Below are 72,089 nucleotides of genomic sequence, written 5' to 3' on the forward strand. Positions count from 1 at the left end.
GAACTAAGCAAAGCCCCTCTTCTTTATGCCAGTTCGGTGGCTCTCACCTGGCCCATATCCTAGAAACACCTGTGCAACTTTTAAAAAGTAGAGATTCCTGAGCCCATCCCTTGGAACGTAGGACTCCGTGGGCCTGGGGCGTGGACCAGAGAGCTGGGTAAGTTCCATGGGGGACTCTGACAATCAGCTCATGTTGAGCGTGCCTCCACTAGGCACTTGCCCTGCTCTCCTTATGCAGCCCAGGCATCCTAAAACCGTCCTCTCAGGAAGAAGTTCTGAGATACTCTTTCAGCACCATCCCCAGACTCCAAAGAAACACAAAGCAGCTTCCGTATGCAGCTGAGACCAGACACACCTAAACCGGGTAAAAGAGACAGAGGTATTAGATGGTTCAGTGACCCTTCCATGTTTCCACTCAAAGGGCTTGTTCTGTATCTTCTTTCCTACTTCCTGAGCATTGGTGACTGAGTCAGTTGGCAAATAAATAGTACCCGAGAAGCAGTGTTAGCACCTTATGCAATAAAGGTACAAGGAAATGAGACAACTTCCTGACCTGCCTCTGACACCCTCACATACACCCAGCCTTGAGATCCAGGCTTCTCGTGAGCAAGAAAATCAGCTTTTCCTTCATGTCCTCAAAAAACATGCACTGGCTGCCTGCTACATGCAAGCTCTATTCTAGGTACTGGGGACACAAGAGGGAGTTACGGACAAGCTTCTTGCTCTTCTTGGCTACAGTCCTAATCAAAGAGACCAGTACAAAACAACAAAACAAAACAAAACAAAGATAGCATCAGATTTTGACCCCTGTAATGCAAGAAATTAAAAATATGTGGTGATAAAGAGTGAAGGACAAGAGGCAGGCCACGGGGGTGGGCAGTGAGATGGGGAGGCAGTCAGGGAAGGTCTCCCTGAGGCAGTGACATCTGAGCAGAGACTCAAGAAACCAGCATGCGGAGAGCCCAGAAGAGTGTGACAGCTGAGGCCTGGCAGGAAGCAGCTGACACCCAAAAGGGGACTCTGGACAAAAGCACAGAGTTTAATGAAACTAGAGAGAGAGTGGGATCTCCCAAAGGTGGGGGGAACCAGGGCACTCCCGGGACACAGCCAATCCCCGGTGACCTAGCCGGAAAGAAGCGGGGAGAATAAATATCCTGAATAAGTATCTTTTCCCTCCGTCTGATACCCTGCTAGTGCTTCCCGTTGGCCAATTCCAATAGGAAGCCAGAACACTAGCATGTCCACTGATGTAATTCATAGGTCAGCCTAGGGGGTCACAGAACAAAGTGAGAAAGGATAGACATTGGGTCTGAAAGGGCAAAGGGAAGGCATCAGCATAAACAGCAAATATGAAGGCTTGAGATGGGAAAGAGCAGAGCTTGTTCATGGAACAGAAGGGCCACTGAGCTGGAGCTCAGAGGACAAGGTTTAGGATGAGGACAGAGAGGAGACAGGCCCTGATCATATGGGGTTCTGTATGCTGAGGTGAGGTACTTCATTCTGTGCCCAACGGGAAGACTTTGGAAGATGTAGAAAGGTGTTATGATCCTGCTCTGCTTCCTGTGTGGAGTAGGCACTGTAGGGGCGGTAAGAGTGATGTAGAAGCAACTGGTGCAGCAGGGTTACAAAGAACTCAGCCCAGAACCCAAATATGTGGAGAAATTAGACTTCCACTTGGTCTACAGTTGATCTGTTTTTGCTCACTAGCTCCTATCAACTATAGGAAAATAAAAGGAGCAGGGACACAACCCTTAGGCCAACACAGTGATTTAAGTAGTCTTTTTAGGTAAAAGTCAGCCTCTTTGGTTAGATATGTTAAGTCTCTAGATTTTGGCACCACCCCTGCCCTCCAGGATGGTATATGGAGGGAGAGAAGCATGCATGACCTTATGGATTTGGTGGGAAAAGAGTCCTCAAAACCATGCAGGGTCCTCTGGCTCCCCAGCAATGTCCCTTGTCCCCTGTGTCATTAGCCTACAATGGTGTCAGTAGGGGCTGCAGCCGAGGCTGAGCTGGTCTACATCTTGGTCTGTACAAACTCTCAGCCAGGTGGGACTAGTAGTCACCTCTGTTCTCACTGGCATTACAGGCCCCTCTGAACACCTCAAAGCCCCCACCTCAATAGGCCCATGCCAGCCCTGGTGGCTCGAAATTCCACGTTCATGCCTTGGAAGAACAAAGGCTTGGGGACACAAATGAGATCCTCACTCTCTCTGACCACATCTCTGAACGTACTTACATGTGGTCACCCTCCGGGTTGGCCAGGAAGGCCCCTCACAGGGCCTTCAGGTGACTTCTCCCAGTGTCCCAGACTAGAAGCCAAGGAGGAGCCCCTCTGCCCTCTGTATTCCTCCAGGTATTTAGTTCACTTCTCTTTCCCTCTGGGCTGCAGCCCCAAGGGAAGATTAGAATCCTCAACTGACCATTATCTCCTGTCTTCTTTCCCTCTGTCTTCTTCCTCCAAAAATCAACGAGGGCAGGTATGCAGGCTTCATTACCATAGCCCCATCATCTGAATAGCCTTCTCACTCACTCAGCATGAACGGTGAATAGTACAGACCGTCTATGTATTATGGAAGAAATTTATAATCTAGTCTTTTAGTCCTGATCTCTGCTATGTAAATGGGCACTAAAAACATTCATAAAATCCTTTCTCTCCCTACAAAAACTAGCTTTCAAGTCTATTGTCTTTCTGTACGACCCTATTTTTTAATGTCAGAAGCCAAATCTTAGCTTTTTCAGTTTGTTTTTTTTTTTTTTAGAGATTTATTTGTTTGAGAGAGTGAGCGCAAGTGGTAGGAGGGGCAGAGGAGAGGGAGAAGCAGGTTCCCCACTGAGCAGGAAGCCTGATGTGGGGCTCCATCCCAGGACCCTGAGATCATGACCTGAGCCAAAGGCAGATGCTTAATCAACTGAACCACCCAGGTGCCCCTCGGTTTGTATTCTTTTATCCCCTCTCTGAGCAGGTATATTTGCGAAAAAGAGAAAAGCACATTAAATTTTTCCAAGTCACTGCCATCATTACACCTGTTAGGAATCTATCTTAATGGTCTGGATGACAGAGAAACGTAGCAAGCTCAAGTGAAGTAGAGAGCATGAGAGAGAGAGAGCAAAGTAGGCAGATGTAGGAAATATTTTGGAATTAAAAATAGAATTAGCTGAAGGATGAGATCGTAGGGGGTGAAGAAAACGGGGAACCAAGAATGACTCCTAAGTGAGTAATAGACAGATGGTTCATTTGGGAATACTAGAGAAGAAACAGGTTTGGGGCAAGAAAAGTCAAGGATTCTGTTTTACACCCAGTAAATCTGAAATTTCAATTAAACGTCTAAGTGATCGTGTCAAACAGGCCCCTTAGAAGGGGGCCCACAGATGATAAAAACTTTGGAGTCAGTAGCATACAGATGGTGCCTAAAACCTTATGAAGAAAGGTAGGTCCATGCACAGACTATACCAGAGGTGGAAGCTTCTGTAGGTCAAGCTACGTTAGGACAAGGGGGACAAAAAGAACAATCCTGACCCAATCCAAATCTACCTCAAGGCAAGCTCTCAAGATTCAGTGTAACATTTAAGGTCCAGACTCAGTCATCACAAACCCATCTAGATTTTAGCTACAACCACAGAGGAGAGAGAAAATATGTATGTGGGAACTAGGTAATCATTTTTGTACAGAATTTTATCTGAGAGAAAATAAACACCTGGGATCCTTCATCGCGGAGATCACGGAGAAACAAAGCACTCCCTAATAACTGACCTTTCTATCAACAAAGGACCTTGGGATGGACCAGTTTTTCAGCCCAGAAGCCACCTAGAGGGTGGGCTCTCTGACTACCCAAAATGGACCTATGGTTTAGAGTTTCACCATACACTCTAACATTTCTGTTGTTGGGTAGGAATAGGGAAAAAAGAATGTGTAGGCCCCTCTGAGTAGGGGGAGGGGCAGAGTGCAGGGATAGGGGTGAAAGGACCAATACTATTTCCAAAGAAATATCCCCAATTGCTGAAACAAATTTCTATCTGAGTTCCTTGAGAATCACTGTTGAAACAGCAAGGTACCCCCTCCACCACAGGGGAATGGAAGGCTAACAACTAGAAAACAGATACGCTTAATAAGGGTTTAGGGAAACCTATGTGGATGTTACACAAAAGAAGCGGGAAAATAGAAAATGATAAAGAAGACATGATTCTTCAAAATCAACATGTTTATGTAGGTAGGGTAAAGGAGAAAGGGAAGACAAGGGAGTGGAGGGGAGAGAACAGGAGAGTAGAAAGTTCTTTTTCAGGAACAATTCCTATTTAACTATAACCCTCTTGCTCCCTCTGGAGGTCAAGGGTGTGAATAACATGTCTGTAAAAAAAAAATCACTAAGCGACACCTCGGCTTCATTTGGACGGCATCTTTCTTCACCTTAAAATAAGTCAGAAAAAAATATTAATAAAATAAAATCGTATTAAAATAAAAGGACAAAATAAGGGCAAGAAATAAAAGTTCCTCTGGCTTTTGGGCACTTTCCATATATTCTCAAATTTGAAGCCCACAAATTTGAGGTGCTTTGTAAGCAAAGCCACAGTACAGCACTAATCAAATACTTAAGACAGGCCTTATAGGATGGGGAAAAGGTACAGTACTGCATTAGCCTACATTAATCTATTTCCCCAAACAGCTCATTGTTTCTTTTGTAAACAGGAAGATTTTTTAGGATGGTGGGGTTTTTTTTAAGGTTTTATTTTTTTTTTTAAGATTTTATTTATTTATCTGACAGAGAGAGACACAGTGAGAGAGGGAACACAAGCAGGGGGAGTGGTAGAGGGAGAAGCAGGCTTCCCGCCGAGCAGGGAGCCCGATGCGAGGCTCGATCCAGGACCCTGGGATCATGACCTGAGCCGAAGGCAGACGCTTAACGACTGAGCCACCCAGACACCCCAGGTTTTATTTTTAAGTAATCTCTACACCCAATATGGGGCTTGAACTCACAACCCCAAGATCAAGAGTCACATGCTCCATGGACTGAGCCAGCCAGGCACCCCTAGGATAGTGTTTCTCCTCACATCAACGTAAAGTCATCTTGGAAGGACAATGTCTGGACTTTGTTTCAGATTTTTTGTATTTTAACAAGGATGTCATTGTTGCCAGGCAACTCTGTACTCTAGATGTAGGTGTAATGCAAAAGTTAAATTACCTCATATTTCTAATGACTAGTCTGGCAGTAATCACAGTATTAAAATTTGTCTCCCAAGATCTAGCAGCTGAATTAAGAAAACAAGTCAAGGAGCCAAAGCCAATGAACCTTCAAAAAAGCTAGTGCTCATGAGGCCATTCTTCAAGGTCTCAATACAGTAGTTCCAAACCAGCAGCCCTGAGATTCATTTTAGGAAGCTTCACTTCAGCCTAACGATTTTACAATACAACAGAAACTGACTCAGATAACATTCGGGCAGAAGGAGCAATGCAATGCCTCATAGCAGTGGGTTCAATTTAGGTAACAGTGTTTAATAAGTACATAGCCAGAAGGTAAATTTCTCTGGCTTAATTAACTATTCTTTCAGAAGAACAAACACCAATCTGGAGCATTATCTGTGGCCACAGGCAATGAACAGATAACACCAACCACACCATGGCAAAGTGCAAAAAGAGCAAAATCGAATTTTTAAAGGTGATTTGATACAATTTAGTATATGCTAAAAGTGACATCTCAAATCACTTTTGAATGGTGTCAGGACAAGAAGAGAGCCATTTGGAGCAAAAGGTAAAATTAGATCTGTATTGCATTCCATACAAAAGAATGAACTCTAAATGTATTAGATATCTGACAGACAAAACTATCCAGGTACTAGAAGAAAATAGAGTAAATTCCTCTTCAATTTTGGTGTAGAGACAAAGATTTAAAGAGGCAATAAAAGAAAAGACTAATAATCTGACCACATAAAAATAAATACAATACATAATAACAACAGCAAAAAAAAACCCACCCACAATAAACAAAGATAAAAGACAACTGACAGACTGGGAGAAAATCAAGGCATATCTGTAATATGTAAAGAGTTCTTGAAATCAGGGCGCCTGGGTGGTTCAGTTGGTTAAGCGACTGCCTTCGGATCCTGGAGTCCCTGGATCGAGTCCCGCATCGGGCTCGCTGCTCGGCAGGGAGCCTGCTTCTGCCTCTGACCCTCCCCCCTCTCATGTGCTCTCTTTCTCTCATTCTGTCTCAAATAAATAAATAAAAATTAAAAAAAAAAAAAGAGTTCTTGAAATCAATAAAGGACCAAAAACCCAGTAGAAAAAAGGGGAAAAAGATACAGAGACAATTCACCCCTGAAATATAAAATAGTCCTTAAAAATGTGAAAAAAATCTTAGAGAAATTAAAAAAAAAAAAAACCCACTGAGATACCATTTTTATCTATCAGACTGGCAAAAATTAGAAAGTATGATAATACATGGCAAAACTGTGGGGAAATATTCTTGTAAATTGCCAGTGGGAATGAAGATTGATACAACGCTTTCTGGAATGAAATTTGACAACACTTAACAAAAACTATAGATGCATGTAACTTCTGCCCTAACAATCCCACTTTTAGGAGTCTACTCTGAAGATAAACCTCCAGCAATACAAAATAAATAAGCACAAGGTGATTCACTGCAGCACTGTTTGTAACTACAAAATATTAGAAGCAACCTAGATGCTCAATGCCATCAGCAGGGGAGTCGTTGAATAAACTGAGCCATCCACACAGTGAAATACTATGCAGCTATAAAAAAAAAAAAAATGAAGATATGGAGTGATTTCCAGAACATAATTAAATTTAAAAAGCAAAATGAAGAGTATCTATAGTATGCTACCTTTTGTGTAAGACAGAGGGGATACAACACTGTATGTATTCATTATATATATATATATTCATTCATTTGTTCAAAAGAAATGCCAAAAGGATAAACCATAAATTAATGAGTTTTGCCTATAGAAAGTGATTGGAGGGGTGGGGTGCCTGGGTGGCTCAGTCGATTAAGCATCTGCCTCTGGCTCAGGTCATGATCCCAGGGTCCTGGGATCAAGCCCCACATCAGGCTCCCTGCTCAGCGGGGAGCCTGCTTCTCCCTCTCCCTCTGCCTGCTGCTGCCCGTTTGTGCTCTCTCTCTGTCAAATAAATAAATAAAATTTTTTAAAAACTTAGCATTCCAATTAATAAATGTGGAAGGAATGAAGGAAACAAAGTCACCATTAGGCAAATACCATACGTAATAACTATTGCATAGAAGATCCATCAATGGATGATAAAATCAGGAGGCAAAAGTATTATGAGAAAAAGGATATTTACATAGTCTCAAAGTATCTCCCTACAAGATACTAATTACAGAGGCAAAAATAGTTACCTTACAGGGCAGAAACCTGGCATACATCTTAAGTAATCAAAGTGAACACCAGTAATAAGGCATAGCAAGATCATGTGCCCCTGACAGGATACACTGAGAAGGGTACAACACAACTTCTGTGGTGTTCTTGTAAAAAAAAAAAAAAAATACATCATCTCACATCCAATCATCAGAAAACATCAGACAAACCCCAATTGGGGGATATTCTAGAAAATAACTGACCAGTATTCTCCAGAAGTGTCAAGGTCAAAGTCATGAAAGACAAAGGAGACAGAAACGTGACAAATACATGCAATGTGTGTGTGATCCTGGATTAGATCTGGGAGCAGAGGATTACTCCAACATTAGTGGGAAAATTGTTGAAATTCGAATAAGGTTTACAGTTTAGTAAATAGTCGAGTGTCGATGTTAATTTCCCTATTAATTCTGTTGAATAAGTATCAACATGAGAGAAAGTTGAGTAAAGGTTATATGGGAACTCTCTATATTATTTTTGCCAGTCTCTTCTGTAAGTCTACACTTATTTCAAAATAAGGAAATTTTTAAAGGATTTTTTTTTTTTAAAGTGGTTCTGTTAAGTGAACACATGTCCACATAGCACATTTCTGAAGGGTATTACATGAGCAATGCCTTATTATGACTGCTGGAGGTAAGCTCTGCAGATATTGATTTGTAAATTCTATAGGAAGAATGTTGGACCCCAGAAAAAACATCAGCAGAATAATATCTTGTTTAAAACACTGTAAAATGGGGTGCCTGGGTGGCTCAGTTGGTTAAGCGACTGCCTTCGGCTCAGGTCATGATCCGGGAGTCCCGGGATCGAGTCCCACGTTGGGCTCCCTGCTCATCAGGGAGTCTGCCTCTCTCTCTGACCCTCCCCCCTCTCATGCTCTCTCTCTCTATCTCATTCTCTCTCTCAAATAAATAAATAAAATCTTAAAAAAAAAACACTGTAAAATGAAATACAGCTTACTTGTTTGTATTTGGGGAAATAGGAATACAAATGTGCTACTTGTGCTATTTCTGTTGGCAGAGATAGAACCCTAACTTTCAAGTCAGTAAGTAGTCACTAGATGCGCAGTTTGTGCTCAGAATTAAGTTCACAACATTTTACTGGACACCTCATTCACACCACTGTAAATCCAGCCTTACCAAACAGGAAGCAGAAACCAATGGATAAAAGCTTCCCCTTCTTGTCCCCCAAGCAAACAGTTCTGAGACACATTTAAAAGAACGCCCTAGCAAGACTGCATGAGTCACCTATAGGGATGGACCACTCCATAATGTATCACCGGATTAGTTTCCCCTCTCTCCCTATTCAATTCTCCTGACCCCTCATTCTTGCTCAGTGGGATCACTCCCAAAGGGACTTCTTATTTACCAGTCTTTGCCATGGGCTCTGCTTTGAGGGAGTGTAGGGGAAGGGATGGTGGAGACCCAAGCTAAGGGAAAGATACATGCTTGCCCTGAAGTATGAGTTGCTGACACAAACATGAAATAGATACCAATCAGTGGGAGTCTATTACTAAGTGCATAAAATAGCCTTAAAGATGTTCACAAATGAGAATTTTACCCCTTAAATGATCTGTTCCAAATGTAGGTAGGCTGTGAGGTGATCCCTGATGAGTATTAATTCTTTGAGAGAGTCATTGAATAAGCAAAGAGAGTATCCCACATCCATGGACAGACAACACAGGACTCAAATCAAGCTGGGTTTTTTTTTTTTAGCCAACATGGAAAAAAGACTGTCATAAACTGCAGTCAGCACTGCTCAAGAACTTATTTACACGAGCTCTTAAAGAAGTCTATCACTAGCCAGCAAAAAGATGAAAAACGAAAGCATTTTACCTGGGAAAAGAGAAAGGTGTATTTCAAGCTTGTTGATAGGAAATATTAAGTCCTACATTTTTTAAGGGAGAATGGAAATATTTGATTTATACAAAGAACAAAAAAGCAGAGGAGCCTAAAAGAAATATAATTTAGCAAAATTTCCATTTAATTTGTTAATAAAAATGAATTTGGCCCTATTGATACTTGAAATAATTTTTAACAAACCAGCTGCCTAACAATTTATGCCAATCATATCATTTTATATTTGGCACACAAAACTTTTGTTGCTCTTTTCCCCATGTTTCCTTTCTTTTGGTAATGTTTGTTGTCTTTAAAAGATCTATTAGCTACTTCCCTTAAAAAGAAAAAATAGAATTGTGAACTAAAACTATGGTGGAAAAAACAGTGAGCCACTAAGCATGGGACATTTGAAGTCCAGTCTTCAAGAAATCCAGCAAGTTTTTATTTATTTTTTAAAGATTTTATTTGTCGGAGAGAGAGAGGCACAAGCAGGGGAGAGGCACAGGGAGAGGGAGAAGCAGGCTCCCTGCTGAGCAAGGACTCAGTGACCTAAGCCAAAGGCAGACACTTAATGACTGAGCCACCCAGGCATCCCCCCCAGCAAGTTTTTTTAAAGATCTGCAAGACAGCCACTTCTCCAGGGATGAATAGCCCCTCCCAGGTGTGGTAAACACATACAAAAGGATGTTAGAATAAACAAAAAAGAAATGTTAACATCTGACTGAGAGACCTCACTCTTATCACCTCCACACTTAATACACCTGATAAAGATGACTTTTAAGTTTTTAAATCCCAACCCCATAAGACAAGTTTTCCTCAGTAAGTGAAATCATGCTGCTTTCATTTATCTTTTTCAGTTTCTCAAACTATGGGATGCAAGCTTTTGGGAAATCTAACTGCCATATACAGTTACACAGTTTGTACACTGCACAAATGTACCTTATGCCAAAAAGGATGTGAAGGCCAAGGAGGGTTGGGCCCAGGAAAATGCATGAATATAAATACATATGTAAAACTGTACATAATTTCAGGGGATCCCAAACCCCCAGATCACAAGTTCAGACCCTTCTGTTCTATTCGTTTCTACCCAAATAAATCAGGTTTGCATTTTACCATTTTGAGAATTTGTTGCTGAGTCAATCCTACCTCAGGCATAAAACTAATTACAAATGTGCCCTTTCCAAGGTAAAAGAAAATTTATCTTTACCAAGTTAATTAACTATTTTGTCCTTTGTTACAAAACATAGTAACTGAGTAAGTTACTATAAGATCTGAGTAAGATCTGAATAAGATCTTAAGACAGTAACTCTCAAGAATTTTCATTTCTCTTCTGACCCATGAAAAGGTCACTCTCTGGCCTTTAAAATTTAATAAAGAGCTAACATTACGGACAGCATATCTAGGAGTAAAAGTCTCAACATTTATAACTTTATGATATCTATATCATTTTAAAGTTTCATGAAAATGAGCAGAATTTATCAATTGAATATATCAGGTTTTTTTTTTTTAAGATTTTATTTATTTATTTGAGAGAGAGAATGAGAGAGAGCAAGAGAGCACATGAGAGGGGGAGGGTCAGAGGGAGAAGCAGACTCCCTGCTGAGCAGGGAGCCTGATGCCAGACTGGATCCCTGGACTCCAGGATCATGACCTGAGCCGAAGGCAGTCGCTTAACCAACTGAGCCACCCAGGCGCCCGAATATATCAGTTTTAATAGCTTAACTGAATGAAATGACACAAGAACTTACCTTTAGATACACACATTCATCTGCCAAACCCAACTGATTTAATAAAAATATTTGACAATAAAAGGAACAAAAGCATCACAATTAATTTCAGGATGCAGCTATAAATTTAAATTCAATTCTGTGTCTGTGACATCACCACCACATGCTTCAGTATAAAAAAGTCCCCAATGTAATAGCTAAAAGACCTTCCACAATAAAAAGCTTTCGTTAATCTCTGATTTTCTCAAAACTCTACTAAAGTAATGGTAAAGAGATTTTTTTTTTTTTTAAGTGTAAACCCACAATACCAAAAAGAACAGGAGAGTACTTCTGTTTCAAGCAAAATGATTTGGTGGAATGGGTAACTTAAAAACTCCTGGGACAGACAACTAAAAGTTCTGGATAAAATTTTTTTTTTAAATCTCTTTATATTCATGGCTGGGCATTATGAAGAAATACTCCATTGGCCAAAAATGAAGCAAGAACTTAAAGCAAGTGAGACAGCTAAGTGTAAGAGCTAACAGCAGTGATGCTTCTGCTGATCAATGCTAGTGGATTCCAGCTTTTTGGTCTTTATACAAACAAGGGCACTAGAGAAAAAACCTAGGACCTAGGGTGACAGGTCAGATGAGATGAGACCCACCAACAACTCCCTCAGAAATAAGATAAACACAGAAGGAAGGAAGGAAATGTGCCTATTTTACCTTAGCTCTGGGAGCAGGGAAGATTCCTCTGGGAGTTTCTCCACAATCTGGCCCTGCACACACAAACAAAATCTATAGTCCCTTTGGGGGTGAAAAACTCCAAGGTGCGAATTTAATTTAAAACACTCCCAAGTGACTGGCAGAAATAAATACAAATCCTAGTGGAACGTACCTTAAAGCCAGGCCCCCAAAAATCTACAGATAAAGTAAATTATGAAATTAAGATTAAAAAATCCTAAAGCATAAGAGAAAACAAATCAACATACACGACTGACACTCAAACAGAACACAACCGTATCAGACTCACAAAGACTAGAAATAATTACACTGACTATATTTAAATATAAAAAGATAGTACTTAAGAGTATGAACAGGCATATTTCGTAAGAAGTGTCTAGAAATTTAAAACACATAATTGGATTTAGAAACTCAATAGAGATGAAACAAAGATTAGACATTGTTTTAGAATTACTATTAAAGATAATTTTGAAGAAATTATTCAGAATGAAGGAAACAATAATAAGAGATAAAAAAAAGGAATTTAATAGATATTGAGAACAGAGGGAGAACGTTTAACACACCTCTAATAAGACTATCAGAAGGAGCTAATAAATAATATAAGGATGAGGCAATATTCAAAACATAACCACTGAAAATTTTCCAAAACTGGTAAAAGGAACAAATCCTCAGATTCATGAATCTCGATGAATCCTAAAATGCTTAAATAGATTCACAACTAGACATTACAGAAGAACAAAGGGTAGATCTTAATGCAGGTAGAGGAAAAGATTACATCAAAGAAATCAGTCTAATAACTGGCTCCTAAAAATCAGAAGACCTACTCCAGAAAGAAGTAAAATGGACCCTCCCCAAAATGGTCTGTGATGCAAAAACCAATGGTGAGCAAGGTAAGTCGAAAATGCATAAGAAAGTCTAAACTACTACTGTATGGGGCAGTGACAATCATACCAAAATTGTGGGGTTAAATACAGAGAAGTAAAATAAAAAATAATAGTATATAACTTGGGCAATGGGGCAAAAATAGCAATTAAATTTTGAATCTGTTAAGTTAAACATGCTTTTTAGAATTTCTGGGAGCACAAAAAAATTAAAATAGCATCACTTTCAATGGAGAAGAAAGATGGAATTTAAAACAAAATTTTAAAAAATCTGTATCCAAAAGAAAGGGAAAAATATGTATATAAGAATACTTATAAAGCAGTATAATAAGATGGTGGAAAGAACTCCAAATTTATTAGTAACCACAATAAATAGTAAAGACTAAATTCTTCAGTAAAAGAAAATGTCCATATCCGGTCACCTGTTTTATAAATAAAGGATTATTGGAACACACCAACACTCATTCATTTACAGATTACACTAGGCTGTCTGTACTACAACAGCAAAGTTGAGCTCTTCAACAATGTCTCACTATGGGTTTTCCTAATTATCATAACCCTTCTATTTGTACAAGAGGAATCTGAACAAGCTTTTAATGTTCTGATTCAATTTCATGGGAATCACTAGAGGCCAAGTGCTTACTACAGTCTTCGTCTTAACCTAGTAGCAAACCCTATGGACCTGGTAAGGACAGCAGCTACAGCAGCTAACCTAGTGGAGGCTTCTGCAGACTTGGTTTTAGGGTCTCCTTTAAACTTGAGGGTGTCTCATGCTGTACAATCTTTGTTGCCTGCTAGAAATATACATTTCTCAGCAGGTGATCCTATTTTCTATGAATTCCTATTATTTTCTCTTGGACGCATTTACACCCGCTGTTGCAATACTTTGAATACTGCTGTCCTTCTATTACCTGAAAAAGACACTCATAACTGTTTACTGTGCAGGAACGACCTATGCTCCAAATTGATTTATTAGAAAATACAGACTTAAACGTCTTTGTTGATGGACCTACATAGAAAAATATTAGGGGAGACACACTATATAACAAGTCTCACACTTCACCTCTAGGATGTGACACCCTGCAAGAGGTAAAATTTGCCTCATTATACTCACCAGAGCTTGTTGGCTAGTTACACATAAGAGAATCAATATATAAACTGATTAACAGGTATAAGTCTTGATCTCAACAGAAAATCTAATTAAGATCAGTTAGCAGATTAAAGAACTTTTAAGTACTCTAATACTTCCTAAAGTACTGGTTATTATAATGGTTGGAACTCATCTCAAAAGGGATAACACAACACTAAACAAAATACCCTGGCTGATCACAATGCGAGACAGGCATCCTTATTAAAATCCTAGCATCCATGAAATCCCAAAAGACCAAACTTTTAAAGAGGTGAGGCTATTTTACAAGATGCCAGCAATTAGATACAGAGGTAGAAGAAAGTTACTGGAAGAAATCTGGATGGAAATTGCACATGGATAATCTCTTAATCTCTCTTAACCACTTCCTGTCAGAAGTTTACATGAAACTACTCACTACAATAAGGAAAAATTGGCCACTGTACTGAAACAACATTGGTGTATTAGGGTTATCCAAAGCAACAGAAGCAAATAAATAAATACACAAACACACACACACACACACACAAAGAGAGACAGAAATTGGATCATGTGGTTATGAAGGCCAAGAAGTCCTGTGATCTGTTACTGCCCCCAAAGGAACTTCGATGTCCAAGGGGAAAGGGAGAGAAAATCACCCTCCTTTAGCCTTTTTGTTCTATTTGGGCCCTGAACTGACTTGATGTTGCCCACCCACATTGATAGGGCAGATCTTTTTTTACTCAGTCCAATGATTCAAATGCTAATCTCTTCCAGAAACAACCTGACACACCTAGAAATAATGTTTTACCAGCTATGTGGGCATTGGGCATCCCTTAGCTCAGTCAAGTGACATAAATTTAACCATCAGTGGGGAAACTTTACTAAAACTGCTGGTGGTACCTCTGACGTATGTTCCATGTCACCAACATAATCTTGGTAAAACTGTAAAGGTTGACCTTGGACAAGAGCCCCAAAGTCAGGTCCTCTTTGAACATCTCCAAATGGATTTCACACAACTATACCCTAGTATGAGTATTAAATATGCTCTGGCCATTGTTCTAGCCTTATTCACATATATATACTGAAATCCTTTTGTGCCAGACCTCTAGCTCTACAGTATAAAAAATATTACCTGATTCATGCCCTAACCTGAGGAATCCCAATCTCTCTCTATAGTGAACAGGGTACCAATTTTTCTGGGACTATTATTAAAGAGTTATTACCACTTACTCAGACAGTCTGCTATGCATTGTCCCCACTTCCAGGAAAAGTAGAAAGAACAAATGGAATTCTGAAATTCAGTTTAGCAAAGCTCTCAGAGACTCTCCAAAGTTCTACGGTTTGAAGATACTCTCATTGGCTTTAATGACTCCTCTGGGGTTCATCAACTCTTGCCTCATGAGTAATAGGCCTGTCCAAGCATCTAGGAATATTACATCTGATTCTAGACTAGATCTACATGCTACTAGCAAGGAGACAACCAAATATTTCAAGGGGCTCATGCAATACACCCAATCTTACCATCAACAGGTATGAGGAGACTTGCCTCAGAATCCTCCTAAACTGTGCACAATCTAAGACCCAAAGATTTGGCCTTCTGGAAGAGATAAATTACTCTTGAACTGGTAAACCATACAACCAAACTGACTGTTGGAATTATACATTTTCCTTTGGGAGGAACTATCCCACTTCCCTTGATTCCATTTCCTTGAATGAAATCTGGTAACTTTCTGGGTAACTAAACTCAATCCTTTCATTAGGCAACTTTTTAGATGGCAAACAACACATGGATAACCATAAATCTAAAATCCTCTGTGATATTATATGTAGAAAAAAAGGTTCTGGTATCCACCAAAACTAATATTTGGGACCTTTTGTAGGAGCTAGCTTTGGTATCTGAACTTTCAGATATAGACCCTGGCAGAGAACTAGGGAACATATGGTAGAGAATTGGAAGCTGTCTCACTTTATCTAGTTTTACAGGTAAAACACACAATTTTTTTTACTTTAGATACGCCTAACTGATGATCTTGACACTATAAATTGCAACACCTGGAGCCAGATGGCCCCAAATCATAAAAAACCATTTGACAACCCCATAAGCGTATTCTAACCAAAAACAGATGACTGTGGGGCCACCAATAACTCCATTTGTAACATAAAATTGAATTTGTAGTACAATTAGATCTGTAACACGGAAGTCTATTGGCTACTAACTGCAAACTGGACAAGGGGTTGTTACCATGGTAAATGGACACCTGCCCTCAGAATAGTCTGGTATCAGCCACTGTGACTCATCAATTTGCCTCTTAGAAAAAGTAATTAGGTAAATTAGTGAAAGGAGAAAAATTGGGCCTTGTTTTGAAAACTGAAACCTTAGCCACTCACAGCGGATTCTAGATTGCTTTCTTTTCTTTGCTAGACTCTTTATTTCACTTTGCAAGAGGCCTAGAAATAGGAAGACATCTTACATGCTATGGTTCAGAGAAAAAAGCAGGAGAGCTAGACAAAGCTGCTAAGGCTATAAAGTTCCACCAAGGTAATCCTCATCCAAGAGATTCAGGAAATTGAACTGAGTTAGAGCCCATTAGATACAATACTGGTGTCTTGAGAGGAAGCCTGTGCTGTTTTAGGGGAAAATGGTGTGATTATATCCCTGCAGACCTCTCTGGCATCTTTAATACTTCTAAAAGAGATCTGATAAGCTAACATAGAAATCAAAAAATTAGGTAATTTGGCTAATAATCTCATGTCCAGTACTGCAGACTCATCACAATGGAAATGAAAACTGTTCTTCCATCTTAATTTGGGTACTCCTGGCTCAGGGTTTAAAAGGGACTCCACAAACTGATCATAGCCCTTCTCCTAGAAGTTGTCTGCTATACAGGGTCTCAGATGGGTGATGGCAAGTTTTAAATGCTGCTCAGCACCTGGTGTCCCATCACATAAGTAAACAAATGATCAATGAAAACAAAAAAAAAAACCCCTAACACTATGTTGAAACCACCATCTGGGAACCGTGATACATGATCATGATACCACAAACAGCAGTGAAGATCTGTAGTAAAGATTGTGGGACCACATTCCATTACGAATCTTTCAGCTCAGACCAAAGAATGGCAATAAGGGGGTGATACTGAGAACTGAAACTATTTGCAATCACACAGTTGACGGTCAACATTAACAACTTTACTGTTCTACTGTCTTCATTCACATGGCATTAATATTCTAGGAAACTAGCCCAGAAAGCTAAAGTTGCAAATAACTTTATTGTTCATTTCAAGAACTTCCTCAAAGTCCTTTATCTGAACACTGTTCAACTTCCCCTCAACAAAGTATATACTCCCTTCTCAGAACAGGTAGCACTGAATGACTATTTACTTTTCAAGATTTACTTTAAAATCCTAGTCCCAAATTTGTCCAATCATAAAGAAGACCTCAAATCAAGAAACCCACCTTAAACCAAACCCCAAAAGAACTCAAATAATCTGCCTTTGCTCTCCCTCTCTCCAGAACACAGTATACTAAGACTCTGTCAATGAAGTGATTGTCCTAATCATAGTAAAGAATAAACTCAGCTTTGCTTAATCAATAGGATTATTTTGGTATATTTTCAGGAAGCCAGCATTCAACAATTGAGTAAGAAGCTTAAATTATGAGGTACCATAAAGAAAAGCCCCATATAAGATGAGGGTAGCATGGTATCGAAGTTCCTATACTAACACTCCCCCAAAGTGTACTTTAAGGAAACTAAGGAAAACTAATACCTTGAGATGTTTAAAGAATGTTAATTTAAAAAGAGGTTCTATAGGGAAGCATCAGGTTAAACAAAGGTAAACTGGTCTTACTGGTACAGGGATTTAGTCTGTACTACGAACATCCAGAAGGAACAGCATATACAAACCTTCCCTAACTCATTTTACCATGAGACTCTTTATGAAACATCTTGTGGGACTAGTGAGCTAAAGATAATCTGAGAAACACTGAACTCTACTAAAGTTAAGTGAACCTAGGTTCAAGTCTTAAATCCACCCCCTTAATGGTTGTGTAACCTCAAGCAGGTCTTTTGGCCTGAGTTTCAATTTCCTTATCAGTAAAATAATAATAATAGTTGCCCTGTCCACTCGTTAAGGATGTAGTAAGTCAAATGAGACAAAGCTTGTGAAAGCACTTTGTAAACTCTACAGCAGTACACACAAGTAAAGTGTGCTTTTTTTTCTTAAAGATTTTATTTATTTGAGAGAGAGAGCAAGAGAGAGCATGAGCAGGGGAAATGTCAGAGGGAGAGGGACAAGCGGACTCCCCGCTCTGGGGACGGAGGGCTCATACCAGGACCCTGGGATCGTGACCTGAGCCAAAGGCAGATGCTCAACCAACTGAGCCACCGAGGCACCCCATGAGTAAAGTGTTCTTAACAATACCTCACAGGAGAGATAAGGTAAATTCATGGGGATCATAGGACAGAGTATTATCAGTGAAATAAAATGGAAAATATTCTAATAAAAACTGTTTTGTGCAAAGTCAGAGCTTTCTTTGTCTACCTCAAGATCAGTGGTAACCAGCTAAGTAAATATACTGAGCAAACATTTCTTGAGCTCTTGTACAAGGTGCCAGGACAGAATGTGACTGACATGAACTTAACTTGGGTACTTCTCGTTACTATATATAATAATGATGCTTCAACCAGAAAAAAATATGTTACAGACCCTCAGTGTACCCAACTGGTGCACTTTCTATTCCTTAGCACCAATATCAGATTTAATTTGATCTCCCTATATGAACAGGTGGAGATGTTACTGATGAAGCTAAAATTCAATTATTCTCCTTGATGATTCCAACATAACACAGAGACACAGAAAAATGAGGTTACTACAGGCTTACATGGCACAGTAAATACAAACTGTGACTGGATAGATCTCCTATAAGCCAACAGCCCTGCTTGATCAGACTTGGGTTCTATTTAACAATGTGAACAGAACATTTAAGCTTACCGTTGTATAACATGGCATAGCTTCCAATAACTCCACTCAGAGAAAATTTTATGAAGAAAGAAGAAATCAACTGTGAGAAGATTGGAATTCTTACTATTTGCCCTTCATGAGCTGTCTAGGGAAGAAACTTCAGTTTACTCATCTTGGAAAAGATGAGTGGTTCCCAGACTTCAAAATTTTATGGTCCAGTAAAATTCTCCAAATTTAAGGTACTCACAAGAGACTGTCAATTCTTAACTTTACTAAAGTAAGGTCATTTTTAAAAATCTGGCATTTTTCATTTTAAAACATTAAGAAGGCTATAATCACAGAATAAAAGATAGCCCTTTAATGAAAAACTCATCAGTGTCTTGTCTTTGTATACTATAATCTCCCTGGAAGTTCATATCCAAGGGTGAGAATAAGTAACACATCATTTTACACAATTTGCATATCCTCAGATTAAAAATCAGCCTGAAGGCTGGAGCCATTTAACAACTTGGATTCATACCTGAACAGTGAACATAACTAAAAATTTTTATATACAGCATAGAACTCAAAGTTAGCAAGGAGTCCGGCTCCCCCCAACAATGAGGCATCCAGGCATGCATTGACAAGGAGCTCGCACTTCAAAAAAAGTGCATTCTTGACAGGTTTTTCAAACTACAATGCAAGTTACAGTCTATTAAGCAGTACGGTTATTTGCTGGAATCCCCTTTCATAAACATCAGATTAGAAATACTCCATATCAAGCTGTTTGCACGTGCTAAGTTATGATTGACATTTTCACATTTTCATTTAATTTTGGTAATAAACAAACAATAAACTTAGAAAAGAAACATTCCAGAAGACATAAACAAACTTCACCCTTTACTACCTCATCCTTTATTTGCTCCTCCTCAAATGAGACAGAATGGCAAAATAATTCCTTCTTTACCATCTTCAAACTTATATTGTTCTCATCCTCAGTGGAAAACTCAAGTTACTGTCAAAAATGAAAATAGAAATTTGCTCACTAAACACAAAATCCAAATAAAAGAGTATTTTACAAGCCAAACAAGGCTATTTTAGGCTCAAAGCCTGAGTTAACACTAAATAGCTAGCTATAACTTACACTCAACACACTATTTTTAGCTTCCAGGATTTCACCTCTAATGCTTACAGATCCTAACACTAATGTAATAAAATGTGAGCAAAATTAAAGAAAAAAATATAGCTCCCCAAAATGAAAACTATACTCACTTAACCTTTCACTACCAAGTCTGTTTAGAGTACAACTGACTTATCCCATTAGTTTCAACCACATATATAAAGATAACTCTTTTTCCTGACCTTGGAATGTCACAGGAAGAAAAGTAAACCATAGCTTGAGGTGAGCAATCTGAAAATTACATGGAATTGAGCAGAGTTAGGCCAAATCAAGACACCATTGTTCACAAAGTCCAGAAAGGTGAGAACCATAGTGATAATTTAGTTACAAGTAACTGAAAAGCCTTATTCAACACGGTTAGGTAATAAGAAAAATTCTCTCTAATATAACAAGATGTCTGGAGGTAGGATGTGCTCTTGGCAAAGCTCTAGCTTTGCTTTTCTGATTCCCTTGGCTCTGCCCTCCTGTCTGTTCATTTCATCCTCAGGCTCCGAGATGGTCACAAAATTATAAGAAAACGGCCAACTCCAAAAGAAAAAGACATCTCCTTTGAGTCCTTCTTTTTAAGCAGAGACCTTATGAGAAGAAGCCCCTACCTCCTCACTGGCTCAAGCTGGACCACATGTGTCTTAATAATCCAAACTCAACCCTAGTAGGTGAGGAGGGAGTCAGCTTATCTTGAAGCACATGGCTGAAGAGAAAAAGATGGAGAATGGAAAATCTGGGTTCTGATGTGAAGGACATGAATGTTAGAGAGTAGAGTAGGCATCAGTGTTTGCAATGATAGTGAAGGCAGAATAGCCTTTTTCTTTTCCTGTTCCCCCATCTCAGTAGATGGGAGGACCCAAGTTGGTGCCTAGTGACACCCACAGTTTACTGTCAACAAGAACAACTTGACTATTCAACTGTCTTCATTCCCATGGCATTAATATTCTAGGAAACCTGCCCAGGAAACTAAAGTTGCAAATAACTTCATTGTTCATTTCAAGAACTTCCTCAAAGTAATTTATCCAACAACTATACTACTCAACTTACACTGATTTCACAAAAATGAAAAATCAGTGGAGAGAGGTAGTAGTCACATTCCTAGTCAGGGGCGGAGAAAAGACTTGAAGCCAGGTCTCCTGACTTCTGCCAAGTCTCCGCACAACAGTATGCTTTGTTTCAAACTATTTCCAGGGCTCAAGGTGATGACAATCAGGCTTTAGAGACAATTTATGAATACAGTGACTATCTTGTTAAAGGCAGAGAACCCCAGAAATCACTTAACTCATAAATTGAGGCCACGGGATGTACTGTGATTTGCTCTGTGTCACTCAGTTAATTGGTATAATAAATGTGAGAAGAAATATTACAAGACAGAATGTGATTTAACTGCCAGGGAATGATGAAAACCTACATTTTAGTTTAGTTTAAAAAAAAAAAAAAAACCACAATTGTGGGCCAGAAAGGACGTAAGGGATTTGAGCTGACTCTTAAATCAACAGATGGAATGTGAAACATGTTCACAGAACAACAGAGGATTTGTTAAAATTGTTTCAGGAGTATTAGTTACATTGGGGCGGGGAGATAAAGTTGATTACATTTAAATTTTCCAACCAAGTATACAGTATGTATGCTTCTGTGGAAGCAGAAACATCTGAAGTTTAGAGAAATTTTCTTCAGAATGCCCAGGTAGCAATAAGCTGAATCTTCCTAAGTACTGAACTTAATATATTCCAATCCACTGGCAACCTTATTTCTGTGACTTGCTGTATTAAAAACACTGAACCTAGGAAAGTTTTTTAAAAGTACTTAATACTTAAGTTATTCTTCAAAATTAAGTATATTTTCACTCAGTTCAAAACTGACTCTTAATTTAGATTTGAAAGAAATTTCAGAGAATCTAACCTCTATTTGGTTAATTGACTTCTTATATTTTCATTTTTCATATTTTCATTTTCAGGATACAACCAGTCTTTCAAAACACAACAAAAATAGGTGTAAAAATAATATCACACACAGCCAGATAGGTGGAGAGATAGCTGATTTCATTAATGGCCACAATACTGATATTACCACCATTTGTAATTAATGACTCAAAAGAAACAATCATTAAAAGAAAGGATATATGGGCCGCTGGGGTCGGTGAAGGATCTCAAGATGGCTGTGCGAAAACTTGCTCTAAAAACCATTGACTGGGTAGCTTTTGGGGAGATCATACCCTGAAACCAGAAGGCCATTGCTAACTCCCTGAAATCCTGGAATGAGACACTTACCTCCAGGTTGGCTGCTCTCCCTGAGAAACCACCTGCTATCGACTGGGCTTACTACAAGGCCAATGTGGCGAAGGCTGGTTTGGTAGATGACTTTGAGAAGTTTAATGCCCTGAAGTTTCCTGTGCCAGAGGATAAATATACTGTTCAGGTGGATGCTGAAGAAAAAGATGTGAAAAGTTGTGCCGAGTTTATGTCTCTCTCAAAGGCCAGGATTGAGGAATATGAAAAAGAGCTGGAGAAGATGAGGAACATAATTCCATTTGATCAGATGACCATTGAGGACCTGAATGAAGTCTTCCCAGAAACCAAATTAGACAAGTATCCCTATTGGCCTCACAAGCCAATTGAGAATTTATAAACTTGAATTGGGGAGAAAGCTCTGGCCCTCGTATTGTAAATGCTGGACATTAAAAATAATGATACGGGAAAAAAAAAAGGATATTTTTTAGATCTGTTCAAGTATTGAATCTGACCTTACTACTTATATATTATCAAAGTTCCAATTTAAATTTGTTGTTCTTGTTTTAATGGTTTTTAAAACAAATGCAAAAGTTGCTAGATATACAATACAAATCTAAATCTGCAAGTAAGATACTTAAAATTTTACTTTGACAATTGTAAATTTACTGTTAGGACCACTCATTTAAATTCCACCCCAGGTCAATTATTTTATTAATAAAAGAGCCCTAACAAAAGTAATTTGTTTGGTCAATCATACCTCAATAAAATGGAAAAAATAACTTATTGAAAGACTTCTACCTTTAACTGTTGTGATGGATCAGAATATCCTGGGTAACCCTAAAATGAGTCAAAATGTTTATTTTAATGTTAATCTCATAATGTAATTGCATCCAGAACAATGCCTTTGATGCACTGGGCTGAATAAGGACACACTTGACAGAAAACTGCTTTCAAAAGCATCATTTACAAATGAAATTGGACCACTTTCTCATACCATACATAAACTCAAAATGGATTAAAGACCGGGGCGCCTGGGTGGCTCAGTTGGTTAAGCGACTGCCTTCGGCTCAGGTCATGATCCTGGAGTCCCTGGATCGAGTCCCACATCAGCAGGCTCCCTGCCGAGCAGGGAGCCTGCTTCTCCCTCTGACCTTCCCCCCTCTCATGTGCTCTCTGTCTCTCTCATTCTCTCTGTCTCAGATAAATAAATAAAATCTTAAAAAAAAAAAAAATGGATTAAAGACCTAAATGTAAGACCTGAAAACATAAAACTTCTAGAAGAAAACATAGGCAGTAATTTCTCTGACATTGGCATTAGCAACACTTTCTAGATACGTTTCCTCAAACAAAAGCAAAATAAACTGTTGGGACTACATCAAAATAAAAAGCTTTTGCACAGTGAAGGAAACCACCGACAAAATGAAAAGGCAACCTATTGAATGGGAGAAGATATCTGCAAATGATCTATCCAGTAATGGGCTAATATCCAAAACATATTAAAGAATTTATACAAGTTGACACCAAAAACACCCAAATAATCCGATTAAAATGGGCAGAGGACCTGACTGACAATTTTCCCAAGACAACATCCAAATGGCCAACAGACACATGAAAAGATGCTCAATGTCACTCATCCTCAGGGAAATGCAAATCAAAACCACAATGAGGTATCACCTTACACCTGTCAGAATGACTAGACTCAGAGATGAGATAAATGTTGGCCAATATGTGGAGAAAAAAGAACCCTCGTGAATGGAAGCTACTATTATATACACAGGATTCTTCATTACAACTCCTGTCATTCTTGTTCATTAAGTATCTATTCAGTATGTGGTAGAACTGCATTTTCCATTGGAGTGATCAGATTTTACACCTCCATGGAAGCACTGAATAATTACTGGGAGTGGGGGGGGTGGGGAGCAGTGATGAGCAAGTTCTCTAGGACGCTGATATTGCACCTTAATCTCTCTGCCATATAGAGTACCCTTAACCCAATAATGGAAACAAAAGGGGTCTGTTAAAGGTAAAACGATCCCTACAGTTTCTGTGCGCCGCTGATGTGACAGAAAACTGTTTATTCAGATGTCTAGAGTGATTGAAGAGTCACTGGAGAGATGCAAGAGTCCTTATGAAATGCAAGATTATCTTTTCTGAAATATCAAGTCTCTACCTGTTCGGGCTACTTTTAATTTTCTACATATATACTATTTCCTAATCACTTAGAAACTTAAAATCTATGCCGTGTATACCAGAACACTAGAAAACAGCATGCCTGATTAATAAGTACTATTTTCCTCTATCATCTCAAGTAACAGAAAAATATGTGTATGACTCTAGCCTTTTGACTGTGCAGATCAAGAACACACACAGTGACATAACTATTCATCTGAACATCATTAAATACAAAGTAATTAAGCTTTTCTTAATATGCAACAAGAAATCACACTTGTCTCCAGCTTGAGTGAAGTGCTTAGAAAAGTTTATTTTGTGCTTAGACTATTTTTCTAAAGCATCACAGAATTATTATACATCCAAAACTCTTCAATGGTAGAATATTTAATATTCTAAAGGCAAGGCCTTTCAAGAAAACTGTTGTACATTATGATACTGCATAAGTCTAATGGATTCACACAGCAACAGAATCTAGACAAAAGGGGACATTACAGAAATTGTCTATTACATAAATGGACAAGGGATTCACTCTGAGTTATGGTTTTTTCCCTTCTTGTAGGTAATACACCAGCACCCAGCACCCCTCCCTACTTTCACTGTAAGGTGAAAACTCTGTGCTCTCTCTGAGGAGTAAAAATATTTTAAACGTCCCATCCTGCTGATGCCTATGAAATACTACACAATAAAAAAGTACAGCAGAATACAGATTTTGTGTGTTCAAAAACTAAGAATGCTGTGATTTTTAAACATCAAGCATATACAGACTGTGTAAAATTAATTAGGAACTTTCTGCGTGATGAATATACATTGAAAACATACACTATAAGATACTTTTTCCTGAGTAGAATGCTAACTTTATTTTATATCAAATTAAGTTTCTATGAATTTTGAAAATGTAAAATACCAAGGCTTTTCCACATCAAATAAAAATCAGGAATGCTCACCTTCATATCCCAAAAAAACAAAAACAAAAAAACATGGTTCAAGGAGAGGTTCAACAGAATGATCTAAAATCTGAAATGAATGGCCAAAATTTTAAATGATCAGTAGACAGCTCTTCAATTTTAAGGATCCCTCAGTAAACTTCGGTTTGAAACAACAAAAAAGGACTATTTATTAAAGAATGAAAAACATTCCAAAAATTATCCAATTTGGAAAATGAAAAATGTAACCCATAGTTAAGAAAAATACAAATCATACACTGAACAGAGGGGAACAAAAAAGGTAACCAACTTTTATAGGAATCAAGACAACACCATGGACTTATATAAAAACTTCCTAAATCAGTAGCATATCCTGTATTATCACATGTAGAAAACTGTAATTAAACAAGGTAGTTTTTATTAGTTGCATAATCTAAAAATATGAAGAAATCTTGAACTATCTCTCTAAAATGACCAGAGTTGTCACTCAAATACACATTTCTTGAGACAATGGGCAAAGTTCCCATTTATGGGAAATATGTTCGTTTTTTCACACAGTGAAACTGAGAAAAATTATACCAAATGAGAAATCTTTTTCTCCAAAGTAATCTCCTTAAATACCTCAATAATGCAATATTCGGGAAATGTAAATTTTCAACTCAGAAAACTTGAAACCGATTATTAAATAAACATACTCAAATCTTATTGCTTGGCACCAGATTTTTCAAAAATTAAAGAATTGTTTAAACCATCATATTGCCATTCTTCAATCCTATTTCAAACGTTTTTATGTAGTGCTACTTTTATTTTCTGAAGGTAGTCTGTTCAATCTAATGATAATCTAGACTGAACCCTGCAATGTACAAGCATGTCACAGTTCACTTCAAACCAAAAGAAATGATCAATCTTCTCTTTCTGCCAAAATAGTATTATGATATTAAGAAAAATTAACTAGGATTTATCTGTGGCCAATGAAGGACCCAAAGTACGTTGTCGTATGGCATTCTGTGCAAAGTCTTTGTTTGCTCCTTCTTTACTTCCTGCTTCCTCTTCTGAAACATCTTCTTCATCAGCCTCTTGTTCCTCCTCCACTTTTTGCAAAGGTTGAGAAGATTCAGGTAATAATTTTTCTTAAAGATAAAGACCAGAGGGAATTAAGAGGTACAAACTTCCAGTTATAAAATAAATAAGTCACTGAGATAAAAAGTATAGCATAAGGAATATAGTCAGTAATATCTTAATAACATTGTATGGCAAGAGACAACAACATTCATGTGAGCATTAAAAAAAGATCAAGACCAGAAATGGGTTTTTGTTGTTGTTGTTGCTGTTAACAGATTTGCACTGGAGTAAAATCAAGACAATTCTATGCCCATAAACTGCTTTGCCACTTATTTATCAATCCTCAGTTTAGATTTCCAAAAGGAAAAAGTTATCTTTAAGAGTGACACCATAAAAATAAAAATTGGTTTGAAAGATCCATTTTACTTACCAAATTCATTATAATTACCTGCCTGTTTATAAACTGAACTGAAATTAATAAACCAAAATTAATGCTATGAACGTGGAAAATACACAGCATTCAACAGAACCATCTTAATTTGCTATTAAATCTTCCAGTGAACAAGTACACTGAAACAGACTCCAACACTACCCTTGTTTCAGTTCCCACATGAACAGGAATCAGACATTTACTACTGACGGTTATATATATATTTTTTTAAAGATTTTATTTATTTGAGAGAATGAGATAGAGAGAAAGCATGAGGGGGGGAGGGTCAAAGGGAGAAGCGGGCTCCCTGCTCAATGCGGGACTCAATCCTGGGACTCCAGGATCATGACCTGAGCTGAAGGCAGTCGCTTAACCAACTGAGCCACCCAGGCGCCCGTGATGGTTATATTCTTATCCAGGTTTTTTCCAAGGAGTTTCACAGATGTTCTTCTTTACAGATATAATTTTATTAAGATATAATTGCAAATGAAATGTACAAATCTTAAGTGTACAGCTCAGTGACTTTTTAACTCTGTCCACACACACATACCCTTTCCATTTTTTTAACAAGGCCTATTGATAGTTAACTTAAACTTAGAACACACCATGTAACAGAGAGATACAGAACATAGAGTTGGGCCAATGAGCTTCAGTCTGTTCAGTGATACTAGACTGCCCCTAATCTTAGGCAATTCAGACGAGTAGGGAGATGTGAGGGTGCAAGGCAGAAGAAAACACCAGAAGCAATTACCACATGGTAGACAATCTGTTGTTTGGTCGGGCCTCCCTCTTTCTGTTGGGTTAATAGCCCCTTCCCTGTACCACATCCCATGTAGCTGTGGTGAGCACTACAGTTCACCCCAGTGGTTCTCCACCAGGGGTGATTTTGCTGCACACACACGCCTCCCCCCCACCCGCCCCACCCAAAAGAACACTCAGCAACATCTGGAGATATTTTTGGTTGTCACAACTAAGAGGAGCGGTGCTACCGCCAACCAGTGGGATGCTGCCAAACATCCAACAATGTACAAAAGACAGTCTGTCACAACTAAGAAGTAACCAGCCCAAATGTGAGAAGTGTCCAGGTTGAGAAACCCTGGTTTACAGTGACTGTTCCAAACAAGTGAGCTCTTTACACTAGTGGAGTGCATCAGAATTTTTCTGAAAGATAGGTGGGTGGAGGGGAAAAGTGTATTTCCTTCTTACTCTGGATTGTGAGCTACGGCGTTCTTAATCATTTTATGCTAAGGACTGGAAAGAGCCAAAAATGGAGCAAGCTAAGGCATGGACAACTAAGCAATTGAGAAACACAACATCTCAACATTTGAGGCCTAGGATCCAGCCATCTCTGCCCTCAGACTTGCTTGCTACCTGAAGCAATAAACTTCTATTTTGCTTAAAGCTGGACTGAGTTGGGTCTTTCCCTAGCAACTCAAAATCTAAGCTAAACACATCCTGGAAAACAACTCAAATCATGTGGCCTGCTATAGAAAGGGTGGTATCAGATTCAAGTATGGGTTACTATCTATCAGTTGTGCCACAGATTACTTAAAGAGACAAATTTGTTAAAAGTGTTTCAAGTGATATAAATATTAAATGTACATTAGCCAACTTTTAAATTGTCTCTTAAGTCATCTGTGCTTGCATTTCTTTCCCTACATGTCAGTGGCTCTTGCTGGATAAAATGATTCCTTCCGGGCGCCTGGGTGGCTCAGTTGGTTAGGCGACTGCCTTCGGCTCAGGTCATGATCCTGGAGTCCCGGGATCGAGTCCCGCATCGGGCTCCCTGCTCGGCAGGGAGTCTGCTTCTCCCTCTCCCACTCCCCGTTTGTGTTCCCTCTCTCGCTGTGTCTTTCTCTGTCAAATAAATAAATAAAATCTTTAAAAAAAAAAAAAAATGATTCCTTCCCCTGTATATGTCCTTTTCAGTATTGATGTAATGATCTAAGAAAAGACAACCTGTCAGTTATCAGCAATCTCCACTGATACCATTTCACAAGTTCTGACCTCAATAAATCCTAAGTCATGAAAGGCAGCACAATGAAAATGTCATGCCAACAATCTAATTTAGGCTCTATTTTCCACTCTGTCACTTCTGTGTGACCCTGGAAAAATAATTCATCTCTCTGAGCCTTATTTTCCTCAACCACAAAATGGAAAGAGTATCACTTATGAAATCTAGAGAGTTACGGAAAAGCGAATGGGATGGCACAAAGTGAAAGTTCTTTATAAACAGCAAATAGGAAGGCTTCCATAACACCGTAATTTTCAAGATTAAATGCATGTTTGAGAGGCAATTATACTAAGACAGACATCAGTGAATACTGCTAATTATATAAACTCATCTTGTAATCCAGTGTCAATGCCACTCCTAAATCAGCTACGAGAATTACTGTTCCCAACACCCTACCATAAAAACTTAGACTTGGCTAGCATACAAAGAAAAATCTTCAAATGTGATCACTATAATAAAGAATGACTTCAAGAGTAGAATATATTCAACTTCTTCTGATTCAAGTATACTCAAATGGATCCAGGAATATGATGGTTCAAATAAAATGACATCAGATCAATGTCATTAAATATCGACAAGTTACATGCAAAGTTAAAATTCTCTACATTATAAAACCCAAGAAAATAACTATGTTCCAAAATCCACCAGGCTGTCATTCTTACATGAAATAAATATCCCCCTGCCACTTCCAATATAATCTACCATTCCACATTTAGAAAGCTAAGCTGGAAGGGCAACCTGTTACAGGTGTGATTGTGTTCACAGAAATGAACAGAAATACAGTGAACAAAAAAATAAAAAATAAATACTAAAAAATATACTTACTGGAAGGGTATGGCTGTGGTCTGCGCCTTTTTGAAGGAAAAAGGCAATCTGCCACAAATATCATACACTGCAAAAATAAACACAAGAAATCTGAATGTATATGATTGAGCTTGTGTAACTATATTAAATTACCAGACGTAAAAGGTTTTCTCCTAGTACTCTGAAAAATGAAATACTTACGAGTCCTAGTAATAGTCCTGAAAGCAGAGTTGCTAAAGCAAAAACTGCATATGATCCCCAAACTGGTAATCCAAGGTCTTCAATAAAATAGTTATGGCAAGTCTAAAATCAAAAGAAAAAATAAATAAAAAATCTGGTTGTTTAAAATAAAAGGGTAGTGTCAAAAATGTTTAAAATAGAAATAAAACTTTAGTCCATACCCGGATCCACATAGATAGCTGAAAGAGTGCAGACATACTACTCATCCTGAAAGAAAGGAGAGAGGACTGAGAAACTGAGTAAGATACACAGCTTTGAAGTAGAATGTGCGTCTTCTATACCTTCTAGTTTTCAGTCTACAATTTCCCCAACATGACAGATTTTATTGCTGGTGTTAATCAAGATTAGTGATACATCACTGATTTCAAGCCTGTACTAAGAAGGCTCATTAATGAAAATTAACAGTTCTTGAATTGCTGTCACTATGTGATGTCCTCATAAATAAAACACTTGATAACTTTTTTCCTTGTCCCTACTGCTTTGCCATTTAGCCTTTCACCTTTCACCTGATGATTTCTCCAACATACTCTGAATAACAGCTTACGAGCTCTATGGAACCAGTTAAAGTCAAGTGTACTGTAAGCAAATGGCAACTCTTATTGACACTTAAAATTCTCCAAAGAATGAGCAGAGAAGGGAGCCTGAAGGAAGAACTGGGAGCACTTGTTGAACTGATCCTTCCCACCTAAGAATTACCCACCTTTTGTGTTAAAATTAAATAAAACTTATCATAGCATTAGCTTGATAGTTTAATGATATACAAAGAAATTACATTAAAAAATCAATACTAAGTAATAATATAAATAAAAATTATTATTATTTTCACAAAACCCCAAATAGTTTAGATGGAAAGTTAGAAAAAGACATGCTCCAGAACTAAAAACGGTTTGTGGGTTCCGAACTGTTTCCCCTCTAGAGCAAGTGTTGCCAGCAACACATAAAACTAATTCACACCTAAGCCAAAGTTCCTGTAGGCAGGATGACCCATCTGTTGCCCATCATCGGGTGGGTGAACACACTGACACTGGAAGTACCTCTTATTCAGTCCACAACACAAAAGGCATGGACTGCTGAATCCCTGAGGATTCTTTGAACAAAGTCTTACAAGCAACCCCTTCTACTGGAGAGGGGAGAAGTCATTTATGAGATTTCAAATTAACAAAAATCAGTTGCATTTTCAGTTGAAGATAGAAAGGTGGTTCAATCATGTTGTTTCTGTTGTTTAAATTGCAAAACGGGAATAGGAACAAGAACTGAAACATAAAGCACCGTAGAGCCTCGCTACAATCAGCACTAATTAGGCTCTATCAGGAAGATTAGGTGCCTTAACTGGGTTGGCACGGTGGTTCAGTAGAGGGAATTCTGACAGCTACAGGACAATTCAATTCAGAGATTTTCACAGGAAGAGAGGTGTAAGGGAAAGGTGCTGAAGACAAAATTCTATTTCAAAATATCGCTAATGGCTGATCTTTCCTCCACTCCCAGAACCCAGAGCATTTTTTTTTTTTAACTTTTTTTTTTTTAAAGATTTTTTACTTATTTATTTGAGAGAGAGAATGAGAGAGAGAGAGCATGAGGGGGGGGAGGGTCAGAGGGAGAAGCAGACTCCCCGCTGAGCAGGGAGCCCGATGCGGGACTCGATCCCGGGACTCCAGGATCATGACCTGAGCCGAAGGCAGTCGCTTAACCAACTGAGCCACCCAGGCGCCCCAACCCAGAGCATTTTTATCTCTTATACCATTGGTGTGTATATACCATTGGTAGATCTTGGTGTGTATACCAAGAGCAAGTGTGGTGAGGAGACAGGAAGAGATAGCTTAGCCACACCAGGATGAGTCCATGGGGACCTCAGCAAAACTCAGTATTTCTAGATGTCTCTCAAATGACCTGTGAGGCCTTACACCCCAACAGCTAGCAGGAAATATGCTATCTCCAACCCTTACTACTCCATATATCTAGCTATATATAAAGTCCAGTGGTTACTCATGCCATTAAGGGCACTGTTCATCCATACTATTCAACCAAAATATTATCAGATGGGTAGAATAATTTAATCACATTAAGAACTGAAATCTAAAGTAGCAAGAGGAGGTGTATGTTTGAGGTTTCTCATTCAAATATTAAGCTCAAATGATAACTTTACCCATCATATTGCTCAGTAAGACTGATTAGTTTTTGATATGAAATGACCATGATCTACAGAGCTAAAATATTCCTGAAAAGGCTTTCAGTTCTAGTGAATGCCTCCTTCTAGCTTAACAAGGATCAAAGCATCTGACTTAGAAGAAAAAGTCAAGCTAAAAATATCACAGTAAATATGAATGTACCTTAAGGGTCTATATAAATGCTTTATTTCCACAAAATATAATTAGTCCAGTTAATTCTGAAATAAATAAAAGAAAAATCCTCATACTTACAGAACAGAACCTGGACCAAACCATGATGAAACAGGTTCAATACTCTTCCACTCTTTCTCACTTATAAAGTTTATGAAGTCCTTCTTAGTCCTTGGGCCCTGATAGCGCCTAAATTCACCATCTTTACAACTAAAGAGGATCAGAATCACATTATTAAACAGAACCAAATAAATTTGTATTTGTTTTGCTATTTCTTTAACCTCATTTTACAATCAATCCTTATATTCAAAATCATTAGTAATGCACAAGTAACAAATTATACTAATTGCTTACTCATAACATCTTAGTTCCAAATTTATTTAAACAATGGGGTTATAAACAATAATAAGCCTTAAGACTATTATTATCTTTCCAAATAGTAAAACAATGACACACAGAAGTTATATGTCAATTATATCTCAATAAATATGTAATGAACATATATCTCAATAAATGTGTAATGAACATATTAAAAGAATGACTATATGTAAAATTAGAATAGTGTCTGGCACTTATTAATTATTAGCTACTTTTAAGCTATCTAGGTTAAAAATTAAAGGCATTTTTCTGGAATTTTCAGCACTAATCACATCATCTTAGCCATGCTACTTTAAATTGCCGGAGGTATCTGGTCATATTTCCTTTCCTCCTATTTCAGTGATTGTATTTTACAGTCTACTTTGCATTCTTCCTGATAGGCCCCTCCCTCCCATTCCCAATGTATGGAGTTCTCATAGGTTCAAAAATTCTCTCTCTCCTCCCACATCTTCACTATTTTCAAACTGCCCTCAATAACACTGCCAGTCTAATCCTATACAATACTTCTATTTTTATCTCTTAAGTGCAAACTTTCAAGAGCTCCCTACTACCAACAGTAGGGTTAGAGGATCCTTTAGCCATCCAGAGCCAAAGACCACAAGGAAGCCCCCACTCAAAAAAATGTTTTGTAAAGGCAATGGCATTTGAGCTGTTTTTGAAGAATAGGTAGAAGTTCAACAAGCAAAAGAATGGGCATAAACAATGTGAGTTAAAAAAGCACAGGAAATTCCAGGTAAGTTTAAAGGATGTTAAGAAGTGACAAGGAAGATGAGAGACACAATCAGAACCAGTTAAGGGACATGTGGAGAAAAGGATTGAGTGAAAAGGGACAGTAGTACTTATGGTGACATGAAAAGACACAAAGGGAGTAGGGATGAATACAAAGGTAGAAGGAAACAGACATAAACATGAAAAAGAAAAATGACAAAGAAAAGTGAGATATAGACACACAAAAAATTGCCAGCTTGCTTTTATACTTTAAATGAGAAGTACCTCCTGGCATTCAACCCACCAACTAGATGAACTTTAAGGTATCGGGCAGGTACGGGCAATACCTCGGAGATATCACAGTACTACCCCAGTAAAACAATTATCACAATAAAGTCACAAGACTTTTTGGTTTCCAAGTACATATAAATATTTACTATACTGTAGTCTATTAATGCTATGCAATAGTATTATGTCTAAAAAAAATGTACATACCTTCATTTAAAAATATTTTATTGCTAAAAAATGTAAACCATCATCTGAGCTTTCAGCAAATTGTAATCACTTATTATGGGCCACCATAAGAAACAGAGTAATGAAAAAGTTTGAAATACTGCAAGAATTACCAAAATGTGACACAGAGACAGAGTGAGCAAATGCTGTTGGAAAAATGGTGGATAGATTCGCTTGACACAAGGTTGCCACAAGCCTTTAATCTGTAAAAAGCTGTAGTATCTGGGAAGCACAATAAAATGAGGTATGCCTGTACAGATTTGAGACTTCCTATCCCCAATTTAGAAGATAAATTCAAACTAAAAGACCTGATACTGAAGACTACATAATCTTGCTCATTCTGACTTAGCACTCAATCATTTCACCTACTACTGTCCGAAGACTGAGCTATAGCCCTTTCTTAGTTCATTTTTGAACATACAATTTCCCTATTTATGACTGTTCATGAGATTATTCAAAGGATGGAATGCTTACTTCTGCACTCTTTTGAAAATTCAGGGTTGCATTTTCATCCCCATATTCTCCAGGAACCACCCTACTAGCCCAGTGATTTTTCCCTTACCAAACTTTCTACAGGACTTAACACAACTCTGGGCTCATAATCATTTACAATGCTATATGGCTTCACACAATTTCATGTGAACACCACCCTCCAAAATAATTACAAAGCTCTGAGACCAGGGACTGTTTTATTTTTCATTTTTTTTCTAAAGATTTTATTTATTTATTTGACAGAGAGAGACACAGTGAGAGAGAGAACACAAGCAGAGAGAGTGAGAGAGGGAGAAGCAGGCCTCCCGCGGAGCAGAGAGCCTGATGCGGGGCTCAATCCCAGGACCCTGAGATCATGACCTGGGCTCAAGGCAGACGCTTAACGACTGAGCCACCCAGGCACCCCAACCAGGGACTGTTTTATACCTCAACCATCTACCTAAAGACACCTAGGATAGTGCTAAGAGCAAAATGAGCCTTACTGAATATAATGCTCTTTAAACATGACCCAGGCCAGAGGTCTACTATTCTGATTATACTATGTTGCATCCTTCTCCATAATTACAGAATCTTCAAATACTTACTGATAAATAGTAGGAAGAGCAGTTATGATAAATCGTCCACTCAGCCCTAAAAATGATAAAAATTAGAAATAAATACAAGAAAGAACACACAACAGGTTTTATATAAGCCAATAATCACTACTTAAAAGTTGATTCTGCATTTAAATACTAACTGGGAAAGCATATGAAATTATACCTAAAAATAGTTGAGCTTTGTAACAAACAATAAAAAAAAAAAATCCCAATTATGTACTGAAAGCAACTTTAAAAAATCAACACTTAGTAGGAAGGGAAAAATGAAGGGGGGTGGAAATCGGAGGGGGAGACGAACCATGAGAGACTATGGACTCTGAGAAATAAACTGAGGGTTCTAGAGGGGAGGGGGGTGGGAGGATGGGTTAGCCTGGTGATGGGTATTAAAGAGGGCATGTATTGAATGGAGCACTGGGTGTTATATGAAACAATGAATCATGGAACACTACATCAAAAACTAATGATGTAATGTATGGTGATTAACATAACATAGTAAAATAAAATTAAAAAATAAACAAACACTATTGCACATTATCTCAACTAAAAGTACATAAAAGCTTGAATACTGAAGATATCTGTGAATATATATGTATTAACATTTGATCAATTATACCACTGTATGATAAGATGAGTAATGGGGCAGCACAATATAACAGTAGTTTTAGAAAGGTCTAAAATCAAATGAAATTGCATTTGACATTCAAAAAACAAAGGCAGAGTCTAAAATGTTGTTAAAATGGAAAATATTTTGAACCTTTCGTAAGATGAGCAATAACAATAACATTATTAACCATGTGTTAGGCAATAATATAACTAAGGATTAATCTCTCTATGCCTCAGTTTTCTTATCTGTAAAATGGGGATATTACCTCACAAGGTTGTATAGGATAAATGCAAAACACTTGGAGCAATATCTGTACTAGGTAAGCACTCAATAAATATTAGCTATTATTACCATCTGGGGTGGGAACGGAGTCAACAAATCCAGGTTTATTGTGACCAAGAACACATAAGATGAGGCTGGTCTAAGAAAGGAGCATTCTTAAGAACAGAGCCTGCCACTTATTCAGGGGGCCAAGTCAGGAGTACATTTGACCCCACAACCTTGAGGTCTTTGTATTAAAAGCATGTTCTCAAATCACAAATATTAAATTTGAAACCCAATTAAGAGATTCGGATTGCTGGTCAGGGAATGTGCCCTTGGCTCTACAAAGAACTTCAACCACATGCTCCTTATTCTGAAGCTTGGTATGGATGCAAATGATGGTTTTTCCAATGTCCACCTAAACCACAATATTCTAGGACTTCTCAAAGGCATCTTACATGCTATTCTGGGGCCTGGGATACAAAGGAAAAAAAGATCAGAGGCAGTTAAACGGGCAAGAATGGGGAGAGGGCAATGTCTCCAAGGTCCCTTAGAGCCACACATAAAAGGAATGAGTTGCATATACAACCACAGAATCTGCTTTCTGCAGCCACTGCACAAGGATCCCTCATCAGAGAGGTGGGTGAGTCAGCTTAAGTACTACAGACAGTTATGTTTTCAAAACCTAATAAAAGGTAGTTAAGACCAAGTGATGTGGCAAACAGGATGAACATATGAACCCAATCTGCAAAGACTAACCACAGACTTACAGTACCTGGCTGCTCTGTGACATCTACTTTTGCAACATTAACCTCAAGATCTTCTCCCCATTCAGCAAAACTTTCCCATTCTGGTTGAAGATTCTGACAAGCAGGACACCATGGAGCATAACTAAGAAACAGAGTATAAAAAAAGTTAAGCAATCTAATATGACCATATGGAGATAAAAATTCTAAGTGTATAATTTATGAAGAATATTTTATACTAAAAACAAAACAGCAAAATGATTAATTTTGTGAAGATGAAAAAGTTTTAACTGTGGGTCTAACGTTCTGGAAATCAAAACTAACTGATAACGCTGATCACAGAAAAGTAATTCTGAAATAAGTTCTTAAGACACAAAAATAAGTTCATAAGTTCACATGCAAAACGGCTCTTTAAAAACCTTTTAATTTCTCAGGGTGCCTGGGTGGCTCAGTCGGTTAAGCATCTGCCTTCGGCTCAGGTCATCCCAGGGTCCTGAGAAGGAGTCAGGCTCCCTGCTCAGCAGCGGGGAGTTGGCTTCTCCCTCTGCCCCTTCCCCCACATGTGCGCTTTCTCTCAAAAAATAAAGTCTTTTTTTTTTTTAAGATTTTATTTATTTGACAGAGAGAGATACACAGTGAGAGAGAGAACACAAGCAGGGGGAGTGGGAGGGGGAGAAGCAGGCTTCCCGCAGACCAGGGAGCCCGATGCGGGGCTCGATCCCAGGACCCTGGGATCATGACCTGAGCCGAAGGCAGACGCTTAACGACTGAGCCACCCAGGCGCCACCTCAAAAAATAAAGTCTTAAAAAAAAAAAAAAAATTTGAATTTCTCCCCAAATATGTGGCAACCAGAAACCTCAAAACCAAATTTGGAGTTCACCAGTTTTAATACTTTGCACTACATGAGTCACAAATGAGAAAAATAGGAAGTGCCCACGGCTGAGGTGAACAAGGAAATGCATGCCCCTGCTTAAGAGGGGCACCATCAATCACTCAGCAAGACCACCAGGAAGGGATTTACAGCTAGGAAGCAGGCTCTATCTTATTTAAAAGCTGAAAATCTGCATTTTTATGTAAAAATGTTACCTCAAAAGTTAACCCAGACACAAACATTAGGCAAGCCAAACAAAATTCCTCTGGCCAGCCCTTGGTCAGCCAGTTTCTAAGACCTCAGGTTTACAAATCTATGGGTAAGTTTATTAGCTTTTTAATTACTCCTCTGATATTCTGCATCTTTCAAGGCCCTGACTTCTCCCTAGGATTTTATTCTTCGCTTTATTGCATATCATCTTTTAATTTGCCTCATTTTTTTTAATGAAACCAAGAAGAATAAAGCGTGTACTTGAACACAAGAGTACAGTTTCTACATTTCATTATATTTGAACTTATTTTATGAAAATAGAACTCCTAAAAGTAAGTGGCACTGTGGAACAAGACTAGTACCATACATAAAAGGGAAAAGTCCTTAACAAGAGATTGTATTTCAATGAAAATATCTCTGTAACAAAACTGATCAGGATGGATGTAATGCATATAACAGACTTGTAACAAGAGCAGACTATCATTAAGACTAGTACTAGATCCCCCTTTCAAGTTCCTTTTGTTTCTTAGGCACTTTTTAAGTCTTAACCTCAAACTCAGTAAGCTAAAGGAAAAAGTACTACAGTATATTCTAATTTCACAGATAAGTTCTAATTCAAATCCCCTAATAAATTTTTGACCATTGTATTTTTACAGTTTGATCAAACGAGTTTAAAAAAAAACTCCTAAGTATTATTTGACTGTATTTTGCATATAAATTCATAATAACTATTGTTTAATACTCATGAAACTGTGAATATTTTACTGGCACAATCTAAAACAAGTTATTCATGACAATAAAAACCAAATGTTGTCTCTGGTTATATTTCCTCTCCCCTGTATAGCTTCAATAGTGCCTGAAAATTCATTTCACTAAGTTACAGATTATATGTATACTACATAAACATTTTCACCTATCTTTTCCTCCATATAAATATTCTATGCCTTTTTATATTTTATGACTCAAGAGTATTGATTTGGCCTTTTGAGCTCTCCTTTAGGGACATCCACCTCCATCCATTAACTGGTAACCCAGGCACACAGGAAAACACTCACCTGAACTCTGTTAAAGAAGGGGGCTGTTCTACTCTGGAAAACTGTATGGAGGTTCCTCAAAAAGTTGAAAATAGAGCTACCATATGATCCAGCAATTGCATTACTGGGTATTTACCCCAAAGATACAAAAGTAGGGATCCGAAGGGGTACGTGCACCCCGATGTTTATAGCAGCAATGTCCACAATAGCCAAACTGTGGAAAGAGCCAAGATGTCCATCAACAGATGAATGGATAAAGAAGATGTGGTATATATATACAATGGAATATTATGCAGCCATCAAAAGGAATGAGATCTTGCCATTTGCAACGACGTGGATGGAACTGGAGGGTATTATGTTGAGTGAAATAAGTCAAACAGAGAAAGACATGTATCATATGATCTCACTGATATGAGGAATTTTTAATCTCAGGAAACAAACTGAGGGTTGCTGGAGTGGGGGGTGGGGTGGGAAGGATGGGGTGACTGGGTGATAGACACTGGGGAGGGTATGTGCTCTGGTAAGCGCTGTGAATTGTGCAAGACTGTTGAATCTCAGATCTGTACCTCTGAAACAAATAATGCAATATATGTTAAGAAAAAAAAAGAAGAAGAAGAAGAAGGTAGCGGGAGGGGAAGAATGAAGCGGGGGAAATCGGAGGGGTAGACGAACCATGAGAGACGATGGACTCTGAAAAACAAACAAGGTTCTAGAGGGGAGGGGGGTGGGAGGATGGGTTAGCCTGGTGGTGGGTATTGAGGAGGGCACATTCTGCATGGAGCACTGGGTGTTATGCACAAACAATGAATCATGGAACACTTCATCTAAAACTAATGATGTAATGTATGGGGATTAACATAAGAATAAAAAAAAATGGAAAAAAAAAAAAAAGAACGGGGCTGTTCTAACAATTATTGCATACCTACTCTTAGGCTTCGAAAACGGAAAGGAAGCCGGTATAGCAATACCAGGTCAGATTAATTAAAGCCTTTAGGTATTTCTCTCACTTGTAAAATGCGGGAAGTAATACCCACCTTACAAAATTTGCAGAGAATTAAATAGGATAGTGTATATAAAGTGCTTAGCAGTGTTTAGTACAGTTAACACTCAACAGTGGTGTTTGTTACTAATACCACTAACCCTACTATTATCAATAGTACTACAACCATCATCACCACCACCACCAATTTAGCAACTAAAGCAAAGGCTGGCAGTTTATTTTCTACCCATGCAGAAGAGACATTATAACAGAATCACCACAGACATATGATTTCCTCTGACGAGTAAATGATGACCCGGTGGTCTTCAGAGTTTATAATCACAGTCATACATTAATTTTATTTTTTAATGCAATAACACTTGAATGTAAGAGTAACAATCAAAGATATTCAGTACTTGGCAAAAACACACATCCAAAGGAAAACTGAGATGCATAGAAAGAGAAAAGAAAAAAAAAAAGATAAAGAAAATTTAACAATAACCCAACTTGAATTTACTCAGCACCTAAAATAAAAATATACCCAGTCCATAAAATAAAAGAGTCTCAAATTCTAACACTGTAAATGGACTGTTAAAGGATAATTAGACCAAAGGAGAAGTGAGGTTCTGCTCAATTTCCTGTTTTGTAAAGTTTGGTGAAAAGTAAGTCTAGAAGTTTGTGAAAGATCATTCTATTATAGATAACGTATAGAAACTAGTCAGACGAACAACCTCCAGCCCCAAAGTCATGAAAAGTTGAGAGAATTCCAAGTGGAACGCCATCTCTTACGAGCACCACAGCTCTAGAAACGAAACTGGGGGTACACACTGCAGAAGAAACTTAGTATTTCCCGATAAGAAACGAGGAGGGGGTGGGACCAAGCTGATCCGAAGAGGAGTTTAGGGATCCCGAGGAGTCAGGGGCGCCGGCTCCACGGCTCGGAGTGGAGTACTGGCGAACCTGGGACCCGCAGGAGGTGGTGAATGGAGGTGAAGTCGGGTGTCCAGACTTGGATCTAGGACACGGACTTTCCGGCCCACCGAGGGGACCCGAGACAACCGCCCCCCACACTCACAATTCTATCATCCACTCTCCTTCCAGCAACTCTTTCCAGTTCTCGTCCGTGATGATGCGCACGTCGCTCCGCCGCCCGTGGGTCCAGGGAGTCCCCCAAAGCAAAAGCAGCAACACTGCCACTGGAACCACGCGACTCCCGGGCGGCGTCATTTCTGCAGCTTGCCCACCCCACAGCAAGCGCGGCGGCCCCAACCTCCGCGCAGCCGCTGCTCACTTCCGCCCTCGCGAGCTTATCTGCTCATGCGCCTCACCGCGCGCTCCTGGGAACTCTCAATGCGCATGACGAGGCCGGGTCCTAGTGAGTTGGTTTGTGGAAAAGAGGGAAGCGCGCCTATCCCTAGTGCGCATGACAGAAAAGCGGTCTCTTCCCACCGCCTGGTGAGCCCCAGGACTTTTGGGAAGAAGAGCAAACAGGAGGCGTGGCGAAGGAAGTGGGGCGGGGCTTCGGAGATAACTGGCTTCAAAATTGCTTCAGAATTTTGGCGCCAAATAATTTGTATTCATACTTAAGCCAATTGGTAAGTTTACACAAAAGCAATTTCCAGTTAACTGTCCTTTAGTTTTCATTTGTTTGTTTTGAAAATTTTTGCAGTAAAGCTAATGAATGTTTATGTAAATCAGAATATTGGTTTACTAATGGGGGATTATAGACTGGAAAGGTGCACAAGGGAACCTTAAGGGATGCTTTTCACATTCTTTATCTTGGTCTGAACAGTTGGTTACACGAGCGTACACATATAAAAAAACCATCAAGGGACGCCTGGGTGGCTCAGTCGATTAAGCGGCTGCCTTCCGCCCGGGTCATGATCCTCGGGTCCTGGGATCGAGCCCCGAATCGGGCTCCCTGCTCAGTGGGAAGCCTGCTTCTCCCTCTCTCTCCCTCTGCTTGTGTTCCCTCTGTCAAATAAATAAAATCTTTAAAAAAATAAAAAACCATCAAGCTGTACATGTTGAGATTAGTGCACTTTATGCACTTTAGGATGTATGTTGCCCCTCAGTTTGTTTTTAAATGTAGTAGTTACAGAGATGTGAGATCTGAAATTCAACCACGATAGTGGTTGCCATTACGTCTCCTCACCTCACATTCTCACCTCACATTCTCTCCTAAACTCACTCCAGTTGGCTGACTTGCTCACCCCTCCCTCCTCCGAAAGGCTCTTTCGAGGACACTAGTGATCTGCATGTTAACAAAGCTAATTGTTTCTTCTCAGTATTCATCTTACTCCACTGGCCAGCAGCATTCTACCTCCGTGAAGCTGCTTTACTGTCTTGCCTTCAGTTGAGCCTCACTTGATTGTTTTTTCTCCTTCCTCACTAGGTGCTGCTTCTTGGCTGGTTCTCCTGTATGTGATTTCTAGACATCGGCTTGCCCCAGGATGCTGTACTGGCCCTTCCCTCTCTCTGTATCCACACACTTCTCCAGGTAACCTCAATCTGGCTGTATACCTGTCATTCCCATTCTGACCCTTCTGGGAAATTGGGACATATGTATTCAGCTCTTTGCTGGACATCTCTTGGATATCAAATAGGCAGTTTAAACATAACGTAGCCAAAAAATAAAATTCTTGATTCTCCCTCGCCTAGTCTTTCCTCTCAGAAAAGAGTCCCAAGGTCCATCAGGTTGCTCAAGACACAAATTTTCATTTTAATTCTTTGTTGCTCTCTCTCTTCACCCTCCCTCATGTACTCCATCAGCAAGTCCCAAAAACTCAACCTCCAAAACATAGCCTGAATCTGAGCACTAATTTCCATCTCCACAGCCAACACCCTAGTCCACAGTTCTATCATCCCTTGCCTCTACTACAATAATAGATTCCTAACTGATCTCCCTGTGTCCTCTCTTACTTCTCTAAATAAGATCAAGCCATTTCTCTTTAAAGCTTTCCAAATGCTTCCCACTTTACTTAAAATGAAATCCAAACTTCTTAAACTCCTTACTATCACTTAAGAAGTCCTACATGATCTGAAACCTGCCTTACTACTCCCTCATGTAGTACTTGCCCTCCTCCTCCTTACCCCAGTGGTTCCCTGAAGATGCCAAACTCATTCCCACTTTAGAGAATTGGCATTGACGTTCCCTCTGCCTAGACTACTTACCCACTGGTCTTCGTATCACTCCATTTTGTCATTGATTTCAAATGTTACCTCTTAAAAGTCATATTATCCATCTTAGTCCACTCTAAAGCTGTGCATAATATTAAACTGATGTCCTTGTTTCTGATCTGATTTCTTTCTTCACTCAATAAAAATACAAGTTTCGGGGTGCCTGGGTGGCTCACTCGGTTGAGCAACTGACTCTTGAGCTCAGGTCGTGATCTCAGGGTTGTGGGATGGAGCCCCACATCCAGCTCTACACTCAGCACGGAGTCTGCTTGTCCTGCTCCCTCTGCTCTTCCCCTCCTCCGCACGCTCATGCTCCCTCTCTCTCAAATAAATAAAAAAATAAAATCTTAAAAAAAATAAGAATAGGGCGCCTGGGTGGCTCAGTTGGTTAAGCAACTGCCTTCGGCTCAGGTCATGATCCTGGAGTCCTGGGATCGAGTCCCGCATTGGGCTCCCTGCTCAGCAGGGAGTCTGCTTCTCCCTCTGACCCTCCCCCCTCTCATGCTCTCTCTATCTCATTCTCTCTCTCAAATAAATAAATAAAATCTTAAAAAAAAAAAAGAATATAAGTTTCATGACAGTGGAAAACTTCTCTATTTTGTTCACTACTATAATCTCTAAGGTATAGTGCCTAGCCACTATTAGAACTTAGTACATAATAAATGCTCAGGGACGCCTGGGTGGCTCAGTTGGTTAAGCGTCTGCCTTCGGCTCAGGTCATGATCCCAGGGTCCTGGGATCGAGTCCCGCATCAGGCTCCCTGCTCCGCGGGGAGCCTGCTTCTCCCTCTGCCCCTGTCTCTCTGTCTCTCATGAATAAATAAAAAAAATAAATAAAATCTTTAAAATAAATAAATAAATAAATAAATAAAATAAATGCTCAATAAATATTTGTTGAATGAATGAGGAAAACCATAATTATAGATATGCCATGCTTTTATTATAATGTATGAGCTGTTTTAAGAAAGAATGTAACTATATTCTTATGTGTAATATAGAGAAAATACCTGCTGTTTATATCCACAGGGTTGATAAGAGGTTAAAATGAGTATTCTTTTTTTTGGAGGGTAATAATCTTTTTTTTTTTTCTTATTGTATTATGTTAGTCACCATACTGTACATCATTAGTTTTTGATGTAGTGTTCCATGATTCATTGTTTGTGTATAACACCCAGTGCTCCATTCAATACATGCCCTCCTTAATACCCATCACCCACTGGGCTAACCCATCCCCCCACCCCCCTCCCCTCTAAAACCCTCAGTTTGTTTCTCAGAGTCCATAGTCTTTCCAATTTTCCCTTCCTACTATCTTCTTTTTTTTTTTTAAACATATAATGTATTATTTGTTTCGGGGTACAGGTCTGTGATTCATCAGTCTTACACAATTCACAGCGCTCACCATAGCACATACCCTCCCCAATGTCTATCACACAGCCACCCCATCCCTCCCACCCCCTACCACTCCAGCAACCCTCAGTTTGTTTCCTGAGATTAAGAATTCAAAATGAGTATTCTTTGTAAGCTGTAAGTCATTCAAGATAATTTATTAAAATTTCATTTTAAGGGAATTTTTCATATTACCAAAAAATGCACTTATGACTAAAATGTGCCAAGTACCAAAGACTGTAAAGTGAAAAGAAATACCCTCTAAAATCTTTTCCCATCTCCTGTGAGAATTTGCACCCTGTAGGCAACTGCTATTAACATTTTCTTTTGTATGCTTTCAGACTTTTTCTATGCACATAAACTATTCCTTAAAAAAAAAACACATACATGGAGGCGCCTGGGTGGCTCAGTCAAGCATCTGCATGCAGCTCAGGTCATGATCTCAGGGTCCTGGGATCAAGCCCAGTGATGGAGCCTCCCATTGGGCTCCAGGCAGCAGCTATTTACTGACCAAGTATTTCAATATTTTAACAACTGGTGCAGCTTTACTGTCACAATGTAGCTGAAGACTTATCCCAGGCTAGAGCAGTTCCTCTTCCTCTGAGAGCTAGTTTTGCACTGTTGTGGTTTATTTCATTAGGCTTAGGGGGAGGAGCCACTGATGACCTAACTTCACTGCTATGGCTTACCACAAAAGCTCTCAAAGAAATACTCTTAAATTTGAGTTACTAAAATCAAATTAACCCTCCTAACCAATCAACCAAATCATCAAGTCCTGTTCATTTTAACAACTAAACTCATCTCAAATCTATCTCTTCATCCCACTGTCACAGCCCTGATACATGCCATCATCTTTTTTCTTCTGGAATCTTGAAGGGTTGCTTTTTTCCCTTTTTTTTAATAATAATCTCATTATTGATATATAATTCATGTATCATAGAGCACAGCCATTTAAAATGTGCAATTTAATGGTTTTTAGTGTATTCACAGAGTTGTGCAACCATCACCACAGTCAAATTTAGAAAATATTTATCACCTCAAACAGAAACCCCATATTCATTAGCAGTCGTTCTCCATTTCCACCCAACTACCCCTTTCCCCAGCTCTAAGCCACCACCAATCTCCTTTCTGCCTCTATGGTTTTGTGTACTCTGGATAGTTCATAGAAATGCAATAATATAATATGGGGTCTTTTGTGACTAACTTCTTTCATTTAGCATAATGTATTCAAAGTTCACCTGTGTTGTAACATGTATCAGTACTTCATTTCTATTTATTGCTGAAGAACATTCCATTGCATGAATAGAACATATTTAGTTTCCATTCATCAGTTGATGAACATTTGATTTGTTTTTCTCTTTGGCTATTAGGAATAATGCTACTATGAACATTCATGTACAAGTTTTTGTGGGGACATAATGTTCTCATATCTCATGGGCACCCACCTTGAAATGAAAGTGTTTATGATACAATATCTAAGAAACTATTGCCTAATCCAGGGTTACCTAGATTTCATATAAGAATTTTATAGTTTGGGGCGCCTGGGTGGCTCAGTTGGTTAAGTGTCAGACTCTTGGTTTCAGCTCAGGTCATGATCTCAGGGTTGTGGGATTGAGCTCCATGTCAGGCTCCACATGGAGCCTGCTTTAGATTCTCTCTCTTCCTCTCCCTCTGCTCCTCCCCCACCTCTCTCTTAAAAAAAAAAGGATTTTATAGTTTTAGCTCATGCATTTAGATTTTTGATTCATTTTGAGTTAATTTTTATATATGGTGTGGGATAAGAGATCTAACTTCATTCTGGAGCATGTGGATATCCAGTTGTCCCAACACCATTTGTTGAAAAGACTATTCTTTCTTTCTTTTTTTTTTTTTTCAAGATTTTATTTATTTGATAGAGAGCAAGAGTGAGAGAAATCACAAAGGGAGAGGGAGAAACAGACTCCCCGCTGAGCAGGGAGGAAAGACTATTCTTTCACCATTGAATGGTCTTGGCAACTTTGTCAGAAATCAGTTGGTCATAAATGTATGAGGTTGTTTTTTTATTTTTCCCCTGAATTTTCAGTTCTGTTTTATTAATCTATAGGTCTCCCTTGATGCCATTACCACCCTGTCTTCATTACTATAGTTTTGAAATCAGGAAGTGTGAGTCTTCCAACTATGTTCTTTTTTAAGATCGTTTTAGCTATTCTGGGACCCTTGAATTTCCATATAAATTTTTAAATCAGTTTGTTGATTTCTATAGAAAAGCAAGCTGAATTTTGTAAGAAACTACATGAAATCTGTAGATCAATTTGGGGAGTATTGCCCTTTTAACAATATTAAGCCTTCTAGTCTATGAATATGGGAGGTCTTTCCATTGATTTATGTCTTAATTTTTTTCAACAAAATTTTATAGTTTTCAAATTACAAACTTTGCACTTTTATTAAATTTATTCTTAAATATTTATTCTTTTTGGTGCTAATATTAATGCACTTGTTTTCTTAATTTCATTTTTGATTTGTTCATTGCAGCTGTATAGAAATGCAATAGAATTTATATTTATCTTGTATCATGCAATTTTGCTGGATATGTTTATTAATTCTAATACTTTTTAGTGGATTTCTTACGATTTTTTTTGTATATAAGATTATGTGATCTAAAGGTAGAGATGGTTTTACTTCTTTTTTTCCAATCTAGATGCCTTTTATTTAATTTTCCTATCTAATTTCGCTGGCTAGACCTCTGGTACAATGTTGAACAGAAGTGGCAAGTCTAGAGAACTCTGTCTTGTTACTATTCTTAGGAGGAAAGCATTCAGTTTTCATCATTAAGTATAATGAGAGTTTGGGTTTTTCACAAATGTCCTTTATTAGCTTGAAGAGATTTCCTTCTATTCCTAGGTGGTTGTGTATTTTTATCATGAAGGAATATTGAATTCTGTCACGTGGTTTTTCTGCATTTATTGAGATGATCAATGGTTTCTGTCTTTCAGTTAATACAATAACTGAAATTATTATTAACTGATTTAAGCCAAGCTTGCATTCCTGATATAAGCCCCACTTGGTTATGGTGTTTATTTCTTTTTCTATATTGCTAGTTTCATTTGTTAGTATTTTATTGAGGACTTTTGCATCTATATTCATAAGAGATACTGACCTGTAGTTTTCTTTTCTTATGATGTCTTTCTCTGGTTTTGATATCAGAATAATACTAGCCTGGTAAAATGAGGTAGGAAGTGTTCCATCCTTTTCTATGTTTTGGAAGAGTATATGAAGAATTCTACTAATTCTTTAAATGTTTGGTGGAATTCAACAGTGGAGTCATCTAGGCCTGGGCTTTGCTTTGTGGGTAGTTTTTAAATTACTAATCCAATCTTTTGTTATAGATCTATTCAGATTTTCTACTTTTTCTTATGTCAGTTGGGTAGTTTATATCTTTCTAGGAATATGTCTATGTCATATAAATCATCTAATTTGTTGGCCTACGGTAGTTCATAGTATCCCATTATAATCCTTTTTATATCTGTAAGGTCAATATTAATGTCTCTTCTTTCATTCCTAATTTTACTAATTAATAATTTAATAATGTGAGTTTTTTCTCCTTTTTCTTGGTCAGTTTAGCTAAAGGTTTGTCAATTTTATTGATCTTTTCAAAGAACCATCTTTTAGTTTCATTGGTTTTCTCTATTTTTAAAAAATTCCCTCTCTTTCATTATTTCCTTCCTTTTGCATCGTTGGATTTAGTTTTCTTCCCCCCTCCCTCTACAGTATTTTAAGGGGGAAGATTTGGTTATTGATTTGAGATATTTCTGCTTTTTCTAATGTTGGTATTGAACCCCTAAGTTACCCTCTAATGTTGGTATTGAACCCCTAAGTTACCCTCTAAACACTGCTTTAGCTGCATCCCCTGACTTTTATCATGTTATGTCATCATTTCATTGATGTCAAGGTATTTACTAATTATCCTGACATCTTCTTTGTCCATTGGTTACTTAAAAGTGTGTTATTTCCACATATTTTTGAATTTCCCAAATTCCTTTCTGTTATTAATTTCTAATTTCATTCTATTATCATCAAAGAGCATTCGGTTTATAGCCTAGCATATGGTCTAGTCCACAGAATATTCCAGCCCTTGAGAAGAATTTGCATTCTTCTGTTGTTAGGTGCGTGCTCTATAGATGTCTATTAGGTTAGGTGGTGTATAGTGTTTAAGTCTTTTAATTCCTTGCTGATCTTCTGCCTAAGTGTTCTATCCATTATTGAAAATGGGGTACTGAAGTCTCCAACTCTTATTGTTGAACTATTTCTTTCTTCAATTCTGACAGTTTGTGTTTCATGTATTTTAGAGCTCTGCTGTATATATTTTTATAATTGTTACACATTTCTGATGGATTGGCTCTTTTATTATTATAAAATTTCCCTCTACATCTCGTAACTTTGTTTTATAGTCTATTTTGTCTGATATTAGTATAGCCACTTATTGTGACTTTGTTAAATTAATACTGTTCTTAGAGCTCTGGGTTATCAGATGGCAAGTTGCAGTTTAATAAAAGACCACAAGGGAAATTAAAATAGAGTTTATTACTCACAAGTCCTGGAAGAAGAACACAGTATGCCTTGAGAGTCAGTGGGTAGAGTGCTTTGGGGTTCCTGGTCAACTCACGCCAGAAAAAGCAGGGTTTGGTAAATTTCACAGGGTTTTTATCTAAGGGGGTGCACATAGTGGAAGTCCTGGGAAGAGGGTGGGGGATTGTTTATCACAAGGGCCATTGAGGGAGTCGTATCAGGAACTTACGTTTACTTATGACTCAATGAGCTATTATCTAGGGCATACGCTCACAGGAGGCCTAGTGTCAGCTCAAGGCCCCTGTAGGCTGCCTCACCACCCCAAAAGATGCCCAAGCAGCAATATTATAGAGTAGCGTAGCTAAACTCTCTGACAACTACACTGTGAGATAACATCCTTAGATGGTCTCACAGCTCTCTAAGCCAAGATTAGGAAGATTATTCTCCTTTCCCATCTAGATGCAGAAAGGCAAAAGTGAGGACCATTCTAAATTTATGAGGTTGACTTTAAAATTTAACTTTAAAGAAGCATATTAAATATTTTATAATGTCCTCATTCATGCATAAAATGTTTAAATGAAACTAGAGAAAATTCCAAATGTTCAAAGGGATACTATCACGTGAAACCCTTAGAGTTAAGTGAAGATTTGGCCATCTGAAGGATTATAATCACTGATATAACTTGGCAAGTTAGAGGGGATTTGTAGCTCGAGATTAGCTTTAAGATATATATTATTGCAGATGTTCATAAGGCACAAGGAAAGCTAAAGCCACAGACACCAGACTTAAATTTTGAAGTCTGGTCAATTTCAAAAGAAGAAAGAGAAGTGTGTTCACTTAGCATTGAAATCTTTGACACAGTAGCAGCTCTTCCTGCACAGATGGCCGAGGGCAGAGAAAGGATCATAAATGATAGAGTCAGGACAACAAGAAATGCTTGAACTGGACCTGGACAGAGATGGTTATCTGAGCACACCACGGATGTCACGGTTTCCCTGCCCAGGAGAATTGGCAGTTAATACAGAGCAACATTGCATACTAACTTATATTTACCTATTACATTAATTATAGTAGGTTAAGTATCAAGTTTTATATATGTATACTGATATACCACACTTACACTTAAGTATCTCTCTGAAATTCAGCAATTATAGAAAATGACCTCTTAATTTTTGTTATGGACTAAGTGCTTGTATCTCTCCAAAGTTCATATGTTGAAGTTGTAGCCCCCATGCAATGGTATTAAGAGGTAGGGTCATTGGGAGATCATTTGGTTTAGGTAAGTTCATGAGAATGGAATCCTGATGATGAGATGAGTGCTTTTATAAGAAGAGGAAGAGACACCAGAGCTGGTTTTCTCTGCCATGTGAGGACACAGCAAGAAGGCAGGCATCTGTAAATGAGGAAGAGGGTCCTCACCAAGAACCAAACGTTTCTACAACTTGATCTTAGACTCTCCATCCTTCAAAACTGTGAGAAATAGATGTCTGTTGTTTAAGCCACCAAGGCTATGGTATTTTCTTGTAGCAGCCTAAGCAAACTAGGGCAGTCATTTTAAAAAATTAAAAGGAGCAAGTCAATATGCTTTTGGTTTTTGTTTTGTTTAAATTCTATTTACTTATTTTAGTGAGAGGGAGAGAGAGAAAGTGTGAGTGCACAGCAGGGGTGGGGAGGGGCAGAAGGAGAGGGAGAGAGAGAATCTCAAGCAGACTTCGTGCTAAGCATGGAACTCAACACAGGGCTTGATCCTACGACCCTCTCTCACAGTTTCTGTGTGTCAGGACTTCAGGAATGACTTAATTCCTGGTGGTTCTGGCTTAGAGTCTTTCTGAGGTTGCTTAGAAGATGTTGATCGAGGGACATTCATCTGAAGGTTTAAATGGTGCTGGAGGATACACTCCCAAAGTGGCTTTCATGTGGCTAACATGTGGGAGATGCTGGCTGGTGGGAGGCTTCAGCACCTTTCCACGAAGCCCTCTCCATAAGCCACTTGAGGTTTTTATGACCAGCTTCCTCCAGAATGAGCCATTCAAGAAAGCAAGGCAGAAGCAGTGATGTCTTTTATGACCCAACCTCAGAGGCAGCTCACTGTTGGTCACTTCCACAACATCCCATTGGTCCTAAAGGTCAGACCTGTTCATTGTGGGAGAGGACCACACGAGAGTATGATACAAACAGGCAAGGATTCCTGGGGGACATCTTGGAGGCTGGCCGCTACACCTAACAGCTCCATTTTAATGGTCATGATAGCTTAGGTCTGGTGGCTAAGAACCTGGTTCTGGAGTCAGACAGACCAGTATTCCAATTTTAATTGCACTACATACTTATACTTGCCAATCCTCTGTTTCCTCATCTGTTGTGTGGAAGTGATAGATCCACCTCATAGGTTTGCTGTAAGCATTAAATGAGTTAATGTCCACAGAATAATCCTTTCTATCAGATCATGTCTTTTCCCAACTCAAAATCTTCAGACTTAGAAATTCAACTGGTCTACCAGATCCTGACCTACCTGCAACTGACTTAGCTACTACCACTATTGCTGCTGCTACTACTACTAGCACGACCACCAACTGATCTCGTTTCTTCTTGCTGTCTCCCTTCCTCACTCCACTTTATCCACTGGTCTCCTTAGTCTTCAAACACACTAAGCTCTCTCCTACCTCAGGGCCTTTGCACTTGCTGTCCCTCTGCCTGGAACACTTTTCCCTTATGTTTTCATGGATCATTTGCCCACTTCATTCAGATCTCTACTTAATTGTTACCTCCTCAAAGACCTTCCCTGACCATTCCTTTTATCCCTTAATCCTTCTTTACTTTTCTATTTCTAGCATTTACCACTACTTGGTATTATATATTTGCCTATTTTGATTATTGTGGCTTTCCTTCATTAGTATGTCACTACCATGAGGACTGTGTCTCATTCGCCATCTTATCTTAGTGTTTAGAAGTATGCCCGGCTTACTACAGTAGGTGTTCCAAAAATATTTGTTTAAAAATTAAATAATGCATATGAGTTACTCAGCACATTGCTTGACCCATGGCATCATGAGAATTCAATAAATCTTAGCAGACTTCAACTTCATCATCATCAACATCTCATCATCAGCATCCCTCCCATCATCCCCTGACCATCCTAGTCTCTCACATATATATGTACCTTACAGTTTTCAAATTCCTTTGTTATTTATAGAGAATATGTTGTAATACTTTTAAGGCAAAGCTGTAATTGTGTAGGTATAGTTGAAATGATTTGACAAGTAATGAAACTGGGAAGTGCAAGGGGAGGATTTGTCTCCTATATGTGACTTTTTTTTAGATGACCTTGCCTGAGAATTGGTCTTCCCCCTCCCCACTCCCCCCACCCCCCGCAAATAAGCAGGCTTTCCTTAGAACAAATGAGTTGTTTTGAACAGATAATTTTAAGTTCATTTTAAGATTTGACTCTTAAAAGAGTCTTTAGTGATTGGGTAATGCCCTAGATCTTTCTTGGCCAAACTCTGAAGCAGAGAATCATGTTTTATGACTCTTTGACCTGGGAGTTGTCCTAGAAGCTTAGTGATTTCTTTCGCACACTCACTATCCCCTTCATCTATCCCCTTGTCTCTAGCAAATCAGATCACCATGCAGGGCTGCTTGCCTATATTGTGCATTCATGTTAATTAGGAAAAGGCAAACTTTTGTCCTGGCAAAGGAACCCTGCAGGGGACCTGATTTGGTGTGGACAATAGCCAGGGCACATGGCTTTGCCAACAAAGCACAGGCTGAATTTGAGTCCCACTCAGCCCTTGGCTGGAGGCCCTAGAGCACAGTGGCAGGCCAGGGACATCTCTTGTTCCCTCTGTGCAGCTTGCAGGCTGCACATATCTCCACTGTCATCCTAGGAGGTGACCACCCTGCTAAATCATACTGAGTACAGCAGTCTTCACTGAGAGGCAGTCTAGCACAGTGGGGACTGCAGAGCAAAACACTTAAGAGTGAGGGTTCTAAAGTCAGATGCCCTGGCCTTGAATCCTGCCTCTACCAGTTAATAACCTGAGACCTTAGGCAAGTGATATAATCTCTCTTGCCTCATTCTTGGGTCATTGTGAGGCTTACATGAGCTAATATATAAAATCCATGCTCAATACATGTTATTTATTAATATAGGGTAGACTAGAAAACCTAGGAAGATTGTTCAAAATGCTTCCTCAAGCGTTTAGGAAAATGCAGTTCCATCTAAGAATGCTTCACTTCAGTGTCTTCCACCCACCCTTTCTGGACTCAGAGTTGAATCATTCAGCAAGCAGGTGAATACTCACTGTGCACAGTGCTAGACAAAAACATTTGAAGAGACAGTTCCCAGCCCCAAAGTATGTTCCCTAATTCTCAAAAAGTCAATCAAAAGAAGAGAATGCCACGTAATGTCCTAAAACAAATGTGACCATGTCAGGAAGCATGGCATTGGCCTTCTAGTTTACCGGGATGGAGTCATGCTTTAGAGATAGATCGTCTCTGAATTCAGGCTCCTTCACTTATTGGCTGTGTGACCTCAACGAAGTGACTTAACTTCTAGGAGCGTCGGTTTTCTAGTAGGTAAAATGAGGGGGGAGAGTTTCAAGGGTTATTGTAAAGACTGAGATAATTTTAGAACAAAAGGGGTCTGGCACATAGGAGGTGATTATTTAGTGGTAGCTTTTATCCTTACAATATTTTCTGCTGTAAAGTTCTATGATGGCTCCTAATATCCCACAGGTTAAAGTCAAGATACCTCACATTCCAGGCTTTTGAGAATCAGGCCCCACCCACTTTTTTATCCATACCTTTCACCTTGAACCTTGTAGCCCACATATGTAGAATGACTTGCGGTTTCCAAAACCTGGTATTACACATAACTGGCCTTTGCATCCAGTGTCCCCTCTGCCTAGATGACCCTTTTTGCCTCTTTTGCCCAATGAACTATCATTTTTACATAACACATATATATTTAGTTTAAAGAATAATAAAATAAACATTTTCTTACCCCAAGTTAAGAAACAGAAATAGAAGGTCCCTGAGCATCCCACATTTTTTTTAAATCAGCATTTGTGATATTTACATTTTAAAAGCATGGCAGAGGGGCGCCTGGGTGGCTCAGTCGGTTAAGCATCTGCCTTCTCAGGACCCTGGGATCGAGCTCCACGTCGGGCTCCCTGCTCAGCGGGGAGCCTGCTTCTCCCTCTCCCCCCTCTCATGCTCTCTCTTGCTACCTCTCTCTCTCTCAAATAAATACAATCTTTAAAATAAAATAAAATAAAAGCATGGCAGATAAAATCCTTATGTTTATGTACCACCTATGCCATGAAGAAACCAAGGAATTTAAATGTGGCATAAAAGCCATAAGGGCTACTAGTCATTCTGCAGAAATGCTGTTAGAATTAAATATTCAAATGCAATTTGACTGATAAAATATTTTGGAGAAAAAAATAATATTTCAATATTTTAAATTTAAGCAGTTTTTTTCCTATTAGATATTGTTTCTTTTGAAAATCTACAGCATGATTCCTTAGTTTAAAATAAGTATGGTGAGGTTTTTGGCTTGCTTTGGGGTGGGAGGGTTGTTTGGTGTCTTTTATGTTTTTCTTGACTGGTCGTAAGGAGCCACTAGGTGGCAGAGGATGCTTTTTTTGATATACAATGAGAAAACATTAAAAAAAAAAAATTCAGTGGGAAACAGGTTTTGGAAAACATAAAAAGCATCACACTATAGACTTCATAGGTTAACATGTTGCACTAGAGCCCCATGGCCTTGCAATTAGCAATTTTGGCTTATTGGCTATATTTTAGTAACAACCACAATAATACCAAAACCACAAAGATTTATTGAATGATTACTGTATACCAAACTAAGAGGTGCCCACACATTTTGCTGTTTCATCCTCACAACAGCCGGGGGAGGTCAGATTCAAACCAGGTTTGTTGGATTCCAGAGGCTGAGGGATTAACAACAGACTCTCAGCATGGGGAGAATATTTAAATCTTTTTGGAAGGATTAACTATGCTATAATTAGTTTTAGACATGTGTTGACTTTAGATATTTTCTAATATTTTAGATGTCACATGAATATCTGTGAGCTTAATCCTTAAAAACCTTACAAAATAAAAAGTTTATTAAGGACTTTACAAGTGGGTAGGCCCAACCTCTTCTCTCTTTTCCCATTTAGTGACCATTTGAACCCAATTCCTATTCATCACATTTAATCTATTCCCTCAGATCCTCCTTTCCATTATACCTGTATGCCAGGAAAGGCAATTTATGAATGAAAGACAATTTTTCCATTGTTTTATAGATCTTTCTCTAACCTATCAGGTTTGGCCAGCAAACCCTGAGATGGCGAATGAAAAGATTACTCCAGGCACCTTAGTAGGAGAAAGGAGAGGCCTGGGGACCAGACACTCTAGTGGTGAAAGGCCTCAAGACAAGCTTTGTCTCCTCTTTTACTGGGGTCTTATCAACACACCAGGCGCAAGCACAAAGCAAGGAGGAAAGTGTAACCTTAATGGTCAGGACAATAATATATGGGGCAGCGTGTGATAAGGGCAAGGAGGCAAGAAGTTTGTGAAGTATATGACCACCACAGGTGCCTGTTTTTCTTCAAAACTTAAACATTGACTCCCTAGATGAGAACCTTGAGCCGCAGTAAGAATCTGACCACTTTCAGCCAAGAAACTTCAAAGGAGGCCCAGCGTTTGGGGCACTCATCCTTTGCTTTTCAGTTAGTCCCATCCAGGGTGGCATATATGAGTTAGATTTTGTCTATCCAGGCACAGTGAATTCCCACACTAACCAAAAATTTTTAAGTTCCCTGCAACAGCGTAATTGACAAGAATAATATTATAATGGTGTTGATGACCACATATAGAAAATAAAGTGAAATCAAATGACACAGTCATTAATAGATTTTGCAATCCATTCTGTTTATCTTCAGAAAACTACACCATGTTCTAAAGCCTCTAGCTGACATAAGGCATCAAAGAAGCATTTTTTAAAATTTCCTAAATAACACTTAACAACAGTCTTAAAGATATATACTGTAATGGGAAAAGGGAGAGACTATAGACACAATATTGGTTACTGTTAAGCTTTGTGGCAATATGTGACTGTTACATCAATCTGAAATGGGGCAGTGATCATGTAGAAATTTCACAGGGCTATGGCTGGTCCTCCTTCTAATTGTAAAGTTTTACTGAGTGTCTTTATCCTTGTGTTTCTTTTATATGTTTTCTTCTTTGGAAAAAGAAAAGATCCGGGGGAGCGGGGGACGGGGTGAAGGTGATATCCCACACCTACACAGCTGTTATTTGAATCAAAGAAGGAGCATCTTCAAATCTTCATGTTCTTGGATGTGAAGGAGGGAGTGCAGGCCAACAGAAGGAAGCTTGAGTCTCATATGTCTTTATTACTTGTTAAATTACGACATTATCCTCAAATCATCTAGATTGAATGATGATATTTTACATTACATTCATAAAATGCTTTATAGTTTAGAAGATGCTTTCAAAACCATCAGCTTATCCTTTGAAATAGGGAAGGGAGAGAAGCGAACAGATTAGAATGGCAATTAGTAGTTCATTGGATGTTGGTAGTTTTTTGGATGTTAAATATGATACTTGTATTATTATTTAAACTAGATTTTAGTGTTTTTTATTTTTCATTTTTAAAGGTCCTCCAATTATAATAGGCAAAATGAAAATTCAAAAATAGTACTCCTCTTTTGGTTTCCTTTTAAATATTCAAACTTTATGTTGGTCAAACTTAAATGTCTGCTATGGCTGTACATTTTAAATGTGCCAATACGTTGCGAATGTATATAATGAGGAACTTTTATAAAAACAAAACAAAATAAATTAATAAAACTTTTAAGAATCCAATTATCGTAGGAATTTGGGAGGAAAAATTGCTATCACACTGATTATAAATTTTACTGACAACTTTTTAATATTACTATTTCCTTAAGCTAAAGAAATAAGCAGAATTAGGAATTAGCGGTTTATGGCTATTTACTGTCGCTTACTTGATTAATTGATTTTTCATGAGTGGTACAAGCTCCTTTTTTCCTTTTTTTAAGAGGTCATGATTACCTACAGCAATTTTGAGAGACTTCTTCAGTCAAAAGAAATCTCTCTTCTAATTTTACAATTTAAAATACCATGCATTTAGAATGTAATCACCCTGCATAATATTATTTTAGCCTACTTATTTCCTGTAGCTGTTAGATAATATTCTACTCTATTAATTGTTTAGGAAGAGATTACTGCCTGCTTTTTTATGTCTTGTATGATTTGTGTGTGTGTATGGTTATGCAGTAAATCACTAAGAGTCAGGCATTTTATATATTCGTACCTTTCTCCCTTTCTCTGGCCTCTGGAATGCCTTTTGTCTTCCTACTAAAATAGCTATTTTTAGTTACCCAATACGCATCAGGAGCCAAATCCATTGAAAATAGTAGTGTAGTTTTAACAAACAGGGGCAGCCGTGGCAAAAGCATCAAAGATAAAAAATTTCATGTTGTATTAGACTGCTTCCCCTTTCCCAATATTCTAGAGTAAGTAAAGCTAGCTGCTACGACAATCAAATCTCAAAATGTCAGTGGCTTAACACAATAGAAGTTTATTTTTTGCTCTCGAGTAAAGTCTAATGAGGATATTCTGGGTTGGGGGACAACCTTCAGTGTAGCCACTCAGGGAAGCCGTCTCCTTCCCGTGTAGGACTCCATCATCTGCTAGGATCTCAGACTTCTCTGCTGAATCCTCTGCATCCAGCAGGCAAACAGGAACTGAGATGTGGAGAATCACACAGGAAGTTTGTGGGACAGGCCTGGAAATGGTCTACATGGTTTGGCCCTCGTCCATTGGCTGTAACTTGAGTCATGTGCAAGGGAGGCTGGGAAATGTTTTATAGGCCTGTGACAGAGGTAAAGGGAAGGTTTTGTTGAACGTGTGGCAGACCTTGCCAAGTCCATGGTAGTTATCCTATGAAAAAGGTTACTTTCAGCACCTCTCACGTCTACCTTGTGCAGAAGCAGTTTGAGTTTGGGACTGCAGGATTTTCAAGCCACAGCCTTGCCCTGCTACCATGCCTAATCTTTGAACCTTTAGAGTAGACTCTAGTGAAATCTGTCACTGGGAGGCCTCACATGTTATATGGCTCTCAGAGGCTTTAGAGGAGACAGTGGTTGGGTAGAGGCATGAGAGAGGGAAAATGGACATCCAGTAGCTGAAGCAAAGGCTCAGTTTTACCTGACTCCACTGAGGGCAGTGCCCAATGCCATAATGAACTCTATTGCCATCTTTCCAGCTCTCCTCTGAATCCATTTTCCAGTGCCTCTAGCGTGACCTGGCCTCCACCTCTGACAGCCAGAGAACTCATGATCGATGTGGCCAGTATTCATTAGTAGAATGAAAACTGGAAAACTGGACAAGAAAATTAGGAAGGTTATGGGTTCATTAAGCAAATGTATTAATGCATAGTTTAGTGATATTTGCAATAGATTAAAACATTGTTTTTAGCCTTATGCCATGAAGGACACTTGTGCCTAGCACTGAATTTGGTAATTGGGTTCTTGGTTGTTGAAAATTACATTCAAGTGTATTGATCACCTTTTTAATCTTTGAAGCTGACTGAATATAAATTTGATTTGATGGCTTAAATTTGAATATGTCGTAAAAGGGCCTTAACCTCTTTTATGGGGATTAAGAGAACCTCTTCTGTTAACTTGTTTTATTGTTACCATGGAGACCACAGGAGATGCATAAATGTATAAATTCATAACCCAAATGAATTAGCCTCCAAGCAATTAATGTTCTTGTACTTTATTTGCTTCAAATAGTTTTTGAAGTGATTTATATTTTTGTCAAAAATGAATATGGATTTTTTTTTACTTGCCTGAGTTTCATAAATATGCAGTCCAGGATCATAGGTTATAAATATAAAATTAATTCACTGAAATATTCATTTTATGAGCCTAAAGTTATGAATTAGCTCATCACAAAGTGTCATAACAAAAAAAGCAATTTAATGGTATCACTGCTTTTATCAGTTGCAAATCATTAAAATGTGCAGTAATAATGAAAAATCTTATATATAATATCAAGATTAATGTTAATATTCTGTTCGAAATTACCCAATATTCTATAGGACATATATAATTCTGTTCTAAATCTCAGAATAATAATTATTATTTCAAAACATATACATAAAATGAGAACCACTAAAACTCATGCCAGAAAGTAATTGACTGTTGTCAGGGTAGTGTTAGTAATGGTTATGACCAGCAATATTTAATTAATTCTCATAACAAACTCTTTGCTTGAATGGTAACATTTTCTTCCCCTAAATTTTTTTTTTTTAAAGATTTTATTTATTTATTTGAGAGACAGAGAGAAAGAGCACATGAGAGGGGGGAGGGTCAGAGGGAGAAGCAGACTCCCCGCCAAGCAGGGAGCCCGATGCGGGACTCGATCCCGGGACTCCAGGATCATGACCTGAGCCGAAGGCAGTCGCTCAACCGACTGAGCCACCCAGGCGCCCTCTTCCCCTAAATATTGTGTCTTTCTCATTTGGAATTACGACTGACTCAGAAATGTCTATGAGGATTCTAGAGAAAATATGGATTTAGCCTAAATGACTATTATGAGTCTATAAATTCATTCATCTTAGCCAGAAATGACTTCTATAAATTTAAGAAGAGTAACTTTGTTGCTATTCTCCCCAAAGAATATTCCACAAGATTCTGCATATTAGCCTGAGTTCAGACACAGCCTCATGCTGGGGTGCAGAGGAGAGAAGAAGCAATCCTTTTTAGCTTCTTGGGGTGTCCCTCTAACCAGTCTTCTACCCATCTAGGCTGGAGAATCATCCATTTGTCCCTAAAATTATCCACCCCACTAAAGATCTACAAAATAGTTTTGCCACAACCAGTAATTAGAATGTAAATAGAGGTGAATTTGGGGCCCCTGGAGACTGTTGTAAGTCTATACTTCCCCATCAGAGGAGCAGGAAAACTTCGGAGCCTAAATTTGCTATCCCAGCTCAGCCATTCACAAATCACGGAACCTTAGGCAAACCACTAAACTTTCACTAAACTCTGTTCCTCAGTTTCCTGTTAATGTAAAATAGGGATAATAAGAGTACTTACTTCACAAACAGTGGTGTGAGGGTTTATGTCTGTTTGCAAAAGCCAGTTGTTAAATTTTCGGAAATTTTGCATGTCACTATTAAACACAGTCCCTATTAAAAATTAAATTAGGGCACCTGGGTGGCTCGGATGGTTAAGCGTCTGCCTTCGGCTCAGGTCATGATCTCAAGGTCCTGGGATCGAGTCCCGCATCGGGCTCCCTGCTCCTCGGGAGCCTGCTTCTCCCTCTGCCTCTCTCTCTCTGTCTGTCATGAATAAATAAATAAAATCTTTAAAAAAAAAAAAAAAAAAAAAAATTAAATTATATAATTTAATAAATGAGTCATGTTAAATCAAAGGTAATACTCAAAACTTATCACTTACTAGTTATTTTACTACATTTTACCATTATCTATGTTTTTGAAGTTACTTGTATCTGTTGTATCTGTATGACACCAAAGCATATAATGGTGGCTGCCGCAGCTTTCTACCCAACTCCTATGTTCAGTGACATCAGATTTGTTGCTTGAAATTGGCCTTGGTGGCGGAGTATTTACACATGGAAAATGACAGATGCTATAAATCAGGCTTTTTTTTTTTTAGAGAGCTGGTTCTTAAACATTTATCAGTACACCAGGACGTCACTCCTCATAGTGTTTTTAGTTTGTCGTCCTAAAAAACATTGGTTAAATATATGTTATTAAATATGTAATATATAGTGAAATGTAAATATATTAGATTTATGGTGTATATATAAAAAAATAGCATGGCAAGCACTGTAAGTTTTCAAAATGGGTTAGCCATTATTATTTCTGAGTTGTGTATATCTTATTATTGGCATCTATATTCTTTCCTCCCTTACTCCTTCATTTCTACTTCTTTTCTCCTTCCCGCTCTCCCTTCCCTCACCCCAAACCTGAAGCACAGGGTGTGGGGAGATATGACAATGACTGGCAATCCGTCTAGTTCCGTTTCTTTCCTCCTGATCTCTACTAACTTGACTTTCACCCCAATCTCATCAGATCAGAGACTACATATCTGATTTAGCCCTGGATCCCCAGCGCCAAACAATGAGCCTGCCAAGTAGCAGCCCCCAGATAATCCCAGCTTTGTAGATCCACCTGGGGGCTGGCCAGGAGACCATAGTTCTAGAAAGTCAAAGCTGCAGTTAGAACTGCTGCATGTCAACACTGTTGTCCTTCCCAGACTACTCCCAAGATTCACTAGAAAGGTTTTAGAAAATGTCCTCGAGAGTAGATTTGTTTAAAATTACCTCAGGCAGCTGTAAACAGCTGTAGACTATTCTGGGAAGAAATATGCACATATAATGACTTACTGAGATTTTCGTTTGTCCTCAATTCTGGCAGCCCTTCATCTTTGCCCTTCATCCTTCATTTTATATGTCTAGTCAAGAGCTTTTTGATGTGGTGATTGTTGTCAAACTGGCTATGGTTTTGAGAATCAGATATTCATCCTGTTTGTCAATCTAATGACCTTCTTTAGTGCATTTTTCAATTAGAATTCCTTCTGCCCCGTGGCCTAATTCAGTTTTCATTAATTTGCCTTTTAATGAAGAACTTTGAGTTTTGGTGTTTACTATGTCTTGGCTGCATTCTATTTTAAATTATAGGTTACCATTTTGTCCTAATTCAAACTAACAGTAAGACCTGAATTCCGAGTTACAGTTGAATATGTAAAAATACTGATTGGCTATGGTATAGCTAACTGTAATTATACTTTTAGTAAACAGAGTCATTTATAGATTCTAAAATTTAGAGAGAACTATCCAAAGGACTTTTATGCATGTCTTTTGCCACAATTCCCAGTGATCTTCCCAGTGTTCTTTATGATCAAAATAGTTCAGGGATCCATAACTGGCTCCTTTATTTGTGTCACTGGGGCTAATTTAGCTAAATATGTAAACCTGTGTCTTAAAAAAATGAAATTCTAAGAACTTTTTTTAATGACCTAGTCCCTTAAAAGTTTTTTAAAAATCAAATCCTTTTATCTCAGTTTTGCTACCCAGATCATCTTAAATAGGCTATGGATTGGCATTAACCCATCATCTGGGGCTATTTGGTTGCTTTTTAGGTTAAAGGTGGCCCTCCACAGGGCTAAGTTATTTGTCTAACGCAGGCCCTGCTATTGTCCCAGCTGCAAAGCAGATGGTTCAGTGAGCAGAGGGCAGCTCCAGGGAGCCTGCCCTCCATTTCATCTGCTTACAAGCCACAAAACGCGCTTTCTCACTCCACTGGGGGCTCAAAAACATTCTCTTCCATCTCTACCTCCCCAACTCCCAACAGATACATTAAATATTAATTTGTATGTGTGTAATAAAAGATCATAGAATGACTTCCACACAAAGTTGAAAAAAAAATCCCGTGAGTTTAGGGAGAAGGCCTGGGTTAGAAGTCCCCTAAAGAACAGGTGTTGCAGTGTGTTTCAATGGTGGACCATCTGCTAGGCTGTGGGAACCTGCTGGGTACAGCTGGCTGCCTGACACATAAGAATGTCACTGATTAATACATAACATAAAATACGTTAACACCGCAGTTGTAGGAAATGGTGCCCAATGTGGTATGAAGCTGAAATTAGATAGATCTGTAACTTGTTGGTTCTGCTTGGTGTGGCCTAATGTGAGATTTAGGGTGTCATATTTGGGAGTATAAGTAATGCCCATTCCATTCACTTATTACTTTTTCTTACATACCATGAAGATCCAATGACATTAATCTTTCAAAATGTAAAATATTGTCTTCTATAAAATACAGTGCAATCAAACAATATTCTCCCTGAAAGCACATCTCCCAAAGATAAGATTCTCTCTTTAGTAGAAAGATTCTTCCATCTTAACCTGGATTTTTTTTTTACAGTATCACCAGAATTCAATATTATATTTCATGAATGTAGTATATTCAAAATTTACTACGCAATACACCATTACTTTGTCTTGGTTTCCTTTGAATGACATTTCTGTCTCATAGAAGTTATTCATATTTTTGAGGTAAGTAGGTGTAGAACCATTTGCAGCCATTATATTGCTTTTTGAAGTATGTTATGTGTTATCCGAGTGATCTGTCTACTGCTCTTACATCTTTCAAACAGGCTGGCAAAATACCAGTAGTGCTCTCCATCTTGAAATACGGTTGACAGAAACTGAAGGAAACACTGGGGAAAATGTTATAATCAGATTATAATTTCCCTTTCTGAAGGGAAAATGCCATTGAGACATAGGAAATAGGCTGGGAGATATAAACTGAGCTCAGGAGTAATGGGATCTGTAATGCGTTGACAGCTCTTGGTAATCTTCAGTGAAATTAGAAAATCTCTTCTCCATGAAGGAAGTCATATGAAAACAGAGCCGTGTTTTCTGTTTTTCCTTTGTTGGATCTCTCCAGTTCTCATAGGAATTATACAAGTGAATCGTAATGATGTGCTAATAGTCCTAGAAACCAGAAGCATCATCGGTAATATTGTTGGTTTATGCACATTTATTGCAAGTTCCATCTCAAAACTCAAGTTATTATCTGGGGCTTTGCTTCTCCTTCTTGCAAAGGACACAGGAGCTGAGATCAGACCCCTGGGGTTCTGGCAAGTTGAAGGGTATTTTGCCCGTCTATTCAAATGCTTTGTAGGCTCCTGCCTCATCATTCTGAGCCTCAAGGCACAGTTGGTCTAGGCCTTTGGGAAGCAGCAGTTGGGATGGAGAGAGAGGATGGAGAAAGAGAAGGAGACAGGTAGCATGGGCCCAGCAGCCACTGTCCATGGGAAGAGCCCATCCTGATCCTAGACAGGAGAGATGGAGAGTTCTTGCAGTCAGAACAGAGAGGAGACCCTATTTATATGTACACAAAGTCTATAGAACAGATATTGGCAGATTAGCAACTCCCTGCATAAATTGAAATCCAAACTCCCGAACAAAAGACCTGCTCCTCTTCACAGAGGACTACAGTCTGCCAGCGAATCAGTGGGCTTCCCCTTGCAGCATCAGCCTTTGATGGCAGTCCATGTTCAAGATAATTGTCATTCCTAAGAAGTAAAAGAACAGTTTAAGGATTTGTTAGATGCTCCTTTGTGAGATGATGTGATTCTACAGAAATTCTGGTTCACCCTGATGAAATGCAAGGTTTATTAAAATTAGATAAACTAAAAATAGTTCTAAAAACAAAAAAAAAGTTTAAGATATTGCATGCATCTTGCTAACAACAGAAATCTGAGCTGTGTTCATACGAGGTATTCTTTACGAAATTAAGGAGAGATATATAAAAATAGAAACTTGAGCAGTGGCTCACAGCTAATTTTATATCATTTGGACTGAGAACAAATTGTGCCACATATCCTGCCCAAATGGGAGAATGGGTAAAAGTGATTTATGAGGTATTTTTGAAGAAAACACACATTCTGGAAAACAAATGAGAGACAATCAATGAAACTGCTGTAAAAGGTGACTATTAGAATTCAGGAATAGACCCTGTAAATGAGACATGAGCATAAGATGAATAGGTGAGAGAATTTACGGTCGATACTCATCTCAGGCTCTTTGTTTTCAAATGACCTTAACTAAGTAAGTGTCTGCTCTTTCATTTTTCCAACATACGTTAACTGTAGCTGCCAGTGACCTACACTTGAAAATATTTCATCTTTGTATGTGTTCAAGAGACAATAAAATTCTCAAAGAAAAATCACCCACTAAAAGGAGGTCTCTTGGCCACCTAGAACCTTCAAGTTTAGAAACACTGAGTTATCTGAATTGATGTCTAAGGAGATGGTAATGTTTATTAATCTGGAAGCTAGTGCCATCTGCTAGCACTGACTTCTGGGATAACACAAGATGTGTGCCTGATACTACATTAGGTACTGAATGTAGGAAATGCAGAGTACATCTCCATTTTTCAAGCTGGGCCACAGTGATACATTCCCTGGGCAGAGTAGATATGATCCTTCATCACATCCCTTCTCTCCTGCCACCTCCAGCCCATGTGGCCACTGGTGCAGCCTCTGTTAATATGGAATTAAAAGCAGCAAAGAGTAAGAAGGAACGAGCTCCAGCAGGGAATGGAGACCGTGCTGCTCTTCACCATATGATTTGCCCCTACTCTTGACCTGCCTTTGATATGGTTCCTCCTGGAGGAGACTGGCTGGACCAGAGCAGCAGTGGGTCTGGGCTTCCCAGCCCTCTGACATGTTATGTGCTGGATGCTGGGAGGCATTCATTCCATGCAGAGGTGCACATTGTTCCCACCATGGCTTTAAGAGATCTCCACTCTTCCTCACTTCTATTAAGAGGGGACTGCTGTGCTCAAATACTACTGAAACCAGGGAACACACACAGGTAGCTATAAGCAGACCAACAATATGCTTGCCATGCCCGAGAGTCTACCATTTCCGTTTTAATAATAATTAAAAAAAGAAAGCTCTATGCAAAAATTGTTTAGCTAAGAAAAATGGGCATTTCTTTCTCATTATGGAAAAAAAAAGAGTGCTGGACTTCAAATGTGATAAATGAATGAACTGGCTCAATCATTAATTTTTCTTAAGTGACAAAGGAGGGACGCTTGGGTGGCACAGTCGGTTGAGCGACCAACTTCTGGTTTCGGCTCAGGTCCTGATCTCACGGTTGTGAGATCAAGCCTCATGTCAGGCTCTGCGCCCAGCTTGGAGTCCGCTGCAGATTCTCTCTCCCTCTGCCCTTCCCGCTTGTGCTCTTTCTCTCTCTCTCTCTCTCTCAAATAAATAAATAAATAAATAAATAAATAAATAAATAAATAACAAAGGAAATTTACACAGATTGAATTTAGTTTTCATTGACACTTCTTTCTGTTTGGAATTTTCACAAAGAAGTGAAACATATAGTATATTTAAAATGCATTTTATTAAAGTTTGTAAAAGTTCCTAATACAAATTGTACTGTTTTCTATAAATATAATAAATGTAATACAAATAATATGCAATCATTTATATTTAGTTAATATGAAATAACAGTGACAAAGAGCAATTAAATTAATCAAGAGAAATATTAAGTATAGTAATCCTTCAATGAGATACTACATAAGATATTTATATACTGCATTCAATCCAAGTTTGTAGGGAGAAATCTGGACTCATTTAAAGGTTTAATTTTCAAAAACAAAAATAAAGCAAACAGAAAAAGGAATAAAAATAGAGATTAACTGTGATTTTACATATCCAAATTGAACAAGATTAGTTAGGAATTCCAGAGTCCCTAGTCACAGAATCCAAAAATCAACCTTTCTACTAATTTAATATTTGAACCTATGTATTTTTTCTTAAAGTATATGGGGGTAAATCCCACATAAATTTCATTTGTAGAGCCTCATATAACAATTAACTGATGACAATTACCAACAATTTGTTACATCTTAGATTTCAATATCTTTAGGGGGAGAAGGAAAATTATACAATAGTTTATTGTGTCATTTAATGCCAAATTAGAGTACCTTATTAAGGTTCTCTAAATGAAAGAGCTCTAACTTAGTTAATGGGAAGAAAGGATCCTGTATTTTATGTTCAGTAGATCATGCTGCATACTTTTAAAAACATTTTCTTAAAATTCCATAAGTTATGATAAATGAAAATATTATACTACTTACATGTTGACAGAGTCTGTGGAGATCTATCAGCCATTTGCAATTTAGTTCTGAAAAGCTTTATTTACTCACCCACACTTTACCTCTCCAGGGATAATTAACAAGTGAGCTGGTAAGTTCTACATTCACCCACTTGCCATTTTTACAGGTCTTTTTTTGATATAACATGGTGTTTATTGTTAAGAGCAATGTTCCCTCTGGAAACAATATGTGAAAAACCGTCAAAAATCATTAGCTACAGGGGAGTATTGGATTATGGACAGGAAACCTTAGAGATTTAAAGCCTTCCGTGGGGTCTAAACTCTCAGGAGACACAGCCACCTCCACCAATCTTTATTTCCTTTTGTCTCTTCCCACAAGTTCTGCTTTGCATCTTCCATCAGGAGAGTCCTGCTTTGCCCCCTGTGTTATATAGATGGGTAAGAAAAGTCCAGCAAGTTTCAAGTTCAATCAGAAGACTATCAAGTAGTTGTGAATATGGGTCCCATACATTGTCCTATGGCCACATGGCATACCAAAGTCATTCTTGAAAGAAGGTATAGAGGATGCCTGGGTGGCTCAGTCTGTTGAGCCACCGACTCTTGGTTTCTGCTCAGGTCATGATCTCAGGGTCCTGGGATGGAGCCCCCAGTCGGGCTCCCTGCCCAGCGGGGAGTTGGGCTCCCTGCTCCCTCTCCCTTTGCCCCTCCCCCCTCTCAAGCACATGTGCACTCTCTCTCTCTTTCTCAAATAAATAAATCTTTAAAAATAAAAAAAAGAAAGAAGTTATATAAAGGGATTCGATGATTACCTGAAAACTTCAAGCTAGGCATACAAAGAATTTCATGGAGGCCAGATTGATTATACACTGAAACTGGCTGTTGAACAAGGTCATGAGATACCTATCTAATGGAAATCATTTTTTAATATAACTTTTATTAAAAATATGACAGTGTTTTATGACATAGTAGCAACTTGACTATAGGCAGAACACTGGATAACGGGTTATCAGATCAAAAGTGGTTTTTTGCGGTAAATATGATTATGTGAAAAATATCTCTGATCTCTCCTTTTCAAAAAGCCAGTAAAACCTGCCTATGTTCATTAAAGACATTCTATTCATAAAGCATTTGGACCCTGATGGACCTCCATTTTTTTAGCCCAGTTGACTGCTGAATGATTGGAACGATGGATTTCTCAGGCTGTTTTTTTAAACATAATAGATTCGAAAAGGAAAAAAAATCTCCTTTTTACCAAAGGCAAGAATATCTAGCATTCCTCAGACTTATTCCAATCTATTTTTTATTCATCTAGCCCATTCATTTGCCAAAGGATTATTTCCTAATACACCATAAAGTATGTAATGGATGGATGAATAATGAAGTGAAGATGACTAATAATTATACCCCATAATATCTATCATAGAAATTATAAAAGTCACAGATTTAAAATCCCCTATGTGATAAACATACCTACCTTCTCCACTGTGTTCTACTACAGAGAAAATAACATTGTGGGGCTAAGTCGCTGCTTGAATCATGACTGGTGGCATTTTTGAAAAGGAAATGCCAAACTGTTTTAAGAAGATTTCAGACAACAGAAGAACCAAGGGAGAATCAGGACTAAAATTGGGGTAGAAAGAAATCCCTGTCACTAAGACATAGATGCTTTCATTCATCTAATTATTTCCATCAGAAATGTCTTCCATTATACACTGCCTTAGTCATCTCAATTATCACTGCTCTGGAATTAACACTGAATCGCTCCTACTCTTTCTGCACATTATCATCCATATAGTACTAATTTTATTCTTGGCATCCTTCCAATTACCCAGATTCTGCCCGATGAAAGAAGTCAAGGTGAACGCTCTTCCCAAGGAATTATCTGGTTCCAATCTATTGCCTTCAGGTAAACAAATAATGAAACCAGCCGTCCAAACATTCACATCTTGATCTTCTTCACACGAATAAGCTCTACACTAAGAGAACCATATTAAGTTTATTCCAGGATAAGGTCTGATGTTCAAAATCGTGCTAACATAACATGTTATGTTCTGATGTAATCGGCTTCAGTGACTTCTAGTCCATTCTTAAGCCCAGCCATTTGGTATGTTTTTAGATTCACAAATTTATTCACCATCTTGTTTAATCAAGAGACTTTCATGTGTATCTTGTATTTCTTTTTTTTTTTTTTAAGATTTTATTTATTTATCTGACAGAGAGAGAGCACAAGTAGACAGAGCTGCAGGCTGAGGGAGAGGGAGAAGCAGGCTGTCACTGAGCAGGGAGCCCGACACGGGGCTCTATCCCAGGACCCTGGGATCATGACCCGAGCCGAAGGCAGACGCCCAACAGACTGAGCCAACCAGGCGACCCTGTATCTTGTATTTCAACAGGAAACGTAAACTAATTTTCTCAAAGTATCTGGAGTAAAGAATAATTTTTAAAAGTTTTCACATTGTGGGGCACCTGGGTGGTTCAGCTGGGTAAGTGGTTAAGTGTCTGACTTCTGCTCGGGTCATGATCTCAGGGTCCTAGGATCAAACCCGGCATCAGGCTTCCTGCTTAGTGGGGAGTGTGTTTTCCCTCTCCCTCTGCCCCTCCCCCCCTGCTTCTGATCTCTCTCTCTCAAATAAATAAAAATTTTTTTTAAGATTTTAAGATTTTTAAAAGATTTTTATATTTATTTATTTGAGAGAGAGAGTACAAGCTAGGGGAGCAGCAGAGAGAGGGAGAAGTGGGGAGCCCGATGCAGGGCCCCATTCCAGGGCCCCAGGATCATGACCTGAGTCAAGGCAGATACCTAACTTACTGAACCACCCAGACACCCCAATAAATAAAATCTTAAAAAAAATTTTTTTGCATTGTTACAGACCAGTAGTTCTGTGAAATACAAAGAAAATTAATTACTAGAAGATAATACTGGATATCAGCAAAATCAAATTGCTATAAGAAACAGCTAAGATCTTACTCTCAATTTCTCTATTTACTTTGTCATAAGCCAGCATCATAACATAGGCCATGTCTTGCATAGCACTAATTCTCTGCCGTGTCTTGCATAGCACTATTCTCGAACATTCTTGTGACCTTATCTCAGTCTTTTGTCATGTGTGTGCATCACTGTCATGCCAAGAGCAGAGAGGTGGGAGCAGACCACCTGGGCATGTGCAATAGAAGTTGTATTGTCTGTAGAGAATTTTTTTTTTTTTTTTTTAAGATTTTATTTATTTGCGAGAGAGAGAATGAGAGACAGAGAACATGAGAGGGAGGAGGGTCAGAGGGAGAAGCAGACTCCCTGCTGAGCAGGGAGCCTGATGTGGGACTCGATCCCGGGACTCCAGGATCATGACCTGAGCCGAAGGCAGTCGCTTAACCAACTGAGCCACCCAGGCACCCGTCTGTAGAGAATTTTTAAGCAATCATAAAACTCATTAAAAATCAGTCCGATTTTGGTTATTATTACTCACCATTTGATCACTGACAATTCTAAACAGTGTCAGTGATAAAGTCTCCCTGAAAAAGATACTTCTCTCCCCCAAAAAATCTTTCCCACACATACAGAACCTACTGTTTGTACTTCAGTCAATTTTGGGACTGTATCATACATGATCTCTAGTTTCTCCACACTCTGTGTTAACCAAATAGGGTATACTATTTTATTAAGAATCTGACCAATTCAGAAAATACTGGAAGACTTATTCTTGACTGTTCAGACATCAAGTTTCTTCAACATATCTCTATTTTTAACAATATTTTAAACAATAACACTGTCATTGCTAATTAATATTTGGTTTTTGAGATCAACAGCTAGTTCTTTTTTTTCTCCAGTGTTTAGGCTTAACCTATATTTCTGTAGGTTTAATACCTGTTTGGAGAGGAGGTTTTTTTTTTTAACTCTTGTAATTATACCATGGGATGGTCTTCTCTTCTAAAATCCACCCATCGCTGAATTAGTCTTGCAGTTGGTCTAAGTCAACTTAAAAATAGTTTCTGCCTCCTAGAGTCAGAAATGACACAGTATCAGGTTAGGTTCCCTAACAGCAGAGCCTGCAATAGGAGCTTGGGTCAAGTGTTTTGCTGAGGGAATGCTCTTCAGGAAAAAAGTCTGTAAGAGAGGAGGGAGGCAGGATAGGGAGGGGGGAAGGAGTTGAGCAAGGATGTGGTCTCAGGTAGTCTCACTTGGGCCTGATTTGTGTGTGTGTGTATGTGTGTGTGTGTGCGCGTGTGTGTGTGAAGATAGAGGTGGGGAGGGGGTGCTCTGGAGTAAAATCACAGAGTTGTCCTGCCTATAACAGACTATCATTGTCCCCAGGAAGGGAGTATATAACCTCCCAAGCATCCTAGCCATGGGACTTGATGAATGCAGAATATATGTGTGTAAGTCTAGTATAGGTTATCTGAGTGGAGCACCAGCAGCATCTACCACAGTCCATCCTATGCAGTGCTCAGATCCACTGGCTGCCCACATTAAGTTCATTCCATCTAGATACAACTTCTCCAGGATTCTAGTGGGTCACAATTCCTTTGGAAGCTTCTACGAGGAAGGTTAGAGGAAGAAAGCAGATTTTTTTTTTTAAGATTTTATTTATTTATTTGAGAGAGAGAGAGAATGAGAGAGAAAGAACACATGAGAGGGGATAGGGTCAGAGGGTGAAGCAGACTCCCTGCCAAGCAGGGAGCCCGACGCGGGACTCGATCCAGGGACTCCAGGATCATGACCTGAGCCAAAGGCAGTCGCTTAACCAACTGAGCCACCCAGGCGCCCAAGAAAGCAGATTTCTGCTGTGGCATTTGGTCCCAAGCTATAATTGATGTTCATTACCACCCTCCTTTACCACCGATTCTAGATTCCCCTCATCCTTGGCTAGTACTTTTACTAAGTGGCTTGCTTGGTGGAGTGCCCTAGATCTACATCCTGAATGGTCTGGGCTCCACCTTACTGTCTTATGCTTGCCCATTTTCAGTTAAAATTGGATGTGGGAGAACCACAGGATGCCTCGGTAGATCACCTGAGTACCAAATATATTCCTTCTACCTCCATTTTGTACCAGGCTTACCTCCTCATAACGAGCAGAGTTGATTATATCTGGCAGTGTGAGAACTCTTGTGTATGTCTGCCAGTCTACCGGCACAAGGGCCTTAAGTGACCAGATGGCAGCCATAGCAATAAGTTTAGTGGGTATCTTGATATACTCCCTATTGGAAGCATCCTCTGTAGGTGAAGGACTTCTAGACCCACAGGGCCAAAAGTTGTGAGAATGGGAAGCACAAAGTCCCCAAGTGGGTCGTTGGTAATAATGGAGAGCAGTGCTGTTCCTACTGCTGGCCCTTGACTTCCTACCCCATGTGGTCTCCCTGTTTGGGACATAGTACAGTAAAATGGCTTTTGATTTACAACCTGAGAATAGCACCCCCTCATCACAGAGCATCTACCTCCAACCGGCATCAGCTATGCCTCCTAATGTCTTTTCATGACAGAGGGAGAGGGAGAGAAGCAGACTCCTCACTGAGCACGGTGCCCGACACAGGGCTTGATCCCACTACCCTGAGATCATGACCTGAGCCCACATCAAGAGTTGGATGCTCAACTGACTGAGCTACCAAGGCGCCTCATATTAAATTCCCTGTATTCTAACAGACAGTATACAAAACTCCTTGAGTATAAAAGATCACACACAAAGTAATCACAAAGGCCATATGTGATGGGTGAGAATTGTATTTAATAATAGCTTTTTAATTTCCATTTCACAACTTGACACCATAATAATTTCACTTTTCATTTTATTATTCCACATAATCCTGGAAATACTTCAGTTTCAAAAAAAAAAGGCGAGGGAAAACTTTTTCAAATGAAGTACATCTGCTGTAATAATTGCATTTTTACCACAA

The 72,089-nt window shown here is 38.7% G+C and overlaps 1 protein-coding gene, 1 non-coding gene and 1 pseudogene across 2 annotated transcripts; 1 reads left to right on the forward strand and 2 right to left on the reverse strand.

The window, feature by feature from the left end:
- Window positions 1-21,921: 21,921 nt before the first annotated feature.
- On the forward strand, window positions 21,922-22,457 carry LOC110590713 (annotated as a pseudogene).
- Window positions 22,458-24,463: 2,006 nt separating this feature from the next.
- On the reverse strand, window positions 24,464-40,656 carry TMX1 (thioredoxin related transmembrane protein 1). The gene is made up of 8 exons (XM_021701432.1): window positions 40,448-40,656; window positions 36,307-36,422; window positions 34,655-34,700; window positions 32,061-32,189; window positions 29,805-29,850; window positions 29,605-29,706; window positions 29,425-29,491; window positions 24,464-26,223 (listed from the first exon to the last, which is right to left on the reverse strand). The coding sequence occupies exons 1-8, from the start codon at window positions 40,597-40,599 to the stop codon at window positions 26,045-26,047; spliced, it is 837 nt and encodes a 278-aa protein (XP_021557107.1). The 5' UTR covers window positions 40,600-40,656; the 3' UTR covers window positions 24,464-26,044.
- Window positions 36,064-36,197, reverse strand: LOC123325871. Its single transcript, XR_006540711.1, has one exon. It is a non-coding gene; the product is annotated as a small nucleolar RNA SNORA70 (small nucleolar RNA).
- Window positions 40,657-72,089: the final 31,433 nt, after the last annotated feature.

Source organism: Neomonachus schauinslandi, chromosome 9 (assembly GCF_002201575.2).
Source record: "Neomonachus schauinslandi chromosome 9, ASM220157v2, whole genome shotgun sequence".
In the NCBI taxonomy this organism is placed as follows: domain Eukaryota; kingdom Metazoa; phylum Chordata; class Mammalia; order Carnivora; family Phocidae; genus Neomonachus; species Neomonachus schauinslandi.

What these genes read in the sequence shown, in the direction of transcription:
- TMX1 (XM_021701432.1), bottom strand. Translation starts at nt 40,599, where the DNA reads ATGACGCCGCCCGGGAGTCGCGTGGTTCCAGTGGCAGTGTTGCTGCTT. An exon ending in AGCTATCTATGTGGATCCGG is followed by an intron (nt 29,707 to 29,804) that starts GTATGGACTAAA and finishes TTTTGATTTTAG; the next exon opens with ACTTGCCATAACTATTTTAT. An exon ending in CAGGACTATTACTAGGACTC is followed by an intron (nt 29,492 to 29,604) that starts GTAAGTATTTCA and finishes TTATTTTTGCAG; the next exon opens with TGTATGATATTTGTGGCAGA.